The sequence below is a fragment of the Diuraphis noxia genome, unplaced genomic scaffold (assembly GCF_037042655.1).
Source record: "Diuraphis noxia isolate RWA-SAM2 unplaced genomic scaffold, SU_Dnox_SAM2 contig0001, whole genome shotgun sequence".
Classification (NCBI taxonomy): Eukaryota; Metazoa; Arthropoda; class Insecta; order Hemiptera; family Aphididae; genus Diuraphis; species Diuraphis noxia.
Window position 1 is genome coordinate 95,420,955 of NW_028301711.1, and position 57,590 is coordinate 95,478,544.

A 57,590-nucleotide genomic window follows, 5' to 3' on the forward strand; every position below is an offset into this window, starting at 1 on the left:
TCAATTTACTTCAAGTTGTAAACTAATGGAGCTAAATTGGAACTGCTGAGCATAAAATTTGCCATGTTACGCACTTGAAAGACGAAGACAACACATGCGGGTGTGGCGTCCTCTTAATTTAAAAAAAAACTAATAATGATCGAAAATTGCAAATACCTATGAATAGTTCAACTTAATTTGAAAATTTTTGAAAATCGTATGGTGCCTGGATAGAATATACTTATATAAACATTCGGTGAAAATTGCATGTATCTAGGGTCATTTGTTTTAAAGTTACATTAAAAACCAAAATCGATTTTGTCGAAAACTGATTGTGCGTAAAATTTCCCGTTTTTCCCTTAATTTTTAGTTTGTTTTTCTCGATTATTTATAAAAGTATTAAGAATTTTTTACTTTAGACCCCCCAAAGTACCAACTAGATTCACTTTCTAAACGAACAAGGTACTGAAGTCAAAAATCGATGCATTTTTACTCCTCCCAAAACGTGATTACTAGGGATGAAAACTTATAGGAGCTAAAATAGACATAATATGCAAGGAAAAATTATGATATATATATATATATATATATATATGCATCAAAATTTGAAAATATGCAAAAAATATATTATAATATGAATTTTTTTTTATAAATAAAAAACATGTTTACAATAAATTAATATAAATCATATTTCGTTAAATTTGATTCTATTAAAATATAAATAATTTTTAACTGAGTAATAATAAATTAATACTAGGTATAAATATGAGATAACAAATGATTGGTAGGTGTATTGATTATATATTGATAGTCAGGTGATTTAATCTAAAAAAATTAAAATACAGTTTTTAACCTAACCTAATCTTCTAACCTGTAAATTTGTGCATTGAACCACCAAAGTTTTTTAATATGTTCGACATCCAATCTCCGACGATTATCCGAAAGAATATTTTTGTTATATGTATAATGTTATTGTCTATCGACTACAAACTTATAAAATTCAATTAAATAATAAATAATTTTAATAAATATGCATTTTTATGCACAAAAAAACCAATATGCAACTTTTAGGAAAACTACCAATATATGCAAAAATATGCAAAATTTAAATACCAAATTTAAATTCATTAGGTTATAGAACAGATTCTTAGCTCACCTAGCTATAAATAGGAGATATAGAAAAAAATATGCAAATCCTATAACTTCTTATCCCTAGTGATGACAGACAGAAAAAATAAATAAAAACACACATCATAAATAAAAACCGAATTTAATAAAAATTGTGCATTTGACACGGCGATGCTGGTGTTGAGGTGCTGGAGCGTCGGCCGGTCAAGGTGTAGTAGTCGTGGGTAAATCAACACAACGTGTTTTTTTTTTGTGATTTTAACAGTTCACGTTTATTACGGTAGTTTTATTCGTAACACGTTTGATGGTCAATACCAATATAATGACAATAAGTATTAAATATGACACTTAAAAAAAACAATGTTGATGACGCGTGTGTCGCTACAACGGTCGGTGATCGAGTTACGGACCGGTGGCGGCCGGTATGCGTCAGGCACGACTTTTCTTCCCGTCCCGCCTTGTGCCGTTGCTGCGAGGCGGGAGAGTCGACTGTCGCGCGGTCGTACCCGGTGGTGGCGGTTGGCAAGAGCGTAAACAGGTCGCTGCAGCACCTGTACTTTGTACTGGTTGCCGTTGCGGGCCGTGTCACATTTATTAAAAAAAAATTAATGTGAATAAAAAATCTTAATTAAATAAAAAAACCTATATTAATAAAACAACTTAAAAAAAATTTACAGTCGAAAATTGGACTTTCTGTTTAAAGGGTCAACTCTTTATTATATGCTAATTTTTTTTTCTACTTAGCCTTTTTTACATCAAATTATATTTGTTATTCCAACTTAGATATTATTGTGTTGAGATGTTTCAATTATACCACCCACTTATATTAGACATGAAGCAATAATTGCTTCAAATAGTCATATATCTCCCGCCTTTGGTAGGTATGCAAACGAGACTATGAATACGAGGTAATAGTGATACTATTACTAATATTATACAAAATAGTATAAAATATGAATAGGAGATCTGCACTATTGCAGACAGAAATTTACTGAAGTAAATAATACATTTATTTAAAACAAAACAAAGCTAGTTCAAGACCACTGAATTAGAATTATTTTTATTATAGTAAATTACCGTATTAGTGTTCGCGTCCATTTTAAAAACTACGTTTAAGTGTAATCAAAATAAAATAAATTAATACGCTAACACTGACGACCACCTCACTAAATCAGTGTTTTGCAAACGAATGGAAAACTTTTCTTTTGTAAATTATAAAATATTACAATCGTAATATAAACAATATGGTATTAAAATGTTTGTTTATTGAACCGTTTAAAAATAAGACATGCAAAGACCTGTTCAGCGGCATGGGTGCAAACTCTTATGCATGCTCGTATTTTTGTACAAAAATAACAAATAAAAATAGTATGACAAAATAAAGGAAAACACAGTCTATGTGATTTATATAAACTGTACATCATATAATGTTGTATGTATATCATGAAAGCATTTGAATATTACTTTCATATTATATGTTTTTGTATAATAAAAGCGTGCGGGACATATGACTCATATGAGTCAGTGGTAATCACTAATCACGCTGACATCAATTAATCAATATTTTAATAATTCTACGCATCAAAACTAAAATAAATGTCCATACAAGATACATGTTCAACATTCTTCTAGTAAATTACTATTTCGTAGTAATTGCCTAATTGGACAAAGTTAATGGTTAGGTGAATTTTGCTTTCCAGTTCCATTAGGTTGTAGTAGCTTTTTATACAATCTAAATATAAATAACTACGTTGGAGTTGAATAAATATATCAATGTAATATAATAGATTCGTCAAAAATACGTACCGGCGCGGCGCATTAAGCGCGATTCACATTGGTACGACACGACACGACACGACACAGCACGGCACGACATGGCACGACCCGACAAAATATTATATCCATATAATGTTATACAGATATACATACTGAAGCGGTCAGCACCGTTCAGACACGATACGACACGACGCGACACGACAGACTATCCGCTCAAAGAATGTTTTGTCGGCTTGTCTGCGTCTGTCGGAATCAATTTCTAATATGTATTTTTTTAAAGTGTTTAGTATGTAACTAGAAGTTGCGTATTTACGGGGGAGGGGGGGGTCATATTTTGGTCATATATCCCAGAAGGTTATTTAAACAATATTTTGATAATTGTATGAAAAAAATGTATGGTATTAGTATTAAAATAATTTACAAAAAATATACAAAGTATACAAAAAATGATTCCGAACGGAGATGATTTGTCAACCTAGCCTAGGATATATATTTTCCACAGTATGGTAAATTATAAATAACAAACGTTACAATAATAATATGTCTATAAAATCCTAATTTTAGAATGATTTTACATGTTTGTTATTTATCTGATTATTTAAATTTAAAAATAGATATCATTAACCAAAATAGTGTACAAACGTAGTTGTTTCATGCCCAAACACAATATCACCGTATCATATTTGAAATATTACATTTTTTTTCATTTGTTGTGTCGGTTTGTCACGTAAAGACGTCCATTACAGTACTCGTGTTTCTGATAGTTTTAATTTTAAAATATTTAATTAATAATGAATGCTGAAATGCTAATAGAACTAGTGAGAGACCGACCATGTTTGTACGATATGAGTATGAAAAAGTATAGTGATCACGCATATAAAGAGAGTGTTTGGGGAGAAATTGCATCCACATTGAAACAACCAGGTAAGTAATAAATAAATAAACACTACATAATAATTACCTAGATTTATATTATGTAATTTCGTCCAAATTTAAACTTGAAATGTATATAAAAAGTAGCTGTGTTTAAATATTTTTTAGATTTTTTGGTTTACAGTAAGAACTATTTATGAGAATCCTTGTTTTAAATGTTCAATCCTTAGCTATAAAAGTTGAACGTATATATATTTTTAACTACAAAATAATTTTAGATTATGAACGGTGTGAATGCATTGATTTTACAATGACAAAAATGTTTATATTGACATCACATATACATGGTATAACTTTTAAAAGATTTTGAGGTTTTTAAGCCATATTATTGGAAATTGAAATTTTCGATTTTCGATTCGGGGTGGAACGATGAATGTATTGATTTTACAATGATGTGTGTTTTTTTATTTATTTATTTTTTTATTTTTTTATTTATTTTTGTGTCTGTGTACAAGATAAGTAGTCGAAATAATGCTTAGATTTTCAACTTCAGTATCTTGTTCGATTGGAAAGTGAATATCGTTGGTGCAAAATTTAAAATTCCCAATAGTTTTCACAAGCACCGGGAAAAACAACATAAAAATTAAGGAAAACAGGAATTTTTACGCAAAATCGGTTTTCTACAAAACCGATTTTGGTTTTTGGCGTAACTCTATAACAAATGAACGTATATACATGAAAATTTCACTGGTTGTTAATATTTGCATTTTCTATACACGATTAAATTTTAAAAATATTTTTATTAATTTTGAACTAGTTAGGAACATTATTAGTTTCCAATTTTATTAATCTTTGTCTATGGATGTCAATAAAACTTTATTTGTTGGGTAAAAATACTTGAAAATTTAACACAAGGTTGTCCATTAGTTTTGTTTACAATAATTGAAAAAAAAAAATTTAAATTCACGCGTAAAATAACGATTTACTATCAAACGTTTTTAGATATAAAATAAATAAATAACTACAACGGCCATATTGTTACAATATATTAAGAGAGCCTTGTATTAAATTTTTAAAGTTTTTCCCTTAGAATAAAATTTTATTGACATTTATATGAAATATAGCATAGCATTAAACAGCACAGCGAGTCCCCGAATTTTTTTAATTCTATTGTATTTAACTTACAGTAAAAGAGTGTAAAAAAATATGGGCCAACTTGCGAGATTCATATAGGAGAGCTTTAAAAATGCAGTTACCAAGTCTGGGCAAAAATCTAAATTTATAAAAAAATGGAAGTATGAAGATGAAATGCAGTTTTTAAAAACTCATTTAAAAGAAAGAGAAACAATAAGTAATGTCGGTATAGTGAGTGACGAAGATGAAGACTCATTTGAACCTGATAATGGACCGGAAGAGGAATATCAACCTCAACATCAAGACACTGAACCTGTTATTGATAATAATACTGATATTTTTGATAGTCAATCAAGTCCAAACACATCAGTTAATCAATCAACATCAAAAGAGTTTCGCAAAAAAACAGCATTACCAAAAAAAAATGTATCAAATTCTTCAGAACCTGCATCTTCAACATTAATGAAATACATACTAGAAAAAAAAGACGAAGAACAACTAGAGGAAAAAAAGAAGGAGTCTAGTGCTATGGATCAATTTTTTTTGAGTATGTGTTCAACTGTAAATCAATTTTCTCCATACAACCAACATCTAGCAAAAACAAAAATTTTTTCCATCATTTCCGAGATAGAATTAGACAGTTTGCGACAAACACAACAACAGCCACTATTCCAACCAATTCCACTATCTACTTCAAACTTTAATTTACAATCTGGGATGCATGTACAAGATTTTCAGATTTCACCTGGTCAACACCAACAAGATTACCTTCAGCCTTCAAACCACAGGTATACACCTCAACAACATTCTGAAAATGACCAAGAGGCATCAAACACATCTTCAGCAACAACTTTCTTCCAAAATTTTCAAGCAGGTGCAGATAGAAACTAAATCAACTAAACAATTTTTTTTGTAAGTATGTTTAGTTTATGACGTGCTTGTAAAAGTTTGTTTTTCTTTAAAAGAATATTTTTTTTTCAAAAGGATCCATTAAAATAATTTCTTTTTCTAAATATATTTTATAACAGATGTACAAAAAAAAAATGTTGTAAAAACTAATGTTTCAATTTTTATATAAAGGTATCATTTTATGTTTGAGGAACAAGACGTTTTGTTTTATCTTTTAAGTACTTATTATATTTTATAGTTTTTGTAACATTCATTAATATATAACTAAATTATTAATAGATACTGCTTTATAGTAATATAACTGCGTTCAATTACAGGCAAATCATCATTTTTGAAAAACGAATATAATAAAATTTAATAATGATATAAATACATAGCTATACAAATGTGATCTATTCCCATGGAAGTTTTCCTGCTGGTGAACAAAAAAATTTTTTAAATTTGTCCCGATTTTCGAACGCTTCTGGTTGGGCGCTACCTCCTTGACCATTTAAAGATGTTATAAGTCCTGAATGTAAAGATGAACTTGATGAAACTTCTCTGCTATGAACGTCGGTGGCATCTGCTTTAATATAATTATGGAGTATACATGTTGTCATTACAATGGTATCGGCATTTTTGGGTAGTGCATTAAGTCTTCTACAATAGATTCTGAACTTTGCCGTTAGTTGACCAAAAGCATCCTCGACAACCTTCCGTGCTCTTGACAGACGATCATTAAATTTTTTTTTATTCTGATCATCACGTACTTGAGGTCCTGGATAAGGTCTCAATAAATATTTTTTGAGGGGAAAAGCCTCATCTCCTATAACAACTAGAGGTAATTTTTCATTTGTACTTGGCAGATATTGTTCATTTGTAATATTTAATTTATTCTTCTCTAAAGCTTTACCTAAATTTGAATTTGAGAGGATTCCACCATCGCTATTTTTGCCGTATGCTCCTATATCAACCGCTACAAATTTATATTGTGCATCGACAAGGGCAAGCAATACTATGGAGAAGGTTTTTTTATAATTGAAGTAGAGTGATCCACTATTCGGAGGAGCCTCGATTACGACATGCTTACCATCTAACGCGCCTATAAAATTTGGGAAGTTCCAAATTTCCCAAAATTCTTTGGCGATTCGCTTCCAATCTTCTTCTCCAGGAATTGGAATATATTCGTCTTTCAACGTAAAAATAATTGCACTGCATACTTCAAGTACAATTGATTGTACTGTTGAATGCCCCAGTCTAAAGCTAAATGCAATCGTTTGGTATGAGTCGCCAGTTCCCAAGAACCTAAAAAACACGTAAAATGAAATATGTTAGTATATTTTGTTGCGAATTAATATTATATTATTAACACGTTAACCGCCATATGCCCGCCGGCGGTCATACGGCGGTCGTTTATTGATACGCCAAGTGTGTTTTCCCAAGTTATTACTAATTTGTATGTATTTATATCTTTGGCTCTAGTGTAGCTATTAAATTGATTCCAAGAGTAAAATTATCAGCGATAAGTTCTAATTTTAAATATTGTTATAACTTTGTATGGTCGCCGGCGACCAAACGGCAAACATACTTTATTTTCCAAATTGAATTGTGTTTGTTTTAATTTAATTTTTAAATCAAAATGGCTAGCTCGAGTAGGCCAAAGAGGCAGCGTATCAATGATGATGAGATAGTTAATGAACTTTTTGGTGATGAATTGAGTGATTTTAGTGATTTAAGTGAAATTGACGATTCAGATGCTGATCGTGATTATTTTCCTTCTGAATCAGAGAATTCAGTAGCAGATTCGACTAATACAGGTAAGAAAACCTTATTTATTTTTATTTAATACTTATTATTTATTTTTACTTTAATTTTTTTAAATTTTAAATGATTATTTTTACTTTATTTTATTTTATTGTATTTTACAATACGGACGTTTATAATCATAATTTGGGCCGGGACACATTTTTTATCGCGGGAATTTTTATTCATAATTTTAAATCAAATATTTTAATCTAGTTGACATATTATTTAAAATTTTAGAGAATAATCACGATGTCAATATTGAAAATAATCATAATACATCTGCTACCGTTTGGTTCGATGCATCAGGAACATACCAAAAACCACTTATCTTCAATAAGACTCCAGGTTTCAAAATTGATATTCCTGATAATGCCTCAGCTTTAAATTATTTTAAGTTATTTTGTAGTACAGATATTTTTGAGCTTATGGTAGTTGAAACTAATCGTAACGCTGAACAGTTTCTATCAAAGAGCAGGCTAACCAAGTCCAGTAAATTCTCTAAATGGTCACCAACAAATTTAGATGAAATTGAAAAGTTTATGGGCTTACTCTTGTGGTTTGGTTTAGTACAAATGCCGAGTTTAGAAAGTTATTGGAGTACCAAAATTAGATACAAAAATAATGTTGCTCCTAAAATAATGTCCCGAAATCGATTTGAATTACTCTTAAGATTTTGGCACTTTGCGGATAACGAGAAAACCCTTGACAATGATCGTATCTATAAAGTTCGTGATTTGCTTGAACGTGTTGTAAAAAATTTTCAAAATGTCATGGAACCAGATGAGTACTTAGCAATAGATGAGTCAATGGTTCCATTCCGTGGAAGATTGAAATTCAAGCAATACATACCGGGGAAGGCTCATAAATATGGAGTGAAACTATTTAAAATATGTGAAAAAAATGGATATACACATGATTTACAAGTATATGCTGGTAAAAATCAGGTAGATGGTAAAGGTTTAGCACTTAGAGTTGTAATGGAGTTAATTAGACCTTATTTAAATGTAGGACGCACTGTAGTTACAGATAATTTTTATACATCCATGCCATTGGCTCGTGAATTATTGAAGAACAACACACATCTGGTAGGAACATTGAGAACGAATCGTGTGAAGTTACCTGAAGTTTTAAAAACAAAATTGAAAAAAGGACAAATAATTGGAAAAGAAAGTACAGATGGGGTGGTAGTGGCGAAATGGCACGACAAACGGGATGTTGCAATGTTGTCTACCAAACATGGTATTGAAATGATCGATACAGGCAAAAAGAATCGAAATGATGTACCGATTTTAAAACCAAAAATAATTATAGACTACAACTCTGGAAAGGCAGGGATAGACTTATCCGACCAACCATCAAGTTATAGTTCTCCGATACGTAAATCAATACGATGGTACCATAAAGTAGCCACTGAAATTTTATTAGGTACATCGGTGGTTAATGCTTTAATTGTGTATAATATGAAGAAACTTCCAAACGAAAAAATTTCTATTACAAAATTTCGAGAAATGTTGGTAGATGAACTGTTAGGGTTAAATCAATCAACCGACATATCTGAAGAGCCGTCTAGTTCAAATAATAAACGTAAAAGAGTAAAACATGTTTTTGAAGAATCTGTAGAAAGGGACCATAGGAACAGGAAAATAAGAAAAAGATGCTTTCACTGCTACTCACAGAAAACCACAGCTTTAGGTTCAAAGTCAGCTGCACTTGCAACCAAAAAGGTAAATACGCTTTGTTCAACATGCAAAATGTATACATGCATTGAGTGTTTTAATAAAAATCATGTAAATTAATTATTAGATAAAATTATTATCTTCATTTTATATAATATAATTATGTGTTTTATTTAAACTAAAATTTAATTGTGTTTAATTTATCAGCTAATCGACAATTATTTATTTTTAAACATTTTTTATGATACTTTTTAGTAATAACTAAACTGCTTTTGTAATAGTATTATTTTATTTATTTACAATAAACATTAACAGGTTATAAAAAATGACAGTATTTTACTTGTGTCAATGTTTCATAAGCACCAATTTAATTCCAAATTTAACTATACAAATGATATGTTTGTTATAACATAATAATCTTTAAAGTTAAAAAAATGTTGTGTTTTTTTATACCAAAAGAATCGTCATGTTCTTCTCTACGCCATGGTAATGTTTCAAAATGCATTACCGTAACGCCACAAAAACTATAAGCATTTGATCAAATATGAATTTATGGTCGCCGGCGGGTCATGTGGCGTGGTAGTAATGATCAACTATGGGTGCCGGCGGGCATAAAAGTATAGAATTTGAACGTTGTAGTATGACCGCCGGCGGGCATATGGCGGTTAACGTGTTAAAATATCAAATGACATATACCTCAGGCAAACAGCTAATTTTTCTTTAGGAGGTATTGCTTCTCGAAAGTGAGTATTTTGTTTTGTTATATTATTTTCAATTTTTAAAAAAAGAACGTTAAACTGGAACCGGGTCATTCGAAAATATTTAAAAAACTTTTCTTCATGATCCTCCAGCATTTTACACAAAGTCACATATTCTCCATCAATTTTCCTTTTCTTTAAGATGTCATGAACCCAAATAGAACGTTTTTTACTCGCAACACGGTCGCTATTTTCTTCTTCATCGAGCAATAGTGCCATTATGGCCAAATCTTTATAAGATAAATTTCGAAACATTTTAATAATTATAATTGTAAAGTGGTAACACCAATCCGATTATACTAACGTGCTCGTCGTACTGTCACTGTGCATACTAGCGTACTGTCGTTGTCGTCTTGCCGATGTCGGTTCTATGTGTATTGGACACATTTTTGTCGTGTCGTGCCGTGTCGTGTCGTGTCGTACCAATGTGAATCGCGCTTTACATAGTTTGAAAATCAATTTTTACTCAATTTAAGAATCTTTTTGACCTAATATTTAGTAGCAAATTAGGGTACTTCCGTGTTATCTCGACTACCTTATTAGGTTCACAACCGTGTTATCTCGACAACCGCAATTTTTTAAATAGTAAAAATATATAAAATATATAGGTTAAATTTAGGCATAAAATAATAATATAATATAAATAAAAATGTGTATAGAAAAAATTGTAATAATATAATATAAAAAATAAATAAAAAATGTTGGTAATAACTTTTTTGAGGAGGAAAGCAGGTTTTAATATCCATTAAAATTTTATTAAACGGTGGATCGTTACCAAGGTTTTGTCGCCAAACAAATTCAGTCAGGTATGAATCTATATGATGGCGAGATGTCCCCCTATGTTTTTTGTTTCGCCACTTTGCCGATCCCCAAAGGCGTTCAATTGTTTGGGTGTGTGCTCCTGTGGTTGAGTCAACAAAATTGTATGTATGATTGACAGTATTGTGATGGAAGCCGGATGATTTTAATAATTCGGTGTTATATGCACGCCAACAATCTGAGTAGATCGAGGTACCTTCCTGAATGTTGTTTTTGATCGCCGTAAGTAAAGTTCCTGTTTTTCTGTCAGGTACTTTTAATAAAAATGACTCTTTTGTCTCGCGACAAATTCCTCCGAATATCCACTGTTCGGGAAGTACCCTCCCAACATGATTTTTTCTTTTCGAAAACAAACTTTCATCAATTTTGACAATTTTCCCCGGTCCACCTATTTACCCCTGTGGTTTATTTTCAATCGCCATTGCACATACTTCACGTAAGTAATTATTCCAGTCAATAACTGTATTTTCACTTATATTAAGTTCTTGTTCACACCACTTAATACTAGTCATTTCATTTGACCACCCATATATAAATCGCACAGCAGACGTAAACGATATTCGTGATTTCGCAAACCAATTACCATTACGTATATTTACCTTTTTTTGGCATTTTTTAATATTTCTTTTCCAAAATACAATTTTGCCAAATAATTGTTCGGACAAATCCGTGCACTTGGCAACACTCCACGTTCTTGGAGAAAATTAACAGCCTCCTTCTCGGACGATGGCAAATTAAAAAAATTCATATTGACTAAACGATTTATTTAACTAGACGTAGCTAATACGGAAAATAGGACGATTGTCGAATGACTGACGAAATAAAAACCAACATAAAATGGTTAAAGTCAACTAATTGGCTACATATGTACCTACATTGTACATCGAAGACAAAATTAAATTGTACATAACAATGATACAGATTACAGTTCGGGAATAACCAAACTGAAAGTGGTTAATGTCAACTAATCTGCTTATAGTAGGTAGGAACATTGTACATCGAAGACAAAATTAAATATTGTACATTACAATGATATATATTACAACGCGGGAATTACGGTCTACGGAGGTAGTCGAGATAACCCGGATGATTCCAACAGGTAGTCTTGGGAATATTTGGGTAGTCGAGATAACGCGGAAGTACCCAAATTAGCAATATAGACTATAGTTAATATTTAATTTGTACATAATATACTATCATTATTATACATTCACACATCATTATTAGATTAAGTCATTTATTATTTACCACCTATTACGTTTAATTATGCATAGATATGTAAAATATATTATTTTATTTGAATATAAAAATAGTATAGGTAACAGTACCAGTGAATGAATAGTACCAGTGAATGAACAAATTATACTTTATATAGTATTATTAAGAAACACAGTGCACGTACACCTAATATTTATAATATATAAAACAACCACAATATTCTTATGTTGCCACACGTGGTATTGCATGAACATAGGAACGATATCCATTAATATGAAAAGATATGTTTTCCCACCAATTTGTAAATAATGCAGTTGTTATCAATTTTTTTTAATTTTTAATTGTAGAAAAAAAATTTGTTTAATGGATTAAGAACTCAATAATGTTTGATTGATATTAATTGTTAGTAATATTTATTGAAAATAGGACGGAAATTCGAATTAAATAGGTTTGGGTAAGTTCTGATTAATTAATTTATGCATTTTGATGGTGTTCATCCACTGGTTTCAATATAATGTGGTAAACCAATGAATGAACAACTGTTCATTCATTGGATTTCATATTATTTTGTGTTTTCCAGTAAATGAACATAACAAAATTAAATAAATAGTTTTTCTTAATTTCGTTTAAATTACATTCATTAATTGAATATAATACAATAATTGTTACAAATTGCTATAACTTATAAAGTTACTTAATACAATTTTAAATAAAATAGGATTATGGGTGATTACAATGATGTTGAAAAGATTTCTAAGAAATCATATCTCAGATTCAAATATACTCAAGCTGATTTGATTAGTGCTGTTTCTTCTATAAAAAATAAAGAAAAAACTTTAAATGAAGTTCACAGAGAAACAGGTATTCCCAAGTCTACATTAAGTAATAAAATAAATAATAAAGTACCTATGAATCGGAAAATGGGTCCTCCAACTGTCCTATCAGATAGCGAGGAAAATAGAATTGTAAAATGGATATTAGCTAAGGAAAGAGTAGGTTTTCCAATACATCCAGAAACATTAAAAGATTCAATTCAAAAACTCTTAAAAGAATTAAATAAAACCTAATCCTTTTACAGATGATCGCCCTGGTATAAAGTGGTTTAATTTATTTCTTAAAAGACATCAAAGTATCGCAAAACGAAACACTGAATTAATTTCTAAATCTAGGGCAGCAGTTACCGAAACATCTATTAGGTACTGGTTTGCTGATATTTTATCATATTTAACAGAACAAGATTGCTTAGATATATTGGAAGACGGTCGCAGAGTTATCAATTGTGATGAGACTGGATTACAACTATGCCCTAAATCTGGAAAAGTATTAGGGCCAAGAAGTATGCCTAATTTCTATGAAATTGCTAAGAGTGGTGAAAAAGAAAACATCAATGTGCTTTGCACCTATTCTGCAGATGGTTCGTCATTACCTCCACTTATTATCTACCCATACAAAAAAATTCCAACTCATATTTCCCAGACAGTGCCAGATACATGGAGTATTGGACGCTCAGACAGTGGGTGGATGGTATCCGCAACATTTTTTGAATATATTGCCAATGTTTTGTATCCTTGGTTAATTAATCAAAAAGTTGACTTTCCAGTTATTATTTATTTAGATGGTCATAAAAGCCATTTGAGCTTAGAATTGACTGAATTTTGTTCAGAAAAAAACATACATTTATACTGCCTTCCTTCTAATGCTACTCATATTCTACAACCCTGTGATGTGTCTATATTTAAACCATTAAAATCTTATTGGAAAGAAGTAACAAAGGAACACAATTTAAATTCTAATAGTCCAATAACAAAAAATAATTTTGGAATTTTATTTCAAAAAGCATTTGAAAAAGTTAAACCCGAGTCAATTATTAGTGGTTTTAGAGCATGTGGGGTTTTTCCACTAAATCCTGATGCTGTTGACTATCAAAAATGTATTCCAACTAGGCAAGCTGAAATAAACAGTGAAGAAATTCTAGAAATATCATTAACTCCAAGTAATGAAGACTACCTATCATGTCAGAAAGTTATTAATTATGTACTTAAGGATTATAATGTGGAAGATATTATGAGTAAAGAAATATATCTTACAAAAGTTTGGAACGCCTCTAAATTGTGTGTGGATAATATGAATACAGAAATGTCAACGACATGTAACTCCTTTGACATTTTAGACTTACCTGTAGAAATAAATACAAATTTTTCTTTTAATAAAGAGGAGTTTGGGTGTTGGATTTTTAAATACAGAACTAAAAACAATGAACACTTTAGTAGAACAACATTAAATAAAAACCTTCTATTTGAAAACAATTTGTTACATATTGAATCCGACACTGAAATAATAAAAATACCAGATATATTACCTGATGCAGAAATATTAACAGAAACAATTAATCAACTAGAACAATTACTTACACCTGTAAATTCTCAAGATATTTTTAACAAAATAGATACACAACATTCCAAATCAATGGAAAACCTTGTTTTGGAAAACAATTTGTTACATATTGAATCTGATACAGATATTCAACTTCAACATTTAACTTCAACCAGCACCACTTCTAGCAACATTCAAGAAATGTTTAATGAAACAAACAAAATACATTATGAATATCAAGAGTCCTCCACTTCTACAAATATTCAAGAGGTTTCACAATCGCATACAGACAGTTCACCAAACTCACTATGGAATAAACATTTCAGCTGGCCGAAAGAAAACAAAATGAATCCAAATTTAAAAAGAAAAAGACCTATAGTTCCATACGCAATAACAAGCAAAACTTGGAAAGATATGCAGGTTGAAAAAGAAAATCTGAAGAATGAAAAAGAAAGTCTTATATAAGAAAAACGCAATGCATGAATATTAAAAAAAATTGAGATTGAAAACATAAAAAAATTAAAGAAAAAAAAAGTGGTTGTAAAAAATAAAAAATCTGACTCTCCTATTAATGATACAAGCTCTGAAGATGATTTATCTTTTAGTAATGTTGAAATCAAAAGTGTCTATCCAGTATTGCGTACAGGCAAATTTGATATTGGAAATCATGTAATTGTTATATATGAAGATGAATATTTTCCTAGTATAATAAAAAAATTTAAAAACTCAAAGTATGAAGTAAGTACCTACATAATTTGTTATTATATATATCTTGAGCCTAACATATAATATTATAATTTAAATGTTGGATAATTAGGTAAAGACAATGGCAATATCTGGATTAAACTGGAAATGGCCTGCCACTGAAGATATATGCTGGTATAAAAAGAAATGTGTGATAGAGAAAATTGCACCCTCAAAATTATTAAACAAACGCAATATATTTTTTATCCCAGAAATTGCAAAGTACCAAAAAAGTGTCTAAGAGACTTATTACTTTTTTTTATTAAATAAATAATTTTAGTATAATTAGTTCCTTTACTAATCTAGGTACAACTAATTATAATAATTAGCAAAGAAAGTACCTAGGTAGATATTTGTTATATCATTTTAAATATGTTTAATCAATTAGTGACTATAGTTCCTTATTAATACCTTAAAGTGTTTATTTTATGTTTATATTTTAATGGCAAAAAAGAGCCTTTTTGTTTTTAATTATCAATTGTTATAATAAAAATTGTTAAATTGGCAATATTTTATGTATTTTAAATATTATTTGGATTTTATAAGCATAAATATATTACTATATACAGTGATATACAGTGTACAACTATCAATTTTTTATTACCTAACCTAATAAATATATTATTAAGAGTTATAGTTCAAACCATAGTTACATATTCAGCAAAAATATTGCTTGTTCATTCACTGGGTATTAGATGTTCATTCACGGGATCAATATGTTCATTTACTAGGAAATGATGTTTTTTTTGGTTTATTAATTTTTAATTATTTATTGATAACTAATTTAAAATAAATTTTATAATATTCTTGCATAGAATTATTCAATGAATGGAAAGTACATTTCAAATAACCTTGAATACCAAAAATGTCTATTATATCATTACTTGAAGTTTGAATAGTGCTTGTGTGTTCATTCATTGGTGCAGTTACCTATAGATATATTGTTTAAATGGGATTAGTTAAAAACATTAACTAATTCAACCTTCTATTATTTTCAGAAAGTGATTATTTATTTGTAGTTTTATAATAGTGAGTAGTCTATTAATTGTCTATATAAACATAATATTGATATTATTTGAGAAAGTTGAAAAAACTGTTTTACAGATACATACTAATTACAAATAGATTTTTACTTTTTAGATTCTGAACACTCAGTTATCTCCGATTAGTGTATTGATTTGACATTGATAATTACATGACTACACGATAACTTGTCAACATAATGGTACAGATTTGACTTCAGGGGTGGTTTTCGGTACCAAATTGAATATTCTTCTTGCATTACAAAGGTTAAAGTTAGATAACACCTATAAATAGTACTTTTTAAAAGCGTTAGGGAAATGCCCAAAATAATAAAAAAAGACAATTTTAATGCGAATAAAGATAGGACAAAGTTGGAGGGGGGGGGCTGATGAAATTTAGAAAAAAATTCGCCAAAATTAGAATTTTGATTTGCAAATTCCAAAAATCAATTTGCAATTATTTGCAATTAATTTGCTAAATATTGACGTTGGTTTGGAACGGATCGGACAAAGTGGGTGGACTGAATGAAGTTAGCCTCCCCAAACGTATTTATTGATTTGTGACTTTGCACTTGATTTACAAATTCCAAAAATCAATTTACAATTATTTGCAATTAATTTGCTAAATATTGGCGTCGGTTTGAAGTGAATCGGCCAAAGTGGGAGGCTAACTTCATGACCATGTTATGTGGAGCATTATTACTCGTTCAATTGTCTGTTAAAATAGCGCAGTCTTGGGGAACAGACGTAAGGCTTTTTAAACTTTGGTCTGATTCTATGGTGGTTCTTGGTTGGTTGAACAGTGAATCAAGTAGACTCAAGACGTATGTTGCCAATAGGGTGGAGCAAATATTAGAAGGAACAGATGCATCTCAGTGGCAATATATAAACACCAAGGATAATCCAGCAGATATAATATCTCGTGGGATTGACGCACAGGAGCTCGCACGATGTACGATGTGGTGGAACGGCCCATTCTATCTCTGCTTGCCTGAAACTCAATGGTCACATCCAATAATTCAATTAACACCATCCGATTAACTCCCAGAACAACGCCCCGTCAAACTGGTTTTGGTTGCAATCGAGGGATCAATGGACATTATCAACACATATTCGAATTAGCGATCAATTGTTCGCGCGGTTGCCTGGTTATCACGGTTTTCTAACTATCTCAAAACCAAGAGAGCAATATAACTGTGAGGTTTCCTGACGTTAAAGGAGATCAAATCGGCTGAAGTTATAATTTTAAAAAGAGCACGAAACGATACATTTCATGTCGAATTGAAACAGCTGAACATGGGAAGAGACATTGAACGAAACAGCCCGCTGAAGACTCCTGAAGGATGGGTTAATCTTAGTTGGAGGTCGTTTACAAAATTCAAATCTAAGAAGTGAGAAAAGACACCCAGTTGTGCTGCTATATAACCATAAAGTCACTAGGTTAATTTTCCAAACTCATCATCAGAAAATGCTTCACTGCGGACCACAGCTTCTGCTTTCAGAGATACGCAATTTGTACTGGCCACTTAAGGGTAGATTAGCAGCACGTTCAACAATACTACATTGTGTCCAATGCACCAGAACCAAACCAACTTTTCAAATGACATTGATGGCCCCACTGCCGCAGCAGAGAGTACAGTGTTCTCGACCATTCGGCATAACTGGAGTATATTTGGCCGGACCCTTAATTATAAGAAGTGGCGTTCGTGGAAGAGTAAACATGAAGGCTTGGATAGCGATTTTTATTTGTTTAGCCACCAAGGCTATACATACTGAAGTGATAGAAGACCTAACAAGCAACTCATTTACCGCAACACTTAGAAGATTTATGTCTCGTAAAGGAAAACCAGCAGAAATATGGAGTGATAATGGGACAAATTTCGTCGGTACCCAAAGAGAGCTAGCAGCCTATCTCAAAAATATTGAAGGTGTTTCAGTTGAAGAAGGTATTACATGGCGCTTCAACCCGCCTTCAGCGCCCCATTTTGGAAGGCTTTGGGAAAGCGCATTAAAGAGTGCCAAATATAATCTAACCCAGGTTCTGAAGGAAACCAAGCTAACACTTATTGAACTACAAACATTATTATGCCAAATTGAAGCATGTCTCAATTCACGGCCTCTCACACCTATGAGCAATGATCCGAATGACCTGCAACCACTGACTCCAGCCCACTTCCTTATAGGAGGACCAATGCTTAGGCATACGAAACCAGATTTATCTCAAGAGCAAGCAAATGGACTACGTCGATGGAGGTTCGTGCAATTCCTTATTCAAGATTTTTGAAAATGGTGGCACGAAGAGTATCTGCCGCAGCTTCAGACTAGAGGCAAATGGACATAAGGAGTTGAACCATTAAAGGTAAATGATATTGTCATAGTCAAGGAGGATAATACCGCACCGATGAGATGGAAGTTAGCTCGTATAGTGCAGGTGCATCCGGGATCAAATGGAAGAGTTAGGGTAGCCGAGCACCGACAAAATTGTGAGTTTTTTACTTATATTACTATTATTTATATTTAATAATTTATACCAGCTCATATAGCAGCACTTATTATACTTTGTTGCGCCAGGAGGGCCACTTATTAGTTAATATCGTATTATAAATTTATACTATTGAGCCAGTAGGTCATATTACACGAATTACTGCTCAGATATCTAACTATATTATTTTTATATATATTATATTCGGCCGGGCCAGAAGGGCCGCAACCTTTATATTTATTATATTTTTATATGTTGGGCCAAGAGGGCCATATTACTATAATTTTATAACCTTTGGTTGCTGTGATTTTTTATATTATTTGTGAATTATTAAATATGTGTACAATACAGCAACTGATTTTTATTATTAGTTTAAGTATCCACACACATACATACACACCTACACACACCACCTTCACACTAGCACTCATAAGATTTGCTCTGCGACCCTGTCCACCTTCTGTTAAGTGTTATACATATATACACATAATATTATAATATTGATATACATAGGTCGGTCGGTGTGTAGCGTACGAAGTAAACGAAGACCGGGCGCACGGACTATTATTGATACGTTCCCGGCGCCAACACTAATATTATGATAAAATATAAATTGCGATAACTATATTACCATAGATACAAACGCCGTAATTTTATCTTGAATAACAAATATACTAATTAAGTATATTAAATCAAATTTTATATTAGTTTCAAAATTTACACAAATTATTTATTTACACGAAAGGCGAAAGAACACATAATGGATTCTAATAATAACACCAGTAAAAGAAAGACGTTGATTCCTCGGAATGATAATAAACCGTTAGTAAATCCAAAAGAAAAAACAAAATCCCATGCACTTAGCATGCCTAATCAAATTGCTAATGTCGAAATTCTTGAAAACACTTATAATCATAATTCAAGTATTGAGCTCGACAATGACGTAAAACAATGTATAACCACAAACAACAGTATAACAAATAATAAACAAAACGGATCTAATCAAATTCTAGAAGTAAAAGATGAATCAGAAAACCCGGAGCTTTCAAAAACAATTTGCCTTAATACCAAATACCAGCTAAATTCTAAAAACTATATTCAAGCACTTCATAAAGCATTGATAAAAGAGTGTAACTATAATTTATTAGATTATACCTCTTTAAACGCATCATTAGATTTTGAGTCGCTGACCAATGTCACTAGTCGGACGTTGAATGCTATAAAGGTACAATAGAAACTAAAATAGATAAAAAGATTAAACATTTTAATAGAAATAGTTACACAATACGAATAATATTAAAATACATTGAATATGAAATCGATACATGACTGTAATATTATTAAAATTCCAATGTTATCAACGTACATAGTATACATGTATCGTTAATGAATCGTTTTTTTTATTATTTTCAGGATCAAAAAATATTTTCGGTACTAGGATATTTTCCAACAATTTCTCTAGAGCTGAAAAATCGTGGTTGGGTGGAAAAACGAGATCCGTACAGACCGCCAACAAATTATTCTTATTATTTAAAATCAGCACGTAAATATTTCAACAATATTCACGTATAAGAAGAGCAATTAAATATCTAATCCTACAAATTGTTATGGGTACAATTTAAATTTCTAGCATATATGGTAAATTGGATCGAATCGCCTCCACTGATATCGCCGATCAATGAAAATGAAGCTATCATGGAGCGACTGAGAAGCGCACAGTCGTGGAGTATTCTTAAAGATAAAAAATCGGATTTTATTTTCGTCACTAGAAAACGGTTGATTAATTGGTCCAATTTAAGTGAATTGACATCTGTCAGTCAGATGACAAGACACGTGTTTTGTACTAAAGTACCTATAACTACCTATATACGTATACCTATTTACAACTAGATATTAGTTATTAAAATTGGCTTACTTATCAAGAAATTATTTTAAAATGACTGGTTCATCTATAATAATAAGTATAAAATAGGAATGAAATAATACTATTCAACTGAGAATATTTTCTGTATTGTTCATCTTCGATCCACACGTATACTTGAAATAAACTATGAAACTAAGAATGATAGTTCTTTCAGATTGCGTGTTTATGGCATGAATCTCTTATGAGATATTATTCTGAAATTAATCCTAAACTATTTGCATAACTTTTTTGTTTTAAATTAAGACCCACTTGACAGTAATTAAACTACAAATTTGTGTTAAGAGGATAGTGGGACATGATTGAAAAGAACAATTTTCCTAATATTATAAGGTAATAACTAGCAGGTATTTGATAAGTGACAGCGCAATTAATAATATGTAATCCATCGGTACCCGGTATCTAGATAACTCAAGTTTATGATTTAAACATACTAACATTCACTTACATTTCATACTAAAACACAGAACAAATATAAATGATATATGAAATGCCTAAATATTACTTCTTAAAACATGTCATGCTCCAACCCCCTTAAAATAATAAAACTTCACATACCTACCTTAAAATTTTATCCAACACAATTAAAAATATCTTTATATCAAACTATACTTTTTACTACCTATGATTATAACTATCATAATTTCCAAATAAATTAATTCTTTCTCGTTAATAGATCGTTCTGTTGTTTCATTTAAACGTCCAGGACTATACAACACTATCAACTTTTTTTTTTTTTAAATGGATAATTATATTGATAAAATATATTTTATTTTCATTATATTCGATGTGAACAAGTGGTTGAAATTGTTGAGGGTCTACATTTCGTTAGGTGTAATGAATTATTAATACACATTTTTAAAGAAATCTAGTAAATATACCCAAAATATTAACCAACCACTTTTGTTTACAGTGAATAAAATGCTTAATTTCATATATCGTTTATCGCTAGTCGTTAATTATGAGATGTAATTATTTTAACACACTTATGATACAGCTAATGTAAATTGATTAGGTTTGTATTATAGTTGAACATGTATAACGCTCCATAACGCTTATGCGCATTACCAAGGTGATTAATTAATCATTAGATTACCATATAGAATGGTTTGGCACAATGTTTGGAATCTTACAAAAATGCTGTGACAAATTTGATGTTTCCGAGATGTCATTATATTCGATCCGAAGCAGACAGTGATGCGTTTGTGGAAGATTACATTACAACAGCGTTAGTAAGTACGCTGAAGATTATTGTAAAATCAATTGAGAACAATAAAAGAATTTTCAATGCAAATGGAAATGTAATAGTTTCGATTTAATAGTACCTAGCTGTACAAAAATAATATCATTTTTTTTTTACTCATCAGATACCATACACAATTATAGATTTTGTGAAACGAAGTGTATCAAAATTTTTGAATAAACAGATAACTGGTAGTAAAGAAATAGACATGTGGATGTTTAATAGTCAAAAAGAAGTATGGAACGAATTTATGATTTATTACACAAAATTGATTATCGATAGCAATGCCCAATTTGATCATGAGTATACATATGAATTAGAAGTAAATCTAAGTTTATATGTTATTAGTTATTAGTCATAACTAAGTCAAAATGAGAGGTTTTTTCCAAACGACTATCTTTTCTCCGTTACCTTTAGGTCTTAATAAAAAGAACTGAGGTTCACCTACAAACGCTAAGGTATACCGGATCTAATGTTATCTTGTTAGACTTAAAATTATTTCTTATAAAATAACGATCAGAATAATGAATACTCATTAATTATAAAAAATAAATAAAAATAAAAATAACACAAACAAAATAAAAACAAATTTTATAAAATTAAAAATTATATCACCTATACTATATTTACTTAAACTACGTTTTTAAAATCCTTTACTTATATATTTATGATTTCTATTTCCATAAATATTCTATAATATCTTCAAATATTATATTTTTAATAATATTATTTTTAAACTGTACCAAATAAATAAAAAAATATTATCATATTTATTAAATATATTGTTCGAAAGCATGACTATTAAAATCCGTTGTTCTAAATAATGGTAATCAAAAACATTATATGTTAACTTAATACGTTTTTTTTTTCATTTTTAAACCAAATATACTTAATCTCATATTCTATAAGAACAGTATTTTATATGCATTTTTCATTTATGAAATTATGATTAGGTACACCAAACGGCGTTTTGGATAAAGGCTATTTAACTACATCAATATTGTGTGTTAATTTATACGGAAACTCATATTGAATTAATACAATTCCATGAAAATTAATTTTTCATCAAAATGACTTTTTTATGGGCTCTATAAGGGGGAACTTCGCCTAGAGAATCGTGGTTCATACATGAAAAATAAGAACCTTAAAGCCTAACCAAATTTTAAGTTTTTTTTTGTGGTTTCACTTTAAACAATTTAAAGAAGTTTGACTTTATAAAACCTTTAATTAAATTAAATTAATATTTTAACAAGCTAACATTACAACTTCTGAAGTACCTATGTAAGTATTTAATATTGACAATATTTGTTATTTCATTATTTATTACTGAAATATAACTTACCTAAAATCGAAGAAGTGCTCCATCCGATTACAAAGCTTGGATAGCTGATAACAAGACATTAGCCTTGTTCTATACATTTTTTTTTTAAGTATTAAAAAAAATCATCAAAACTGCGTAGGTGTATGGGTACACTATAAAAACTGTATTTATATCTACCATGTGTACCTATACGCCATTATTTCAAACTATGTGTGAGAGGAATCGTGATTTCTGATGTTTTAATTATTTGAATTTGTTTTATGCTTTAGCTAGATGTTTATGCAAAATGCAAATATTTACTTGAAAACGTAAAAAACTATTGTCCTCAACATTATATAGATGGGATTACTAATACATGGATCATAAAACCCTCTTCAAATTGTTCTGGTCACGGTATTATGCTGTCTAGAGATTTGCATGCAATAAAACGAAAAATTACTGAGTCAGGCTTTTTGAGGAATAATTATATTTTACAGAAATATATAGGTAAAAATAATATGTGGTACCTATTTCAAAGTAAAGACTTCAAAGCCAACAATATCATTATTATTTTCAGAAAGACCACTTTTGGTCTATACATGTAAAATTGATTTGAGACAATGGTTTTTAGTGACCAATATGAGTCCAGTAGTTGTGTGGATGTACAAGTTAGTATCCAAATATACAGTTTAAACACGTCGTATTCTAACTTCTAAGCATAGGCGGTTCCAGGGGTGTGCAGCGTATGCGGTGGCACCCCCTTAACGCACAAACAAATTTGAGTGGAGTTCAAACGTCGTATGATATTGCGATTTGGCTTTGTATATCATTATTATTCTGATGTAATATTATGAATATAATAAAGTAAAGTATTTATTTTTTATTTTTTGAGGGGGGCAAAAATATTCACACCCCCTGAATATGTGAAGGCTGGCTCCGCCTATGCTTCTAAACATCTTATGAGTATTGACTGTAAGTAAATGTATATTATAATCTATACCAGTGGTTCTCAAACTTGTTTTTTCGCATACCACTTAAGTATATTATCAACCACTTGCGTACCACTGTTGATTAAAAATATCGACAATATCAACGATTATATTTATACGATATCTTATTTATTGACGTATTTTCCGTGAAATCTAACCTTTATTAGGTATATCTATATCTATTATCATTTGTAATAGTTGGATCATTATAATAGCAACATATACATCGTTTATTAAACAACAATTTAAATAATTAATTTTTATTTACAGAGAGGGCTACGTCCGATTTTGTGCCAATAATTTTTCCATGCAAAACATGCATGAATCTATCCATCTCAGCAATGTCAGACTGCAAATGAAATATCGAAAAATTAGGAATCCACAAGTGCCCGATGAGTGCATGTGGGACTATAGAGAACTTCAAGATCATTTGAGGTATACATTGTATAAAATAATTTACTACACAGATTTAAGAGTTTGCTGAAATTTTAATCGAAAACTACTCATAGGACTATTTAAAACAATACGTCGTATCTAAGTTATAAAGATTATCCTGATTTTTGGTATACATTTTTTAATCTATATCATGTACCTACTTAGTACTCATGAGGGTATTCACGCGAGGGAGGGTATTAGGGATGGATCACCTTATGACCTTTGTTATATCTACATCAGCAGTTCACAAACTTATTTTCACGTAAGATATAACGATCCAAATTTTACTTAACTAGTTAAATAGGTAACTGCATTTTTTTTCTATTAATAAGACAGTAAACAGGTAAAATACCATTGTTATATAATTATATATTATTTATTATTACTAATTTAATAGTTTTTTTTTTAAAATCTATATATATAAAAATGAAGACAAAAATGTATAACAATTCATCAATTGAGAATGGCTGAACCGATTTCGCTCACTCTTTTTTTGTTTGGGTCGTAATTTCCAAGAGAAGGTTCTTACGGATGAAAAATTTGAGAAAGTTATCGGGTTAGACAAATATGATGAGTGTGTGATGAAATTAAAGTGGCGCCATCTGCCCAGTAAAAAATAAAATAAATAATATTAATATGTTTTGGTAGTCAAAGGCAACCATTTAAACAAACAAGTGCTCTCGAGAGCAGCTGGACTTATTTTTAGAATGGACATTTTTGTTTATTTATAAATGGTAGTAGTATGTATTTGTATGTTCACAGCCAGCTTTTACGCGGTAAAAAAATTGTTCAAGCGGAAATGTTCCACTCCGAGAACACCTATTTACCGCGTAACATAATACGGTGATAACACAAAATTGCCCGTCTATTTGCCGCTTGCACAAAAATATTTATCGCATCAACTATTTTTTTATTAGATTTTCTGTTTTTTTTTATTTTTCAATCAAATATCGCTAAATTTTATAAAAATAATATTTCAAGTAAAGAACACATATTATTTAATAAACTTTTTTTATAAAAATTAAAAAAAAAACTGAAAGTCTAATAAAAAAATAGTTGATGCGGTAAATATTTTTGTGCAATGGGCAAATAGATGGAAAATTTTGTGTAATCACCGTATTGTGTTACGCGGTAAATCGGTGTTCTCGGAGTGGAACATTTCCGCTTGAACAATTTTTTTTACCGTGTAAAAGGTGGCTGTGAACATACAAATACATACTACTAATGGTTTCTTTAATGACGGTTATTATAAGCGGTTATTAATTGTTCTGTGTTATTAGTGATGGTTATATGTTTTTACCTGTTAGTCCTATATACATTCTTAAACAGTTGGACCGATTGCGACAAAATTTAGTACAGAATTTTATTAGACATATGGGCAGAAGATATGCTAAGTTACAAAGTTTTATGCCTAAATATCATTGAATTCAATATTTAAATTGTCAACATTAAATTGAAAAAACGAAGAAAATTACATAATGATATACGAAATTGAATATCGTTGTAAGATTATAATATATTTTAACCACTATCTATCATTATGTATAAAAATATACTGCTAGCATCATCACATGAAATTAATTTAACACACAATATGAAGTATGGACCATAAAAATAAAAGAGATAGGATTTTTAACGGGCTACGAAGTGCACGGGTTCAGCTAGTAAGATATAAATTAACTAACAAATTTTTAATGAGCACCATGTTTATGTATGTTTTGATGTTTCACGAAATATCTGATTCAGTAATACTTAATTTTAAGAGTACATTTAAAATAAAATAATCTGAATTTATCTACGTACTTATTGTACCTATGTACGTGCGTTGTGCATATCGATGCACTGAAAAAAAAATTCTGATCGTATTAAAAATAACTAGGGTTGGTTTGACAATTATCTTGTTGCTATTTAGCTGACAAGATTCTTGTCAAACCAACATATTATGTGAAATTGTAATTATGATGGGATGATAATTAAAAATAATTCTGGTTATATTGACAATAATTCCTATTTGTTTGACAATCATCTTGTTACTATAACATACAAAATGCTTGTCAAATTAACAGTATATTTTACTGTAGTTATGATAATATGATATTTATAGCTATGGATAAACTAATTATCAATACAACAATGCAATTTTTCAAATGCAGCATAGAATAATTATCTATACCAGCGGTTCCCATTGTTCCCAACCTTTTTAGCAGGCAGTGTCCTATTTTTTGTACAAATTTTATTAGGTGCGCTTCTGTGAACATCACGAGAAACGTGATAAAAATAAACACTAGTTTTCATTCATAACTGATTTAAATAATTTTATTGAACATATTATTAATAAATTATAATTTTACTGTTTAAATTTAAAAAAAAAATCTGTTTTAATAGTGAAAAACTAATAATTAATGAGATATTTGAGGCTGCTTATTTTTGGAAAGTTTGGCAATGTTTTTATCTATACCTAATTGAATTATTCGACACATATTAGAAACACTATATCTAATATTGGATATACAGATAGTATTCTAAGTAATTTTGTACGTAAAATAATTTTTTGTCTTTTCAACTATAATCAATTTTTAATATATAATTTAATAATTTTTTTTTAATTCTCGGATGAGCCGCCGCGCCCGTTTGATGAGCTCGCAGTGCACAGGTTGGGAACCGCTGCTCTATATATCTATTACTCAAATACTGTTACTCAATGATATTATGCAGAAGTATTCGATGGATGATTGGAGGGAGGAGGGTTTACCATAAGTTACAATACCGACCAACATGCCACCCCCCACATTTAGCATGCATATCTATACCATTATATTATATTAAATTACTATACAAATATATTATTACTGATTCAAATTTAATTTTCAGTAGGAAGGTAGGTATCACTAAAAATACATTTTTAAAATGGTCTATAAACTAATAAATTAAAAACAAATAATGTAGATAATATTTTTAGCTCACTTTATTAATTATATTATAATTTCTTATAAATACAATATAAAGACATAAAATATAAAAGATAAAATGATTACTTTATTGACAACTTTATCATTTAAATACAAATTATATACTTATTTTATCTTATTAAATTATTATTATAATAAAAACAATACAAAATCAAAACTATGAAATTATAAAAACAATATATAGGTATACTTATTAATAGTTCTTGCATTTTAATATAATTATAATGAATACTGAAAACTTAAAAAATACAAATATTTAATAATAATAAAACCTGTTAGGAATTTTACATTTTTTAGAATTTTAATTTTTTTTTAACTGTTTTTTACACTAATTCAAATAGTACATTATATATTTTTACTTTGCGTACAAGAAATAATCAAAAAGGTAAATATAAATACTAACTTATTTTAAAGTTGAAATTAGATTAGTTAGAAAAAAAGTTATTGGAGAGAACACAACTTGTCTGACACCATTACTCATTACTTCATTAGTTATTATACATTATTAAGTACTTATTCAATAAATATTAATTTACCTAACTCAGTTAATATTTGTGTTGGTCTAGGTGAGGTATATCGTAAACTGATGAGTAATTAAAAAAATATTTTTAAATAAACAACCATACTATTAATGATTCTGGTGGATATTGTAGAATAAATAATTGAAATATTTTGTTACAAACTCTAATGGCTCTTACAATTGAATGAACCTTATACTTAATACAATCGAAATAAACTAATATTTCTTAATCATGATTATTACACTTATATAATATTAATTGACTTTTACTAGTGATAGTTATGTATAAATTGTAAATAATTGAAACTGTAGTACCAATGTAATTTTGAGATACTAAGTTTTTTTTTAAATTTAATTATTAAAAAATGTTGTTTGGTACTATAAAATCATAAAATCGCTACAATACAGATAAGTTCTTTCGTTGAGGAATTTTGGAAATTCTACTATGAAGTTGTTCATTTGTAAGAAGTAGATAAAATACATGTTGCGTCCCCTTAAGTTTCCAATAAAATGTTCCTTAGAATTCATAGCAATCGCCAGTATGTTAAGAATAACTAAATTTCTATTAAAACGATATATATGTACTATAAAATAAATGTAATTTATAGTATATTTGTGCAGATATGTAGATATTTTCATAAAACTTAAGTCTTATGTCTTATTTTTCAGAAAAATTGGACAAGAATACGTATGGGATGAATTGATATTTCCCGGAATGGCCGAAAGTGTTTACGCCGTGTTGAAAGCTACTACGGATACCTCGTTTTACCGTGACAAATCTTTTCAATTATTTGGAGCCGATTTCTTGATCACTGAAAACTTTATTCCTTATTTGATCGAGATCAATTCAATTCCCGGACTTAATCCTTCGACAAGCATTATTGCCAACTTGGCGCCTATGCTCCTTAGTGACATCGTGAAAGGTATTTAATTTTATACATCGTGCAATGATTGGGTACCTTAATTTATTTAAAATATTTAAATTAATACAAATTTTTGTAATTTCTGTTATTCTTGATTTAATATATACTTTATTCCTTCAGTAAAGTATAAGTAAAATATGTTTTGAACATATTTTATTGTATCGAATAAGAGTATATATTTTATTTTGTATATTTTATTTATGGTCCTTAATATAAAAACACAAAATATCATCATAACTTACTGTTCTATCTTAAGATTTTTCAATGATTTCTAATATTATAATTAACCATCGGTCTTATGTTTTAATTAATTCATCAAAAAAAAAAATTTTTTTTAAAAGAGCAGATTATGATTTATTAATTTATTATATTATATTATAATGATTTATGAGCAATACCACACTAAATGGCTTTATAACATAAATTATTTTTTCCCTACTTAGCATGTATAAAAATAAATACCAATTATGCGCTATGGCCATAACAATAAACAAAATGAGCATGTGTTTGGCGTAAACGAGAAAACTGATCACATGATAGTGCATTGGTATATTATATAACACTGCTGTAGTGGCAGAGTTGGTTTTATCCTTTTCGCGGCTATTATAGGCACCAACAATGTGCTGCCCCTAAAATAGGTGAACAAGTTACAATACCCCATCCAAAATATCTACTATAAATATTAAATATATTATAAACAATAGAAGTGAACATCCTTTTTAATTTTTAGACTATTTTTTCGCCTTTATTTATTTAACCTGCTTTGAAAAAATGTCAATGGATGTCCACTAAATTTTAATAAAAACCTACAGTGATAATTTTAAACCATCAATAATAAAACAAAACTTTAACCATTGTTAGGAACATTAAGTAAAACACTACAATTTACAATTTTTTTTATGATAAAAACTTTGTTTTTATAATACAAATTAAAAGGCATGCAATATAACAGATGTTTAACATTAATATCTTAATTAATCTATACTTAAAATTTAGGCGACGTGAGTTCTGGTCGAATTATACCAACATGTTATTAATATAGTATTGTCAAAAACTGTTTTAAATACCATATTTATAACGATTAATGACTACAAATTATAATGAACCACAATTGATAGGTATGCCGTATACCATAATAAGATGTAAAAAAATATAAAAATACGCACATTATTAATTATTTTTGTAAATATGAAGTAATTAATTTTCCATTTTTTTTTTATACATTTGATGTTTTTTGATAATGCACTACAAAATTTGCCACCCAAGGCAGCTTCTTACAGTGACTAATGGGAAATCCACCCTGTGTAGTAGTAATATCTCTAGTGAGGGTCAAATTATTTTGAAATGTGAGTGGATTGGAACTAATTAACATTAAGTAATTGACGCGAAGTGACTCTTGTCCGCGATCAGAGTTACTCAGAAATTCAGCACACAATAAAATACGCACCCAATATATTATGATTTCAAAAACTATGAATACTCGTATTTGATATATATATATATATAATAGTAATCGTTTGTGTTACTCACACATGAAAATACAAATAATATGATTCTCAATGTAACAGTTTATACTAAAGTGTTGTACCGATATCCGTATTATATTAAATAGTTAAAAATAAACACCACTATACCGTCTAATGCATCGTGCAGTATTAAGTACCTATCTATATTCTATATAGTATCTTATCGTTACCACCTAACCAACATTTTTCGAATATGAATTAGCACCTTATCCCTTATCACTCTTCGATGCAATTGGTATGCGCAAAACACAAAAATCATCCATTTATGATTGTTTTAAATGTGTTAATATTGAAATAGATAACACAAATACTACCTATATCATTGATGGAGAATATATTTTACATCATTTCGTATTGGATTGAGATGAAACATTCGATGCCATCTTCGAGAAACACATACATTACTTACATAGACATTTTGGTTATAACATAATTATAATATTTGATGGCCATACTGATTATAAAAATAACATCAAAGCTGCATAGAAAAATCGTCGTAATACTAAAATAAATCCATGTTCTGATGTTCTTTTTGATAAATTTATGACTGTTCCTACAAACCAATAGCAATTTCTTGCTAATATCCATAACAAGTCTCGCTTCATTGCAATGCTGTCTGAAAAATTAACAACTGCTAATATTTTTGTGAAGCAAGCTAATAATGATGCCAATGTTCTAATAATAGAAACTGCTTTAGAATAGTTCAACACAAATACAACTATTGTTGTAGGTGAAGATATCGATTTGCTTATAATACTAACTGCACGAACTTCAACGAATAGTACTTTTTAAAACCCGGTAAAGCCCAGACACCAACAAAAATGTATTCATCACAAAGTTTAAATTTATATCCAAAATGTAAAGATCACATCTTATTATTACACGCAATAACTTGAATAACTGGCTATGATACTACGTCAGCATTTTACCAAAGAGGTAAAACAAAAGTGTTAAAATTATTTGAAAAAAGTCATGATCTAGTTGATTGCGCAAAAGTATTTAAAAACACCGACTCTTCTTCAGACATAATTCTTATTAATGGAATTCGTTTTATTCTTGCTATACATGGAGCTCCAAAAAAATTGACTCTATAGACAGGTTAAGATATTTAAGTTTTGTAAAAAATACACGGAGTAATAGAAGAGTAAATTTATCGTGTCTTCCTCCAACAACTGCCGCTGCTTGTCAACATTTATACCGTGTCTACTATCAACTTCAAGTATGGCTAGGTAATGAACTTAACCCTGAAGAATGGGGAGGGTATTATTTTTTATTAAGATGATGGTCTGGAGCCAATCCAAACTATTCTTCCTCCTGCTCCAGAAAGACTTCTGAACACAATTTTTTGTAACTGCAAAAAAGGATGTAACTACAATTGCAGCTGCAAAAAAGTTGGCTTGTTCTGTTCAATAGTACGAGTATGAAGTAGTTGTCAAGGTCAGTCATGCTCTAATTTCGAATCAAATTCAACAGATTATGAAGAATCCGTCAACGAAGAAGTGTTTGATTTATCTCCTTTCGCAGAGCAACCTATCGAAGTTCAGCTACGTTCTCTTGTAGCTGAACTTCGAAGAAAGTGAAGAGGAACAAATTAATATTGTCGAAGAAGAATTTAAAGATTATTATTAATTATTATAAGACAATTTTAAAAATCAAATATATTTGTCTATTACCTATTGTACTTAGTTTATAACAAATAGTTTAAGTTTAATAATTATTTACTGTCAATTATTTTTTTCTATCAATATTAAAAAAACATTAAAAATAAAATCGTAGAATACCTCTTTATAAGATACTACCAAAAATATGTTGCAACAAAGTACTTTAAAGATGGCACAAAAAAAAAATATGGGTAATATCATGAAGATAAATTAAAATTGATTAATTTTTTAAATCACGATAATTGATGAATTATTACTTATAAGTAAAAAAGTGCTGGATGCGTACTTTATTGTGTGCTGAATTTCTGAGTAACTCTGATCGCGGACAAGAGTCACTTCGCGCGCCGCAACCCCTCCGACTAAGTGTAGACCGAAAGATTTATCATGAATTATTACTTTTAGGTAAAAAAAAGTGTAAGGACAATTTTTTTAGACAATTACTTGATCTACGAATTTTGTCCAAGCTATTTTAAACCAATTTTTGTGACCTTTGACCTTGAATAAAAAAATTAGCAGCAATAGGATCGATGGGGACTTTTTAGATTTTATTTAGGATGAGGTACTTAAGGTGTGTACCAATTTTCAGCTCTATGCGAATTATTCCGAAGTTAAATATTTATTTTGACCGGACTAAGTATTTAATTTTAAGAATTAAATACGCTAACATTAATTTATTTCTCACACAGAAACACAGATAAAATATAATTCTAGATGAAATGCCTAAATATTACTCCTTAAAACATATCACGCTCCATCCACCTTAAATTAAAGTATAAGTTAAATTACGTTAAGAACTCAAGTAGGTACTCAATAATACTTATATACTAATATAGGTCATAACATAAATATTGAAAAAAGGATCTATTCATACCGCCCAATGATGTGCATCCCTGTTTAACAGAGTATTTTTGTCACCCCGACGTTTGTTTAATTCTACATTATAGTGACGGTGGATTACGAGAAAAACTCTAATGCCGACACAGGGCTGTTTATTAAAGTTTTACCAGAAAAGTGGAAACCATCAGCTGCGGTTAGGAGGTTAGGTTCTGTTGCGGTCGCAATAAACAGCGAAAATTCATACAACTTGCCGGCGGTCGGCGTGAACCGCGGTGGTAATATATTCAACTCGTCTGAGGTCGTGGCCATTGAACCAGCACCATTCACGACTGGAACCCATAACCAGTGGATGGACAGTGTCAATAAAAAGTTGGCGGCATTACGACTACGAATCAACGCCCAGAATACACCAAACGACCGTGGTTTTTTAAGCAGTAAACACCACAATATATGATAATCTCAAATTACTGTGAGATGTATTATGGATTTTAATTCAAAAAAATTGTCTTAGTCGCAAAATAAATACTATTATAATGGTGTACTTTTATATTTTTAACATGTCACAAAAATTGTTTCTTGGTATTTATAATTGATAATCTGTGACTACTGACTTGGTCCTTATTCCGTGGTAAGATTTTCGGCTGCAATACGATTGCGCGCGGTCCTTATCAACGATACCTTTTAGGTGTACGATTGCGCGTGCTAAATTATTTTTGCTTTTAAGCAACGTTGCCGAATATACAGATTATAGGTGCATGGTAAATATCCGAACTTTTTAGGTAGACTGAGTGTGAATATAAAGTAGCTGTTATTTTTTGTAACTATTTGTACTATTTGTAACTTTTTGTATTATTTTTGACTGATTAATTGACACAATATGACACGTTTATAGTGTCATTAGAAATAAATACAATAACAACATAAACGACAAAAAACAAATATTTTTAATAATAATAATAATTTTAAATTCTAATAATAAGATGGCAACGTCACATCCAATTTCACACCCAATCGTACGCTTTTGAACAGTCAAAAGCATGTTCTTTGTTATTCCGGAACCGCGCGCAATCGTATGCACAAAAAGGTAAAACGCGCGCAATCGTACTCCACCGAGATTTTCGATGTATATCATTCCTTTTTTATGGCTTCTGTAGTTTGTAGTTCTGTCATTTGTGTTATTATAATGTTCTATACATTTTCAATTTATTTTTTTTAATTAAAATATAATAAGACAATCTTACTAGGTGAATTCGGGTGATTGATTAATTCAATTTAAAAATAATAACTATCAAATTTTCGTGATCTTGACAAATCATATCAACATTTTAACTTCAGTTACTTAAAATAAATATTGTAAATTCATGCTCGATTTTTCTAATTCTTATTAACGACAGCCTATGAAAACCGTTTTACAACATTTTCAACATTTACAAACCAAAAAGTTTTTTATCGACAATAATTTAAAAAAAAAATTAATGAAAATTGAAATGTTCTTACGCCTTTATACAAATAACTTAAAATTAGTCAAAATATTTTGGAAATTGTATAGTGTTTATAAACTGCCAATATACGAGAAACTTTCTGTGAATGTGTCATGTAGATATCTAAAATATACTGCTATTTTGAATTGCACTAAAAAAATCTATTTTTTTTTAAGCTAGACTTAGCTTGGCTAATTTACCATGTGTGTTCGCCCAGTTTATGGAACACTGAATTTCTCGGCAGGATTATATTGGAACAAATCGAATTTTTTTTTCAAGTTAGAGGTATACATGATGGTGATCCATTTGGGTACACTAATTATCTCGAAAAATATTAACTTTTTTAAAAATTTTCTTTTAAACTCCTAGGTTTATGTTTTTCTAAAACCGTATAGTACTTATACTATGATTTTTTTCGGACTTCCGTTCTTACCATCGAACGAAGTAGCAAATTGTTTTACAATAAGTATTCAGCAGATGATGAACTATAGTTCACTACTATTGTACACAAATTCACAGAATATTTATTAAAAAATATATTCGCCCTGACGCAATGTTCCCTCCAAGATTATGGTCTGAATTTAAGTCTAGTACAATAAGAACTACAAACGCATGTGAATCTTTCCATTCACCCTTCAATTCTATATTTTATTCGGCTCACCCAAATATATTTCAATTTATAGATGTTTTAAAAAATATTCAAATCGACGTTTATATTAAAATAAGAAGTCCAGAAGGAAGAATAAAAAACTGAATTGTATATATTAGTGGAAATTGAGAGACAGTGACTCGTGTGATTGTTGTTGAAATAGTTTCCAATTTAGGAGTCCTTATGAAAGGGACTGTCTATCAGAGGAGACGAGATGGCCAAATAAGATTAACTATAAGGGAGAGTGGTAACTTTATAGGTCATTTAGGTTTTTTAAATGGTATTTTAAACCAGTTGGAATTTGTGTTATGAAAAAATCGAGGATATCGGGTGATCTGTTTTCATCAGTAGGCCAATAAGTCGGTTCGTCCGGGGGAATAAAGGACAGTTTATTTTTTTGTATTGAAGAGTAAAATAATCTACGTCTTGTGTTAGTGTATCTACTACCCTATTGGGTATGTTTTGCATTGAAATCACCTCCTATTATAAAGGAGCTACCAAAGCTTTAGAAAAATGATTGCAATTTGTGTTCTGAGATTTTTTGGCCTGGAGGAAAATAAGCTGATGAGATTGTAACGTTTAAATGATTTATTTTTATTTTGATATTCGTTGCTTGTAGGTATGATTTATTGATATTTTGCATTTGATTATAAAAAGTGAGGATTTTATTATTATTGCAGAACCCCCGTGGAATGTGCCGTTGGGATGGTCCACTCTAATAGTTGTATAGCCATTGAAATTTTATTTCAGATTTTGATAGATGCATCTCAGTAATGAAGGCTATATCAATATTTTTATTGTAGGTAAGGTAGAATAGTTCGTTACTATGCCGTTTTAATCCATTGGCATTCCAAAGGAATATTGATAAGGAGGAACGATTGGTTGAGTCTGAAGTCATTTTTTATCTAGGACTTAGTCAATTACTTTTGTAAGAAGTGAAACAATAGGAGTAATTGTGATCAGTTAGTTGGGTTGCAGTATCTAAATGGGGTTTGTTTTTTGGTGTATTTGTGTTTTTTTTTTAGTTGCTTGAACGTAAGATAGGTTAGGAGAGGGTGTTTTCTGATTTTCTGAGGTAATGTTATGATTTGGGTGAGATTGTACAATATTATTATTTTCTTGTGTTATGAATGTGCACTTAGCGACTCCGTAATAAATAAAAAATAACGAGACGAAATTACTTTGGCTCAAAATTATATTCTTTATTTATTTGTTATAATGTTTTAAAATGAATACTCTGAAAATGGTCTGTAATGGCAATGCGTTACTCAAAGACTGACTGCTACGTGTGCGAGTCTCCGCATGGTCGTCCGTTCAAAAGGGTATATTCAGCAAATTCCTTAGACCAGTCGTATGGAAAGGGAGTCTTACTTGCCTGTTATCACACACGTATCAGTTTACAATATATTTAATTATTTTACAGCTAAATACATTAATACTAAAACATATATAGAATAATGTTACAAACAGTATTCAGTGGTTCTAAAACTTGGTATCTGATGTTTCTGTTGAGAAGATTTTTATTTGCTTGAGAAGAGTGACGGTTTCGGTGATTTTGAATGATCTTGAGTGATGGGCAACCTCTATAGTTCACTGGGTGGTCGCCAAAACAAAGCACACATTTCGCTGGAAGATCCTTGCTTTTTGTGCAGCTGACTGAGGATTGTTGATCGCCACAACGAACGCAACTGGGTATGTTATTGCAGTAGTGGCGCATATGTCTGTAGTCTTGGCAGTTCATACATTGAGGAATTTGTTTTTTTATTTTAGGAGCTTCTACTTTGATATTGGTGTAACAGAGGAATTTTAGTTCAAAGATGTTTTTGTTGTTGATAGCTGGTTCGAGGTCTACAAAGAATAGAGGTAAGGAGTTTTTTGATTGATAATGAAGAACATTAGTTATGTTCCGAGCTGAGAAACCACAGTTGCCTAATTCTTCTTTGATATATTCGATTGAAGTTGAGGGATGAAGATTTCTTACAACTACACGGTAAGGTTTGTCCTCATGAATTTGATATGTATAAAAGTTTACATTTTTTCTTTGAGGTAAATGATTACCGTTCTATACGAGTTTGGGTTTGACGTTACAAGTTTTAAGCTATTTGACGTAGTTTTTCATGAGAATTCAATGGGAGGAGCACGAAGGCTTTTAATTGCTTAAGAAAAAGTCCTTTCACATGCTGCACTGGATACTGGAATAGTGATTGATAATTAACTAAATTAAAGATGAAGTTGAAATCTTTCAAATTAAGTAATCCTTATTTTGACTCAGCTGCTCTATCACTTCTTTCATTAAGTAATGTAACCTTCATTCACAAAAATAGATTTTTCTCTATTATTCTTTAAAAACAAATCGACACGGAAAACAGAAAATAGAGTCGTTGATGATACTATACTCAATCCAGTTATATATTTTATACAAATATAGAAAGAAATGTCTCATCTGATTACCATACTTTGTTTTGGGGAAACATACCAATTTAGGTTGCTATGGTCCATTTTCCAGTGTCTGAGAAAGATCTCCTGGTTCAGATATTACTTTATCAATCGACTTATAAGCAGGATTGGGCAAGATACACAAAAAGCAGTATCAAGATACTAGATACAAGATACTTTGCTTTGGATTATCGCGATACAAGACACTAGATACTTGGCTTTAGAGTATCGCGATACCAGATACTCGATACTTGCTTTAGAGTATCGCGAACCAATGATTGTTTTTCTATTCCTTGAAAACGTGATCTAATATTTTTTTATTGAGGGAGCTTTATTAGTTAATGCAATCTGTAATCCTATAAAATAAATGTACTTCAATAAAAAATATTTTATTCGTTAGAAATATTACCTCTTATAAGTGGTATAACTTTGGAAATCGTAGGATATTCTTCAGCTGACAGTTCCATAGTAATGCTGTGAAATGGTTTTAGCAATGGAATGCAATCCTCCACTACATCCCATTCATCAGATGATAGATTTGGTGATACTTTTTTAAATGTTATTATTACAATTGTAATAGGTTCTTTTAATTGTAATAACCTTTCCATCATTACTAGTGCACTGTTCCACCTCAACCTCGTACATACATCTTGTTTGAGTTTCAAAATATTTTGTAGACCTATTTGTTGTTGTTTTTCAACTAGTTTTCTATTACCTACTTCGCTGCGTTTAAAAAATCCAACTATATTACAACACTTTTTCAAAATTTCTTTTAGTCGACTATCAGAACTGTCATCATCATTATGTTCAATATTTTCATCTACATTTAAACCATCATCTGTTAAACTTAAAGCATTTCTCACAACTAAATTTAATTTATGTGATGTACAGGGAGTATGTTGTATGTTCATAAGCCTAACAGCAGCATTTATATTTCTCCCTCCATTAGTCACTATAGCCACAACTTTATGTAAAATATCAAATTAATTTAATTCTGTATTTCCACGCGGCATAATTTCCGATCGGCCTAGTAGGCGGTCTACATCAAAGGAAAGCCGCGCGGCTTGTGCCTCTCGCCTATGCCGCGTGTGTGTGGACGTATTTTCGGCAAAGCCGCGCGGTATCAGTACTTATTTTTAAGTATACAAATTATTGTCTACTGGAAGATAATCGGGAAATAAATTCCGCACCGTGTGGACGGGTATTTGCCGCGCGGCACAGGGCCGACGGAGGCCGAGCGGCCAAGCCGCGCGTCAAAAGCAACTCCGTCTGGACGCGCCTTAAGAATGCTAACATATTTTACATTTCAGTGCTTCATCTGGGATATTATGGGTTTTTATGAAATATTTCCAAACCTTAAGGCGCGTCCAGACGGAGCAGCTTTTGCCGCGCGACACGGTCGCGTATGCCGTGCGGCATAATTTCCGATCGGCCGCGGCCTAGTAGGCGCTCTACATCAAAGGAAAGCCGCGCGGCTTGTACCGCTCGCCTATGCCGCGTGTGTGTGGACGTATTTTCGGCAAAGCCACGCGGCATCAGTACTTAATTTTAAAGTATTTAAATTTTTTTTTAAGTAATTAGTAGCAGGACAAACTTTTTTCACTGAGGTAAAACTGATTTTTGTTGTAATCTCCAGTGGATACAATTTTTATTTTATCAAAAAGTCGATACTGAAGATTTTCTGCTTTCAAAAATACAAAGATCAATAATGATTTTTCAAAAAACCTTTAATTTCATATTTTTTGAGATTCAAATATATAGATACTAACTGATCTCGTGCACTTCGTTGCCCATTAAAAATGACACAACTCAATAGTAATTATTAATAATATATTATTATTAAAATAGTAGCTTTAAATCCCTTAGCACACACACACCAGAGATAAACATTCATTTTCATAATATATATCATATATGGATATGTGAATAACATAACCACTATAATCAACTTTACCGACGAACTAAAATAATATTGCTGTTTTCGTGTCGAACTCACATATTTTGTACCCATAGGCTACAAGCGACTAAATCGTAGGTATTTTCATTATTTTTATGTCTGTATAAAAAATACAAAATGATAGTGAAATTGTATGTTTTTGAATTATAATAAATACCTAACTAATAAATAGGTAGGTATTAACTCAGAAAACACAAAAGTATTCATAAATAATAATCGAAGATTAAATAAATTAAAAATATATATAATAAAATAAACTTTACTTTTTATACTTTTAAAATATACAGGGTGTCCCACAAAGATCTGACAAATTAAATAACTTTTGTTCTAATCAATATTTTTTTTTAATTTCTTTTAAATTCATTAACACTTGCGCTACATTTTTAGAATACATTTTTTATTTTTTATTTTTTAATACTGAAAAAAAAAACTTAAAAATTGGTAAAATTTTTTTCGAAATATTCAATATGTAAATCCGATTGTCAGACAAATCTATATGGTAAAAACACTTATTTAAGTCAAAAGGCTGATTTTTTACAATTTTTTTAAATATCAATATTTTCGTTAAGTAAATTACGATCTAGTTTATGTTAGAAACCTTGTAATTTCAAATAATAATAAAGTTTTTTAAAAATATTTTATAAAAACATTTTTAAATAAGTGCATGTTAAAATCTAATTATTATTTTTATTGTATTTATTTTAATAATGTGTGATGTATAAACTATAAATTACTATAAAATTGGCCATTTCATTTATAGTTTTTAAATTTTTATATTTTATTAATTCTTTTAATGATAAAATCTGATCAGTAAAATCCGAACTAATGTCATCTTTATACGTTTGAATAAAATCATATGACTCCTTTACAATATTATCTTCACTTAAACATAAGAGATTGATTGGATTAAGAAAGTCAAATGTAGTACATACATTGTCCATTGCTTTAAAACGAATATTAAGTTGCATTAAAACAGTATCTATAAAAAGATAAAATACTTTAATTTTAAAGTTTTCTGTTGTTATAGTTAAGAGGACGCCACACCCGCATGTGTTGTCTTCGTCTTTCAAGTGCGTAACATGGAAAATTTTATGCTCAGCAGTTCCAATTTAGCTCCGTTAGTTTACAACTTATAGTAAATTGACCTCTTATAAGAATTAAAGGTAACATTATTATTTAGGCTTTCACAGAGGCATTTTATTATATTTCAATTTTGAAGCAGAGTATTTTTAAAACGGTGAATTGCTTGTATATCTTAAAATACTCATAACTCACTTCAAAATTGAAATATAATAAAAAGCCTATGTGAAAACTTCCTCTTAACCACCTATCTTTATCGACTTCATCAAAATGTTTTTTCGCATAAATTGTTGCAATGTTTTTTCGAGGTTCAGTATATGTAACTGGTAAGCTCCATCTCAAACACAATGACTTGGCATTATTTACAATATCTTCGTAATTATTTCTCAATTAATTTATGAAAAAATAAACATCTTTTAATCTGTCTCGTGCATTTTGTAGATTTAAATATTTAGTTGTTGTAACATTTTTGAATCACCAAAACAAACAAATCGCTAGATAGGCCGTAGTGGTGACGTTAATAGCGGGATTCCCGTTAAAATTCCAACAAACGATAACAATACATCAATGCCGAACTACAATAAGGTATGTCCACACTAGTGCGTTTTTACTTGCGATAAGCGCATGCGTCATAGAGCATGCGATGACGAACGAAGCGCATTCAATAACGCATGCGTCTATCGAGTTGAACGGAGAAAAGTTTTGTTCAGCATGCGACAAAGCACGTGTTTCCAAGCCCAGTGGATTTTTCGTGCGATTTGATTGCGACTTCTGTAATTATTTTTTTATTTCAGTATTTTGATTTATATAATTTTGATTTTTTCGTTTATATTGAGTGTGTTAGTCATAATAATGGATGAAAATCAAACATTAAAATTTATTGAATCATATAAAGCGGCAAAACTTTTATGGGACGCAAATCATATCGATTATTGCAACAAAATTAAACGAAATGATGCGTTGGAGCGTATCGGTAATGAATTCAACATTGATGTATCCGCCGTAAAAATCAAAATTAAAAACTTGCGTTCTTATTTTTCGAAAGAGCGCCAAAAGTCTCTTAAAAGAAAATCTGTTTCGGGTGCTGATGAAACCTATGTCTCATCGTGGTTCGCGTATGCACCTCTCCTTTTTGTTGCCGATAGTTCGAATCCTAGAGAAACAGTAGATAGTGAACAAGAAAATCCCGAGAACTCCGATTTTAATATATCTACACAAGTAAGTTTTTAATAATACCTATATACATAATTTTTGAAATTGTTTATTCATGGTTGTGTTAAATCTAAAATAATACACATACCTAAACAGTGTACAAATAGTAATGAAAACATAAATTCTAAAAATACATTTCTTCCCATTCAGGTTTGGTGGAAATATTTTTACACTATGTGATTAATAATTATATTTAAACACTTCACAACTCTATTCTTCGATAATGTATAAGTATATATATAAATAAATAAATAATATAAATCAATAAATTCGTATCCATATTAAACATTTAATACATATTATATATAAATATAAAGGTTGTAATAAAATAATTGAATGTGTAAACAATTTTTTCTGGTTCAATACTTTATTAACATCTTATTCTATAATTGTACAATATTTTCTTTATACATACTTTAATCGTTAAATACGATGTACAATTAAAAATACGTACAACAAGGAATGAATTTATATCATTCAAATATGTATATTCTGACTCACGGTGTCAGCGGTCCTTTGGGTAACACAATTGTTTTGTACTGGATTGGGTGACGGGCTGCAAACAGCGTCAGCTTTGGTCACGGCAGCGGTAGAACAGTACACGTCGGGCGTCGGCGGTGGTTACGGCAGCTGTAAAACAAATATGCGTCGGGCGGCGGCGGCGATGGCTCGGTGTCCATGACGGATCACACTTTTCTGTACTGTCTGGGCCTGGTATACAGGCCCCAGATACAGAAAAGATAGTAACAACAAACGAATGACTCTGAGCTGTGCTGTATGAACCCATATGTACGCCCCAGACACAGCTAAGAGTAAGAGCGTGATCGGCACACTATTACGCACGGGGCAATGACGGCTTGGCGTACGGTAACAGTGACGGTGGTAACGACAACGACGGATCACAATTTTCTGTACTGTCTGGATCTCGCATACAGTCCCCAGATACAGAAAAGGCGGTAACAACAAACGAATGACTCTGAGCTGTGCTGTATGAACCTATATGTAGGCCCCAGACACAGCTAAGAGTAAGAGCGAAAGACACACTATCACGGACCGGGCGACGACGGCTCGGCGTACTGTAGCGGCGATGAAAACGGTGTCTCGACCGTGCTGTTTTAACCTAGTAAATAGGCCCCAGACACGGCAGAGAGTGGAGGCACGGACTGATGTCGACGAATGACTGCTGTAGGCCGCGGCCTCGGGGTTTATATATCAATGATCACGGCGGCTGCCGTGTATTAGAATTACCGTTTTTTCATTCTAGTGTTTTAGTGTTATCTGTTAATATTCTTTGGTGGTATCACCGATTGTTCTCTCTGGCATGATATACTTTCGTTGTGGTACATGTTTATAATCTTAGTCGGGTCGACAATTATAAGTTTAAATATTATAATTGTAACTGGTACGCGTACGGCAAAACGCGTGGCGTGTAACACACCATCTAGCGCGCGTATTCGCCACACACACTCATGAGAACTACGGTCAATACTATCTGACTTGTCGGCTGGCGGCGCGGCGGTAGATGCTCTGTATAGCGAACATAGGATGTTCGCTATTTACAGAAAACTTTGTGTATAGTTATTTCTGTCTCGTTACAAGGTATAGACGTATAATGTATAATGTAAAATATGAATGTAAGGTTGTATATTATTAAAAAATGGATTATTATTTATTTTTTTCTTATTTCGGTTCACAAATATTTGTTTTGAAATGACACTGAGCCAATATCAGACGTAAAGTATGACTTGAATTCTTCTCTAATATCTTGTACGCTGTTAGACGATCTTCTTGGAATTACCCTGAGTGGCCTTAATCCAGTGTCGCCAGACGTTATTTCCCTCCAAGACCCCGGAATAATTTCTCCTGTACTGGCATCTTCACTGTCAAAGCAACCCGAGATTGAATAATAGTTTGTCGAATCTGACTGTGTCCTCAAAAAATTATGTAAATAAACGCAAGCCAATACAATATTCACAATAGTTTCTTCAATTTTAACCTCTATTGGCTTGCGGAAAACTCTAAAAACTGATGAAAGCAAGCCAAAAGCATTTTCTATTATACGCCGTGCCCTAGACAATCTATAGTTAAACACTCTCTTAGGTTTTTTACTTAAATCCGTTGTATATGGTTTCATGATGTTTTCTGATAAAGAAAATGCGTCATCAGCCACCAACACATAAGGAACCGGCATGGTACGGCCAGGTAAAGCTTCACGTGGTGGTAAACTTAGTTCGTTTTTTTCCATTTTTTTATGAAAAGAAGTATTTTTAAATACCCCTCCGTCGGAAATTCGACCTTGACATCCTACATCGACGTAGATGAAACAGTAGTTTGCATCTGCTATCGCCATTAAAACAATACTATTCGTGCCTTTGTAATTATGGAATTCACTTACAGTGTTTTCTGGCTTTTGAATAACTACGTGTTTTCCATCTAGTGCACCTATACAATGAGGAAAATTCCAACGCTTGTTATAATTATCCGCGATCAATCTCCACTCTAAAGCATTCGAAGGTAGCTGTAATAAAAAAATAAAAAAATGTAGATATGCATATAAATCAAATGTTTAATTTGTATTTATTTTGTTAAATTATTTATTATGCATTTAAAATTGTATAGTTAATAATATATTATAATAGTTATCACGTGTATTTGTAGAAAATACATGCTGAATTAGGAAGTGAACACTCAACTGGCTCTCATTCTGCCGCCGAAGAACATGAGTTTGTACAGCCGATAAGGACTAAGAGAAGTCTTAAAAAAAGTGTTTTGAATGATAGAGAAGAGGAAGCATATAAGTTTATGAAAAAGGCAGCTGACTCGATTTCAGAAAAGGATGAATGGACCACATTTGGTAATTTTGTTGCAGACAATATAAAAAAATTAAAACCAATGAATCAACTATTCGCCAAGCGCAATATAACAAATTGGCTCCTGGATATGCAAATGAAAGAAATGGAAGCAAACATGATTAAAGAAAGGCGTTTGTTGCCACATGAGTCTCCAGCAACGTCAAATGGAACTTTCGAAAGTGAAAACAGTTCTGACATTTCCAATTGTCGAGGGACATATATCACCTAGCCCGGTTTCGCAAGATAACAGCGGAACGTTTGAAGGACTTAGAGATTTTTTTCAAACATTCAACACATAATAATTATTAATTATTATACATATAAGGTAAAATTCTAACAAACATAGATGTATAAATATTAATAAAAGTTAATCGATATATTAGTCATAACTATTGTCTATTATGTTTTATGTATAAAAGAATATAATTTAGTAAAAAGTGTACCTAATCGTTTCTATTTATTGTTACAATATTCATCCACTTACCTTGATGTACTTTTTTAGTGCTTTCACTATAGATTTAAGAACCACAGGCAGCATTGCTGATATATACTGTTTGGAAACTCTAAATAGGTACATAAAAGATGAAAATGAATCGCCAGTAGCTAAATACCGAAGTGTTATTAACAATTTTATGTTAGGCGGTACTGCCTCTCTAAATTTGGTATTCTGTTTTACAATTTCGGGCTCGATCATTTTTAATAACGAAAAAAAATTTGCTTTGGAAATTCGCGTGAAGTTTCCTAACAGGAAGTCTTCGTCCAATTGCAAATCGTTAATAATACCGAAGTTTCGTGTTTTAAAATAATTTTTTATCCATTTGGAACGCTTTTTCTCACGTTTTTTTTTCGCATTCGCGATAATATAGTACGCTGCAGAAATACCTAAAAGAAAATTTGAATCTGACATACTTTTAGTTTTAACTATACCGCACGATGAAAAACGACTGCTGGCGTGGACACAGATGCGGATAGAAAGAAGCATGCGTTTAAAGCACTCAATTTTGATAATTAGGACAATTGGGTACTGTTATAATACAAACATTTTTCAGATTAATTTTATCTTACATAGTATACACAATTGTCACTAATTCTCACAATACAGTAAGTATTGGGAATATAAAAATTAAAAATTGTGAAAATTATAAATAGGGGCCACAAAATAGCAAAGGAGGCCGTTCCCCAGGGCATTGCCCCGGTGGATGTTGCGGCACTGCATGGGTGCCACAAAACGAATTAACGATATTGCTCCATCAAAATCAACATCAACATCAGCTACGACAATTATATGTGATCCAAAAGAAACCAATAGCGATATGAATTGTCCATCCGATATATTGTCCCAATCACTTGCCTTTATGAAAGATTTTTAATTGAGAAATAAAATTTAAAAATATTTTATATTGATGAAGTAAACATACATTTTTTCATAATTTCAATTATATTTAAGTACGCTTATTTGGTTTGAAAATATTATTTAAAAATAATTTATTTAATAAATAAAATATATAAATATAAAAATATTTTATTTCATATCGTAATATTGGTAAAATTAAATAAAAAAGCGAGTAAGTGGATGTCGCTCTGCTCTACAGTAGTGCAGTAGTCAGTAGGTTACAGTTGGTCACTGTATAATGGATGATATTACATTTGAATTCAATGATCTAATGATTTAATGTATAATCTCGTACAAATTTGAACATAAAATAATTATACACAAAATTGTTTATATTTTTTAGATTTTTTGGTTATAGAACCTACTCACTTGGAACCTTGTTTTAAATTTTATTTTTAATCCTTATAGCTATTATGAATATTTTGAAAGTTATTAACTATAAATTCATTTTTAAATATTTAATTTTTAGAGTTACCTACAGCAAAAACCAAAATCGCTTGTGTCAAAAACCAATTTTGCGTAAAAGTTTCTATTTTTCCTTAATTTAATTTTTTTTTTTATTTTTCCTGGTGCTTATGAAAACTAATCGGAATTTTTTATTACTTCTGTCCCCCCAAAGTATACCAACTATATTCACTTTCCTATCAGGAAATAGACAACAATAAGATACATTTAGATCAGGTTTTCATGGTAATTGGTAGCTATAGTAACGTGTACGTATTTATAAATTAATATAATTAATAATATATTTGACTTACTTTAATAAATTCTTTCAGTACATCAATGATAGCAGTACAAACTTCGGGAACAATTTCTGAAATTGACTGTTTAGACATTTTAAATAAATATGATAAGGTCCAGTGGCGTTTCCTGACTTTCGGCGTTAGGCGTTAATGTGTGAGGAAAACAATTAGGAAAACCCCCCTTATGGAAAATAAATTCGTATCAACTATTATTAAAATTATTTATTTTAAATACTTTTAAATTTTTAAAAATATAAATGAAAGCCTTGAAAAACATTTTTGTTTTAATTGATTTACAACTTCGCTATGGTTATACATATTGTTAATATGGAATAAGTTATATTTAGTTAATAATAATTTAAACAATATTATACATTTAATTTTCAAGCAATTAAAACTACACGGGACGTATAGTAAATTAGTAACAAGTGTATTTTAAATAAAAATAAATACCTCACTGTCTTGAATTATCTATCATTAACCATTAACCCAATAAAAATGCATAGAACCGATGTACGGAAATAGACAATTATATTTATAATATTAATATTAATTAACATTAAGTCATAAAAATATATTATGTTTTTGATAATCGGCGTTGCAGTCTTGCAGTATAGTACCTATGGCCTATAATGTAGTACGAGTGTACGACGTAAACGGGATAACGTGCAGCCGCGACGATCCTCACTATAACGGTCGAAACACAGCGTATAGGCTAGCGCTAGACTATACTCCGTACCACGAGAGAACGCATACGGCTGGCGCATCCGAATGATTGCTCTCCGTCGTACCGAGGCCAAATTTCTCCTACCATACCACCAGAGAACGCATACGGCAATCAGCTCATGCGCGAAAACGACGAGTTTTGGTCGGCCGCCGTATGCGTTCTCTTGTGGTACGGAGTATAGTGAGTAGTGGCTAGTCGTTAATTTCATTTTCAACGACTTGGTCTAGTATTAACATGGCACCGAAGTTATCCGAAGATATCACGACAAATTACGAATATGGGATATTAGATACCACAAGCAGGGTTGCCAGGTATGGCGATTTATCGCCAAAGTGGCTACTTTGTTTATGTGGCTGGTGCACACGATTTAAGATAGTATGGTTGCCCAACGAGCTATGATAAGACGGCATACGACTTAAATTTTGATGCCGGTGCTAGCGCTTTTGGTGGACTATTTTAAAATTGTCAATACTGTTTAATGTATTTATGACATACTATATAATAAGTAATTTTACTATCAATAATGATAATGACAACAATTATTAATTATCATCGACCAATGACCATCGTAAATTCGTAACACATTATAAATTAAAATAAAAACTAATTAATAAATAGTAATAAACATGTATATATAATATAATAAACTTTTTTATGTCATGGAAATAAATATTATTCATCATTAATAGACAAACATAATAACATTAATAACAAATTCTAGTTATTCTACAATGTATTTAAAATAATATAATTAAAAAACCAATTTATAATATAAATAAATAATAATAATATAATATGATTTATATGATTATTAATTATTATTATATATTTATAAGTGTTTATCATAACAATGTTAATTCGTTTTTATAATTTTAACCGTTATGAGCGCTAGATGCGGAAACAGTCACAGATCACGTGACTTTTTGATTCAAATCGTTGCTGTGTGATAACATTTTTCTAATGGGTCGTTGGGCAACCATACTATCTTAAATCGTGCTGGTGCATAATTATTTTTTTTGGCGGGTGGCGACAGGTATGGCGATTTTAGAATAGGATTTGGCTAAAATACGGCTACATTGGTTGCAATGCAGTGTTACCAGACTTATACGATTATTTAGCCATAATATTATGCATAATATGATAATATATTAACATTTCCCGCATAAATTTAAATAATATTATAATTATTATTTATTGTAAATAATCAAAGGTCCAAAATGCTATAGATTGACTGTAAAGCTTTGTTTTTTGAGTTATAAATTAATATAAAATTATCTGTAATGGTATTATATTTTCAATAATAATATAGAACCTATATGTATTATTAATATTGTTTTGGAAATTCCAATTTGGTATTGCCAGTGATAGGTATTTATATTTTAAAGGTACATTTTATTTATCTGTAGAAGATAATTTGTATTAAGAGTGTTCATCACAGTATGTTCACATATTTATATTATTGGCATATTGTATGTGGCATATTTTTTCATATTATTTCCAAGATATATTTTTTAAAACATAATTCCAATAATCCAAATCTCGAAATTTGAAATTTGTCAGCTTACAAATTATAATGGGTAAAGTTAAAAATAATAAGTTGCGCAAGTACAGGAAAGATTGGGAGCAGAATTCATGGGCAAAAGGTAATAAAACTCATATTATTATTAATTCATTATATGATTCATTATTCAAATAAATTTAGGATGGTTGTCTGAAGCTGACCCACTAGCAAACGAAGTAAATGAAAGTTACTGTAAAGTTTGCAAACCGTACTTAAGGGCACACTTGACCGATTTAAAAAAACATAGCACTACCAAAGTGCATGTGGAAAATATGAAAATGATCAAGCCGTCTTCAAACCAGAGTAAATTAAATAATATAATAATTGTTACAAACGAATAAAAAGAGTTAGATTTAAAACTTGCTGTTTATGTAGCCACTCACAGTTCAATTAGGAGTATGGACCATTTGTGTGAAATACTCAAGTTAATGGGAAATAATTCTTTGTTAACTAATTTAAAGCTCCATCGTACAAAGTGTTCAAGTTTAATTAAAAACGTTTTAGGGCCTTCACTATTGGAAGATTTAGTTAAAGATTGTAATACTGGCCCATTTTCACTCATTGTCGACGAATCAACTGATATTTCTGTTGTAAAATATTTATGCCTGTGTATAAAATATTTTAGTATTAAGGATCAATGTATAAAAATTGAATTCTTAGGATTAGTCGAAGTAGATAGCTGCACAGCTGACTTATTGTTTCAACATTTATGCAAATATATCAAAAATATAGGCCTTGATATTAACCAATTAATTGGAATTGGCACGGATGGAGCTAGCAATCTCTGTGGGAAAAATCATTCGCTGTTTGCTCTTCTGAAAAAAAATAATCCAAATTTACAAATCGTTCGATGTATTTGTCATTCGTTAAATAATGCAATTTCAAAAGCTAGTGATCAATTTCCTAGCCATATTGATTATATATGTCGTGAAGTTTATAATTGGTTCCACATTAGTCCACTCCGAAGAGCCGAGTACAAAAGAACATTTGACCTGATTAATTCTGGTCCAAATAATAAAAAATTTCACAATTTTCATCAGTTATCAGCTACTCGTTGGTTAGCTCGTTCGAATGTTGTTAATAACATTGTAGAACATTGGTTGGAGTTGAAAACACATTTTTCACTAGTGGTAAAAAAAGAAAAGTGTTATGTTGCTAGAGTTTTAAATCAGATGTTGAATGATGATGTAAATTACTTATATTTGTTAATAATTAAACCAATTCTATATGAAGTCAATCATTTAAATATAACATTCCAAAAAAGTTTTGTCGATATTGGAAGATCTTATGATGACATAAGTTCCTTATTTTTATTTCTTGCAAAAAAAATTATTAATGTTAATGTTATTTCAAAAGGCTTTAATTTCATGAGAGACCAAATTAATAATAACGATGTTTATAATTCTTCAGATAAATGTGACTATGGTCTAGATTACAATAGAGTATTAAAAACTTTAAATATTGATCCTAATGATATTAAAACATTAGAATTCAAAGCATTTTCATTTATAAAGGCATTATTGTATGAACTAGACAAAAGACTACCTGACAATTTAGAGTTTTTTCAAAAACTACAATTATTTTCACCCAAGCAATGCCTCAATCAATTGCACCCTTCTTTTAAACATTTACCATTTATTGACCAATTTTTAAATAAATCCATGTTCGGCACAGTTGAAACACAATGGGAGAAGCTGACAACAGTAAAATTTACTTATTATTTAAGCGAAGATGAATTATCAGATAGTTTAAAATGTTGGTCCAAACTGTATTCATTTAAAGATGCAGGTGGTACATATATTTTTAGAGAACTTTCTGAGTTTGTTCTTAAATTATTATGATGGTGCAGGCCCGTACTGGTCCACCGGGACACCGGGAGTTTTCCCAGTGCGCCCCATGATCAATTTAGAAATTAGCGCCCCTCTTGGCCTCTTCCCATTTTTTTTATATAATTTTAATATATATTTACTATATATTAGAGCGTACCTATTTTGTTATGTGTGTATTATATTATACAAATTATATATTTTGTAATTGTTATGCATAAGTATTAGTATTACTACTGTTACAGTAAAATTATGTAAATAATTGTTTAGTTATCATTTATTATATTATAACTATTGAGCTAGTTATAGATATGACTTGTGAAATCCGAACACCGTAATCGATGTAAGACGTGTGTGTACATTGATTATTGTGTTTATTTCGGGTTTTCCACTGACCATATAAAATAGAACCATGAAGTACGTCGTAATTTTGTTTTGATAGTACTATTTTATCATAATAGAAAATATTATTGGATTATTGACAGTTGTATTTTTGTCCCATTTCTTCGTGAACTATCGTCAAGCGACAACTACGATTATTACGATTTACTGCCTGTAAGACGTTATACTTATACGTAAGGTAAGAATATACTTAAAATAATTGTTATTATTAGCCATTACTCCATTAGGTTATCTTAAATACATTATACACTAGGTGATTCAAACGCGGATGCGCAATTAATCGCTCAGAATTAAACTTACGTACATACATGGTGTTTCTGAAATGCGTGAGTACGCGGTATACGCATATTCACTGTGATGCCACTGTCACCCTAATGAAGATTTTTTTTAAATTCGATTTATAACTTCAAAATCTGGATATTTTAAAATTATTATTGGAATATTATGTTAAATGTTAAAATAAACACATAGGTAGCCGTATTTTTTGCAAAATTCTCAAACGAATCGAGATGTCGCATTTTATTTTATACTTATTATAGTGAATTAATCGTACTTCTTATGGCTTACATAAAGAACATTAATTATTGATTTGATTAGAGCTCAATTCAATACTTGTCATTGAACGATACTCAAAATATTAAAACTTGTTATTATTATTTTTGGGCAATGGCGTACGAGGGCGTTTTGTCACGTTGAACCGCAATAGTTTAATTTTGGGAGAGGACGCTCTAAAATTAAAACATGTATTTCCATTATTATTATTCACACTGTACGTTTAAAATCCGTATTTATTAATTAATTAACTTTTAAGATTAACACTTTTTTAAAAGGTCGAATCACCTAGTGGCTAGTGAATAGTGTCACACTCATTAGTGTGTAATGCACTCTAATAAAACTTGTTATTTTTGCTGTGTATTAATGCTAAGTAAATGAAAAATGATTTAAAAATATTATTCATACTATTTAAATATTAGTTAACTGTAGTGGACACGCATATGCGCTATGTATATCATATATTTAAATCTTTCGGTAGGCGCGCTACTATGTATTACACGAGCAGGCGCGTGTTGTACTTACTTAATACGATATAATGTTTTTCAAATATATTTAATTACAATTTACTAATTTAGGATACATAAATTTTAAAGCTTTTAATACAAATATTGTTTGGGAAAATGTTATTCTTATCCATGTAATATTTTATATTTGTATACATACTTTTTAATAATTATTAATAATTATTAAAAAACAATTTAATTAAATAAATAAATAAGTTAATAATAAATACGTTATTGTAAAATGGGAGAAACTCCAGTATTAATTGGCACGTAAAATGTCAATAAATCTATAATTGTCGTACCAAAAGTGCATACGCGCCTGCTGAAAGGTTAATGTACATTTTTCAAATATTTTAATATATTTAGTTTCTATGGATTCGAAAAAGAAAAAGAAGAGTGGTTACGAATTTCGGGTGGCCAAGAAAATGAAAGCATTTCAAATGTCTGCTAATTCTTCTCAAAAAATCACTCATTTTTATACGAATAAATGCTCTATGTTTGAACAGTAAAGAAATGCAACGTCTACTCACATAAAAATATATAAGTTAATTCTTAAGTTTGCATACTTTTGTTTTGATTGTTTAAAAAGCTGTTACGGTTTATGTTTTTATATCAAATATAAATTAAATTAAATTTTAAAAGCAACTCCACAATTTATTTTCTTAGTTGTTAAAACAACTTACCTACTGTGGAAAAAAAACTGAATAAAATACTATGAAACATATTATTTTTATTTTTATTTTGTTAAAAATCGCAGAATAAATCATAATTTATGTTTAACATCTTAAGGTGGTAGTTTCAAGTTTCTAAACAAAACAATCATAGGTAGACATTATGATTATAGACACTAATTTTTTCTTTTGAAGTGGTATATTTATAATTATAGTTGGCGCCCTATAAATATATTTTTCCCGCGCCCCTTAAAGGTAGCCATTACGGGCCTGTTTACCATCAAGTAATGCAATTGTGGAAAGAGTGTTTTCCATATTAAATGGTGTTAAAACAAGATCAAGGAATAAAATTAATTTGGTAATGTTAGAAAATTTATTAAGAATCCGGTGTCATTTTAATTCCTTGAAAAAGTGTTGTACTTCTTTTGTTCCAACAAAATCAATGTACATTAAGTTCAATACACAAACAATGTATCAAAAATCAAGTGATACATCTGTTACATCAAATAATGACCATGCATGTATTAATGATGATGATGATTATGATGACCTGTTAAATGTATTAAATGAAATTTCATTACCAGATAATATGTAAGATTTTTAAATGTTTATTAAAAAAAAAAAAGCAATTTTTATTATATTATTATTTTATATTCATCAAGTATTGACATATTGTACCTAAGCAATTATTAAAGCCAGTATTAAGTACTTACCTATTGTTCAAGTACCTAATTAAGTTTGTAAATGAATTATGTATTATATTAAAGAAATAATTAATAATTATTATATTAAATTATATTATAATGGTTATTATTTAATTGAGATGTTTTAATATTTTGGTTACCTATTTAAAGCTAATATAAATCGATGTCACAAATAATTATGGGATGGTTAGAAAAATAATACTGTGCATGACAAATTTAATTTGTCATGATATTGTGATTTGTATGCTTGTGGCTACTTTTATATGATAAAGTAGAAATTTGGCTATTAATCTGATAATGTGTGATTGGCGATAGTTGGCTATTTGATAAGAGTAATCTGGCTACACTAATCATCAAAAACCTGGCAACCCTGACCACAAGTCGTTGTTCGAAACATTAACGTCCTACATGGCTACAACCTACACAAACACAACATAATACAATATTATTCCGTAATCGGCGTAATCTAATTGGGCGCCGTCGCGCGTCGTAGCTGCAGACGGCGCGGGCGCATGGTTGAGTTTAGAGCTTAAAATAGACAATAGTTTATTATTTGATATTATTATTTTAAATTTTTACATGACAATTATTTTAAGATTTTGTAAATTAAATTATATAACCATGTAATATACTAATATGAATTACAAATTACAATATTACACACATGTATGACATCAATGTTTAGGGCGTTAACACACAACTTGTACACCCAGAGAAAACGCCACTGCTATATATATGAGTCACCGGTAGCTAAAAATCTTAGCGTAACTGCGAGCCTTTCTTGAACTGGTATAGCTTGCCTCATAAAAGTATCAGATTTTTTTATTATTGGCTCTATTTTGCACAATATATATTCAAAATCTGAACTTGACACTCTTAAAAAATCATGAAATGAACCTAGTAATTCAAAATTTAATTCATTTAATAATACTAATACATTTGCAACTTTTCTACTCTGCAAATTTGGGCGAACCCACCATTTTTTTTCCCGCGCTTTTGTATGATTATTGTACGCATACAACAATGCAAGCGCACAAACGACATCCTCCTCCGATGACATTTTGGCACTAACTGATTTAGTCCAAATTATTGTCTACTGGAAGATAATCGGGAAATAAATGCCGCACCGTGTGGACGCGTATTTGCCGCGCGGCACGAGGCCGATGCAGGCCGGGCGACCGTGCCGCGCGGCAAAAGCTGCACCGTCTAGACGCGCCTATAGAACTATTTCTTTTTTGCATTATGTGCAATTATTAAATTCACCAAAACAATTTTGGAAAAATAATAAAACGAAAATATCCAATAACCGTAAAAATCAAGTACACAATATGAATACCAAATACGGAATAACTATAATAAGATAGTAATCAATAAAACAACATGAAGAAATTATGTTGGTGGTATAAAAATAGCATTTCAAGTTTCAAAACTTATAATTTTCCTTTTATATCTAAGATTTGAAAATGTAATACAAAGCTCCTTACAAGTTTTTCAATCTTTATCACAAAAAAAAATGTCCACCGGAAATTCAAATTAAATTTTTATTAGCATTTGAATTTCAAATATTGACAAAAATTCGTCAAAACCATGAATATTTGCAAATTATTTTGTAGTTCAAAATTCATAATATTGTTTGTATTTATATCTAAGGTTATAAAATTTAACAACAAGTTTTCCATAAGTTTTGCTTCAATTAGCTATAGAGAAAATTTGAAGTGTCATTATAGGAAAAATGTTTTGAGCGTTTGAGTTTTAAATTTTTATGAAATCGCGTAATGATAACGATTTATCCTCAAACCAGCCGGTATTCGTATATCTATGATAATATAAGGTATTATGAATTATGATAACTACATGATAATATAAATGCAACTTAATTGAAAAATAAAATATTTATTTCAAAATAGAATATATGACAATATTAAAATATAAAATATCCTAGACTGACAAATCATCTCCGTTCAGAATCGTTTTTCGTATACAATGATACATATCATTGTATTCAAATTTAATCCCATCCATTACAGTAACCTACTGTACAGCAGAGTGACATCCACGACTTACCCGCTTTTTTTTTTTTTAAGTTAAATTGTGTAAAACATAAGCTGCAGTCACAGTTAGACTTATCATTTCAATTGTCTTTGCTTCTATAGACCTTAAAATATGTGACTGCTATCTTATAAACATTTAGAATATACAATTCATTTGGTGAATCTAATTACTTAAGTCTCCGAAATCGTCCAAGTAATAAACCAAATGCTTGTTCGATGACAACACGGGTGGAACTCAATCTCCTATTAAATAATTTCTCTCTATCTGATAAATGATATGAGTGGCCTTGTACGGTACCATAAGGTTATCAAGTAATGGGAAAGCAGAATCTCCAAGTATGTGAAGCTCTTTAGACATTATTTCTTGGGCATTATTCATAAGTGTATTTCCTAATGAGGAATTTTTAAATACCCTAGCGTCATGCGAGCTTCCAGGCCAACCTGTAAATATGTATGTGAACTCTAATTGAGCATTGCATACAGCCTAAACATGAAAAAATATCTATTTAATAGTAAAATAAAAACAAAAGAATTACATGCAATCTAAATCATCCTTACCAATAGCACAATTGACTGAAACACCTTACGATTTGTGTAGTCACTTCTCTTATCTTTTGGAGGACGTATCCGTATGTGACACTCATCAATACACCCAACAGTATTGGGCATATAATTAATTCTCAAGTTTTTAAACTTTTGTACGGTCTCTAAGTATTATAAAATAAGTTATATTTCATAAATATAACTAATATTTCTTATTAAATAGGATTGTACTTGTAGATACATATTTGTTGTTACTGACTATATTTTATATTTTACACTTATGTATTTTATAATATAATTTGCAAAATGTATGATTCTGTCTCATATAAACTAATATTATCTACCTGTTTCAGAACTTCCTCTTGGCCATATGATGAAATCATCTATAAGTTTTGAAATAGCATGAATATATTTATGAATTGTCCGGCAAGATAGACCCCTACTTAAACCAAAACGATCTCCAACTTGACTGTAAAAATTTACAACTTGATAACCATCAAAAAATAATAGAATAGGTACTACAGACTATAAATTAAAAACATATAATAAGCAGAAGGATATAATTATTATGTGTTAATTAGATACTTACCGAAACGTCTCAGTATTACTCATATACCATATGGTCATTAATGTTGCTTTATTAAATTCAACCTTAGACCTTCCTATTTTACTAACTGAAATATAAAATGGTTTTACTTTATGCATCAATACCTATGACAAAAAAAAAATTAAACAAAATAAGTACTTAACAAAATATGAATTATTATTTTAATATTAAAAATGAAGTGTTTACCTCAACTGAATTTCTGTTAAGTCTAAAATTACTTTTAAAATCTAAGTCGTTGTACAAATTTGTAACTAACATGTAGTTAGTAATACGGGCTTTAGGGCCGTTCTTACAATGTCCGGTTAAGTGTCGGTTAAGACTAACCGATAGAATTCTACCGGTTAACTCATGATAAATTCTTCCGGTTAGTGTTATCAGGCACTAACCGAGCATTGTAAGAATGGCCCTTAGTGTTTTTTAGTTGATTTATCAGTAACATTTTTTTCTTATCCAAAGAAGTATTCATTTCTTGAAGATGGTTTTAAAAAAATATTAAATAGATATGTTATGATGATTCATATTGAATATTTAATGCACAATCTTCAATGGTGTATTAGTTTACGAGTTTACGACGACCTTTATTATACAGCAGTTAATAATTAAATTTATCGTATATTTTCGTATTTCGTATAATATG

At 30.2% G+C, this 57,590-nt stretch overlaps 2 protein-coding genes and 3 pseudogenes across 2 annotated transcripts; all 5 read left to right on the forward strand.

Moving 5' to 3' along the window:
• The first annotated feature begins 3,674 nt into the window (after window positions 1-3,674).
• LOC149062542 (uncharacterized) lies at window positions 3,675-5,781 on the forward strand (annotated as a pseudogene).
• A 6,996-nt stretch (window positions 5,782-12,777) lies between these two features.
• LOC149062543 (uncharacterized) lies at window positions 12,778-14,893 on the forward strand (annotated as a pseudogene).
• A 2,769-nt stretch (window positions 14,894-17,662) lies between these two features.
• On the forward strand, window positions 17,663-18,478 carry LOC107169542 (uncharacterized). Its single transcript, XM_015519309.2, has one exon. The coding sequence runs from the start codon at window positions 17,663-17,665 to the stop codon at window positions 18,476-18,478; it is 816 nt and encodes a 271-aa protein (XP_015374795.2).
• A 958-nt stretch (window positions 18,479-19,436) lies between these two features.
• Window positions 19,437-33,454, forward strand: LOC107169543 (tubulin glycylase 3A-like). The gene is made up of 10 exons (XM_015519310.2): window positions 19,437-19,901; window positions 20,090-20,219; window positions 20,307-20,524; window positions 21,701-21,898; window positions 21,965-22,162; window positions 23,431-23,647; window positions 23,718-23,808; window positions 24,400-24,564; window positions 28,723-28,976; window positions 33,108-33,454. Exons 1-10 carry the CDS (start codon window positions 19,437-19,439, stop codon window positions 33,452-33,454), a joined length of 2,283 nt encoding a protein of 760 aa, XP_015374796.1.
• Window positions 33,455-49,103: 15,649 nt separating this feature from the next.
• Window positions 49,104-52,886, forward strand: LOC107172811 (zinc finger protein 862-like; annotated as a pseudogene).
• The last annotated feature ends 4,704 nt before the right edge of the window (window positions 52,887-57,590 follow it).

Excerpts from the sequence above, each read along its gene's own strand:
- LOC107169542 (XM_015519309.2), top strand. The coding sequence starts at position 17,663 with ATGCTTCACTGCGGACCACAGCTTCTGCTTTCAGAGATACGCAATTTG.
- LOC107169543 (XM_015519310.2), top strand. The coding sequence starts at position 19,437 with ATGGATTCTAATAATAACACCAGTAAAAGAAAGACGTTGATTCCTCGG. Across the intron at positions 23,809-24,399 it reads GTAGTTGTGTGGATGTACAA|AGAGGGCTACGTCCGATTTT; the intron begins GTTAGTATCCAA and ends TTTTATTTACAG. Across the intron at positions 28,977-33,107 it reads CCTTAGTGACATCGTGAAAG|TGACGGTGGATTACGAGAAA; the intron begins GTATTTAATTTT and ends TCTACATTATAG.